We start from the raw sequence: 70,730 nt of genomic DNA on the forward strand, positions 1-70,730 counted from the left end.
AAGCCCTATCAATCCTAATTGGTAGTGATTGCAAACAAGATACACAGTCGAACATTAGAAGTCGGTTCATTTCCCTATACAACTAGATAGATGACATTTTAGAGGATAATGATGATAAAATCCTTTGCTATTGCAGTATATTAATTAGTATGCCAAGAGAAACCATGCAACATCGAACATGTCTTTTGGAACTTCTCAACAACATATATATATATATATATATATATATATATATATATATATATATATATATATATATATATATATATATATATATATATATATATATATATATATATATATATCAAGATCGGCATGGCTCTAGCTTCCTACACCATAAAATCCTTGCTATTATGTCAGGTGGTTGAAAGAAATCAGCTCCAAATATAACAAATGATGTACCACACTGCAAAAGGAGGAATAGGCCTAAATCAGGCCTATCCAAGAGGCTCAAGAAGATCTTTGAACTCCCCTTTTTCTATTAGCAGAATCGAAGATCAGTGTTTTTTCCCCGAAGTTAAGACATCAGAATCTAGGCGAACCAATCAGCCCAGTCAATGAATACTTACCATTTTATTGTCTTTTTGGAGGCAGTTTAAATTGCAGTTTGCTGTGATTGAAATAATTATCCAGCAATAGATTAGGGGTGAAATTTAAAATCTGATACTCTCATTTGTTACACATATCCTGTGAATAGAACTTGGGAATTGGTGTTATACACAGTCGTCGATCTTAAATAGCACTCCCATCCACCATTGGTTTTATGATCGCGTTGCCAATAAATCACAATCCAAAATTATTACTTACGTTGTGTTAACTAGAGATCAATTATTTCTTCAAGAATCATAATTACCCTGTTTGATCCCAGGTGCAACAATGTTTTGTAGAAAAATGACACAAAGGGAAGAGTCAGACAAAGAGAGAAACAGAGTGGCTGTTAAATAAGGAAAATAGAAACAGCAAAAAATTATGAAAGGCATGAAGAGGAATGACTTCTGCTATTTGAGAAAGAAGAAAATTAAGCCAGGAAAAGTAAAGAATTTGAAAGAGATGCGAAAGAAAAGAAAGAATGTGTGAATGAAGAATAAGAGAAAAAAAAACTAGGTGGTCTGCTGATGTTACCAGGAAGGAAGAAAGGACAAAAATGGAGAAGCGAGACAGTAGCAAGAAAAAGAAGAAAAGTGATGAAAATGGATGCAGAGGTCAGAGAAGGGCAAAAAGAAGATACAAGGCTAAAGAGAAGTGATACAAAATCCTCTACACTAAAAAGATTTTATTCTCAATATGCAATATCAAATTAGATGCTTCGGACTTCCCCATGAATCATGGGCAGGGATGTAGGACAAGGATATGACATGATATGGATAGCCAATACAACAAATCTTGAAAAAAATAAGATAGGACATGTCTAGAATACGCCAACGAATAGATATGTACTTCATATATACATACATATACACACACATACACATACATAGATACGTATGCAAAAGAGCATCTATAACACATAGTAGGCCAAAAGAGAAACCACTATACCTAACTTAAATAAAAATAATTTGATTATAGATAGAGCAGTATCTATTAAAGTAAAATCGAGACCAAGATAGATCTATGCATTCAATTGTGCTGAGATAGGCATTTCTGAGGCCAAAAATAACACATAGTTCATATTTAGATGCAGTTTTTAAAGAGGAGAGATAGAAAAATAGTTTTTATATAAATAATATTTTATATTTAATAAAAAAGAAAAATTCATATGGGGCATTAGAAAATCCAACCTATTAGTATAGAATAAATTGATTTGTGCTATCTATAATATATGTAATAAGCTTAATTCCATGATTTAAGCCTTAGATATGGGTTGTTTGCTATTTGTTATCTTCAGCTAATTACATAAAGCATAGAAAAATATTTATGCTTTTTTTATTATATAGATATTTGGTTGAAACAATGAAATGTTTCAGACAGTCCATGGTGTCTTGCAAGTGTTGGAAGTCTCCTTCCTTTAATAGTTTGTAATGTTGAGAGGAGTTTTTGTCCCACATTGCTTGTGTAGAGTTTTTTAGATAGTTTTATAAGCATTCATATCCTACACATGTTAAAGTAACTTTTTGGTAGGAAGTTGTGGAGGGAAAGCCAATATTATGTTATCAAAGATTGGCACTTAGGCACGTGAACGTGTAAAATAAAATTCATATTGGCAGTTTTTATCCGTTTTGCACAAAATAACTGCACTAGCAGTTATGTTTTAAACATGCACTATTCCAAATGTTGTGTTGGTTCAGAGTTTAATTCAAGGTTATAAATTGCCGGTATCCTTCACAGATTAATATAACTTATTCTACAAAAATCTCTCATTCCGTTGTTCTGGGGAATCCTAGTTTTGCTGGCTAGGATTCTATTTTAGTTTTGTTGTATCCTGGAGCGAATTTGCTGGATCACCAACAGCAACATAATGGGGGCAAAATTCGCTTAAGGACAGTGTTAATTCACGCTTCAAGACCGGTTTTAAATACTAGAGTTCCTCGTGCTTCAACAGTTAGTGTCATTATCTACCATGTGAAAGCCCAAGTGTACACCAAAAAAAAAAGAAGCCCAAGTGTACTAGGGTGGTTGTATGCCTGATGACGACGATGATGAAGTATCCGAAAGTATCTCTAAGAGGCCAGAAATTAGATTTTTTTCCCCAGACGTGTTCTTAAGCTTTTAGATAGAATATAATAATTTTTTTATTAAGAGTATGACATATATTTTATATAACTTTTTAGAAAAGTACATTCTCAACCAAGCATAAGCTAGTTAGAAATGTACCAAATTTTCGTAGTCAACCAAATACATAAAAATTATTTTTTCAGGCATTATACACCCAAGCTTCAGCTTTCTAAAAAAAAAAAAATAATTTGAGAACCAAACGGGTCCTAAACTCAATCCCATGATAATGAGGTCATCCTTCCAAGGCTGAACCTAAAGTGAATCTAAAATCTTTAACCCAAATACAACTTGGTTAAATCAAGTTGGGTGCATTTGGAAGTTAGCCATTGGGCCGTGATCCTCGAGTTCAAATTATGTTGGATGTCCAGGTGCTATGACCAAAAAAATTTGGGTCGGATCTCCTGGTCCCACCTAACCTTAAATCTTCTTGACATTTTTTTAACCTAGCCAAGTCAAGTAGGTTGTACATAGCCCACACAAAGTAGGTTCAAATCTTGCTCTCGGCTTGGGCGGCCCACATGGATCTGAGCCTATTTGGTGGAGAAGATGGGCCGGATGAAGGAATGCGAGTGTAATTCTTCGATCGGGTGAGTTTTGACTTCTGGGTCGAACGCACCGATATCGATACGCCCCCGCTGTGTCCCCGGGTTTATGGGGGGCTCAAGGAGGGTTCGCGTCGAAACCGAGCGGAAATCGGGAGAGGGGGGGAAAGGAGAGGGAGATGCAGCGAGCCGCCGCTTCGCTGCTCCTCCGAACTCTGCGATCGCGAGGGTTCTCCTCGTCGAGCTCCGACAAGATCATCGCCACTGTCCTCTTCGAGCGCCTTCCTGTCGTCATCCCCAAGATCGATCCCGTCGTGTACGCCTTCCAAGAATTCTCGTGAGATTTCAATCCCTCCTCATTTCCTCCTTTTACTTCTTCTTCTTGCTTGATACCGCAATAAGAGCCCCAAGATTGGTGATGAAGTTTATATTAATCGGAAAAGATTGAACTCTAATGTAACTGATAGCATCTATTTGCGGAACTCCGTTTTCTTGATAGCATTTTTTTTTACTTCTTTTTAATAAATTCTGATGAGCTTGAACGGGATGGATAGGATGATGGTGAAATAATTTATGTAGGTTTCGGTGGAGGCAGCAATACCGGCGAAGGTACCCTGATGAGGTCTTGGGAAGGGGCGATGCCAGGTAAAGTTTTTTAATCTTTCTGGGACTTTTGGTTCTCTGTCAACTTCAATAATGATATTATATTCCTTCCTTTATAATTTCTATTAGCTAGCTGAAATCAGGTTAAAGGTTTGTTATATGCATGTTAGCTTTGTGAATCTTTTGGAGGTGAAGGAGAAACATCAGAAGCATAGTTTTTAGATTTTGAAGTGGAATGCTTGACACATGCATTCATACGTCAACATTAGATTTTAAGTTATGGTGCTGGCATTTCCTTTTCTTCTTTTTCCTATGAATTGTTTGCAGCTGATATGACGAGTAAGAATCATCACCAACATAAAGTCTATGCTACCTAAATGGAGCGGGTGCCAAGTCTCCTATTTTCTTGTGTGGTTTCTATCATTGGTTGTCTATTGTTCCCTCCTAATCATCAACCTATTATCTCAATTTGTTACCTCTTTTAAATGGGCTATCACTGAATTATGCTCAATATCCATAGAAGACCTGAAGAGGGTGTTTGGATGCCTCACATGTCTATCCATGTTATGTTCTTTATATTGCTGGGCTGCATAGTTTGCAAACTGCAGTTTAATTGAATAAAGGTGGCGGTAGAAGGGATGTGATGTGGATGGACGTACCATGTCTGCTGCATGTATTGAAATTCTAGCTGCAACTAAATGATTACATTTTGTCTCTCCGATGTATTATCGTGTTTCTTGTAGGTAAAATGATATTGCGAGGATAGTTGGATGAAGCATACAAAACATCCTTAAAATTCAACTCCAGTTAATGCATTTTGGTCCTACTAAGCTTCCTATATCCTGATTTCTAGTTTCATCCTTCTTGACATTACTCTACATTTTCAAGCCATCATCCCCTCATCTTGAAAACTTAAATGTCGTGAACTTTTCTATTGCTTCTTGGTTGCTCCTAAGCTTCCTCAGAAGTAGTTAATTCTAATTACATCCTTCCGAACGTGCACATAATTTTTGCTCATGTGTCCTCTCAACAACTCAAGCTTCTTATAATGTTATATTATTATAATATAATGTCTATTTTATAGCAAAACAAAGTCAGTCATATTCTGTGATTATAGAAAACTATGATGGGCAGACCCTGCATATATTTTAAAGCTGGTATACTACTAATCTTTTATATATATTTTTAGACAAATGTAAGTAATAGTTCTGAATTGTGGTATGATTTGCTTTCTGGATTATGTGTCATACATGTATATCAAGTATTGTACATGAATTTTCCATGTATAATCCATAGGTTGTTGCATAGATTTGATTTTTTTGGGTTTGAAATCTATCCATTGATTCCATTGATTGTCATAAACAAACATAAGCAAGCCTTACCATTTGGATGGGTTGTTTTATCGATGTTACTTCACATAAGTTTCCTGTATAAATCTACAGAGTGTGATTCCTGTCTAAAGCTGTAAATGGAAAGCGCCAAATATATTTTGCCAGAAAATTGTAAAACCTTTCAATCTCTTTTGTCATTGTTTCTACATAAGTCTTATTGTTCTTGATTCATGAGTATGTAATATTCTCTCTTTGTTAGACATAACCATGATGGAATAAGTCCCAATTTTTCCTCTATCTTCAGAGTCATATATTGCAGTTCTGCTCTGAAGTTAACATCAACCAGCAGCTAGAATGTGCTATCTTTTGTACGGCATCACACTTGCTCCAAAATCATTTTCATCCTTCCTCATCCACTTTCTGAAGCTTCTGGTTCTCTCTGTATTCAAGTGTTTTTCATTTTTTTATCATATTCTACCAAAATTGCATCTAGTCCTATTATTGTGGTTCCTAATCTCTATATCATGTATGCCTTGATAATGTAGCAACCAAATTACGATTTTTCTACATGATAAGGTTTGTTGTGTTGTTATGCTAAGGTTTCTTAACCTCTTTTGTAATCTAAACTTTTCTGAGAGATCCAATTTCTTGCTTTGACTATGGAGTCGACTCTTGCAACCACTCCTAGCTCAAGCAACCAAGGAAATGACTAGTAGGGTTTTGAAAATTGAAATTCATTACCTACGAGAAAACATTTCATACTCTCTGCAAAGCAGTGAAAACATGGAAGATTATATTTTCTTAGTAACTTCAAGTTATCGATAGATTTCTCCAATTTCTTCGATCACAATAAAGATTGCAGAAAACCTGGCATATAAAAGGATGCTTTATTTTAAACTTCTTGTTTGGTTGTCATGTACAAGAATGGTGCCACAAGGAAGTGGTTAAAAACCATTAAGCCTCTTAAATGGTTGGTGCATCCTTTACTGATGTGCTTGATAATATGAAAATGATGAATATTTTGGAATGAAAAGTCAGTCATCTGCAATTATAGGGATGGACTCTGCCATATTGCTGTGCATATTCATATGTGCAAAGAGAAGCCACTAGTATGATGGATATAGGAGGCTCATGTGCTCAATTTTGGTCTCTTTCTTGTTGTAACCTAAATATGTCTATTGTTCCAAAACTGGAGAAGATGTGACTTTGGATAAAAATGTTCAAACCTTTGAATAGGACTTTGACATCGTCAAGTTCCTAATATACCCAAGAATAATCATCAATGAATTTCCTACAAAACTGGTTTAGTTTAAACATAGCTGTAATTATTTGGTTGCCTTGAATGATCATTATTAGTTTTGTTCCTGATTTCATGATAAAATAATTTAGTAGTAAGGAAGTAACAAAAGTTTTTATATAACATGCATGCAAAATTTGGTTTACCTACTTCCATTATCTTAAATAATGGAAACACATATCTAAGTCAGTTTTAATCATGGTGGGAGATGACTTTTTTGAAGCAAAGCATAAAATTTTGTTGGATTGTGTATCTGCACGCATAAAATACTTAACATGATATCTTGCCTGGCATCTTGTTTATATTCAATAAATTCATCTGTTTTAACATGGGAATTGCTTCTAAATCCTGCAAATCCCTTTTGCTCCAAAATGCAACTTTAGTGATAAGGACTTTGAAAGAATAAGTGTTTTTGATATGAACTGAAAGGTTGTAAATAGATTATGAGATGTGCACTGAAAAGTCAAGGCTAAACTATTCATGGTGCAATGGATATAAAAGTTATTGGAGCAAAGCATGACCAGCATGAGGTGAGATATTCAGTTCCAAGATTATTCCCTCATTAGATTTGCTGAAATAAACATATAATCATATAAACATAGAATGATTGACAGAGTTAAAAACACCACTTAAAGAATTTCCATTTTTTTAGGAAGGTTTTGGATAATACATTTTAGCTTGGTTTTGTCTTCTTATATGAAGATGCTTTTTGTGATTGATCTTAATAATATTTTGGATGATTTGAAGAACCTGTGGAGTCAGATGCATTCATAATAAATGATTTTTAATGAAAGAGGAAGTCTCCCTTGGCTAAAGATTTTAGTCAATTATAAAGTAATGCAGAACTGGATTAAAGTGAATTTCACATCAATAATATGGAAATGCTAGAAAGTATCTTATGCTAGACTTATAGATTCTGAATCATATGATAACCGCCACGACCTACTCCTACCACCTTATGTGTGCATCCTTGTTTGGTAAAATTTTATGTTAGATACTGTATGTGAAAAGAGAAGTATGCAGGAACATCCCTTTCCTCGGCGTGCTTTTTCATGCTTAACATATACAGATGCATATTGGTTTCAACTATCAGAGACATTGATAAAATCTAGTTAGTCTGAAGTTAAGTAAGCATAGATAAACAGATTCGAACATTTTATGGATAGAATATCTTGGAAAGAAAGCTGTTCAAAGACCAGGAAAGAAAACCTTCAGGAATCATGGGTAGTTTTTATAAAGGATATGATGCATTTCTTAATCTTAAGAAATCTGCTAATACTGCATATGCAAAGAGAATATCGTTAACTCCATTACTTAAATGGTTAAAGGTTCAAATAATTCAACATCGTCACTGCACTGGCTTTTACTTAAAGAAAATTTGTTAGGTAAAATTTTAATTAACTACTCTAGTTAAAACCAGAGGCTTAATCTACATGCCTTATTTTCCTAGTGTTTGTAGTTCATTTAGCTAAACAGCCTGCAGTCTGAATTTCAAGATAGACTTCTCCTTAGAAATCTTTTGTTTTAACAAGCCAGCTGGAGTTAGTTTCATTGCCAACTGGAGAGGATTTTTTTTGTATTATCCTTATCATTGGCAACAAGCCTTATGCTTTATATTTGGCATACGCAAGGTCCGCCGTACCGGTACCGGTCGGCGTACCGGTGGCCGGCCGGACCGGTACGGTACCGGTCCGGTCCGGTCCGTACCGGTACCGTACCGGCCGGTATGCGGTGGTTTCAAAAACCACAGCGCGCGGCGCTGTGGTTCTAAAAAAAAAAAATCGTACCGGTGCGAACCGGCCGGTACGGGCTCCGAACCGGCCGGTTCGGATAAAAAATCGGGATATACCGGTTTTTTATCCGTTCCGGTACCGGTCTAGGACCGGACCGGTACGTACCGGCCCGTGCCGGCCGGTACGGGCCGGTACGGCATTCCATGGCATACGAGCTTCTCTGTCATCCTATAAATTATTTATCACAAACTGTCTGACTACTAGGAGGTGTATCTTAACAGCGAATTGGGAAGAAAATGTCCATGATACATCAAAAAAAATGTGAAGTTAGATATTTAAATTTCACAATTACATACTGTACTGTTGTTCTAAATGTCCTTGTTCTTTGTGACGTGATTTGTAACTCAATTTTGTATAACTATTGATCATTTTCTTGGGGAAAAGGTGACTACCAAATTGATTATGTGCCTGCTCCACGAATCACAGAAGCTGACAAAACCAATGACCGGAGGTGTGTCTTTTTTATCTGGTGTTCTGGTGGTGCTTGAATTAATGGTTATCTCCCTTTCTTTTTTGCAAGGCATAATATCATAAGATTGAAGAAAACTGATGGGTGGTAAAAACATGAATTCATGGTTGTGCGATGGCACTCTTTTTCTTTTTTAAAATAATATGGGTTCATAAATCAAAGATATATAGTATTTAGTGGTCATCAGGATAGTCAAATATTTCCGTGCATTGGGCTGTATTTGTGCCATATATTTGGCTCACGATCCATGGATTATGACCCATCACAGTTAGGGCTTGTATGGTCCTTAGACCACTCGCCTTCTCTCTGTTCTCATCTGGTACCTTCCCATCCGTTCTTCCACATGCTTGTTATCTTCTTTTATTATTGTATTGATCCCATTCAAGAGATTTTAATGGTCCTTTGTGTAATCTCTGAACCAACTGTTGATCTGATTGTTTGCCCCTCAAATGGACCTCACCCTCCAACTGTCATTGTCATGCATGAAATCTGGATTTCTACATGGTATATAAGCTTTCTTCCATGTAAACCCCCCTACTAAATTTTCTCACCCATTTACATCTTTTTGGGAGTAAATTTGTATAAACATAATAAAAAATATTGTTCTTTTTTGTTGGGCCTCAATGTTGATGTTGTACTGTTGATAACTTGACTATTATGAAAGAAATGTATACATTATCTCCAAAGATTGGTCTAGCATGCGTGTGTGCACCATTTATTGGTAAAGATGATACGGTCTCTCTATTGCTGCTTCTCCTTCAACCAAAAACTGTGCTAATGGTTTGTTTTTTGTGAAGATCATCACTTTACTAAAAGGTTGGTTTAGTTGCTATAGGGTATCCACGTCGGAGAGTATATTGGAAAGCAAAAAAGGAAGAAGTATGTAACTTCTAAATATTCTGTTGGAGGTAATGCTAAGTGCTAAGTCTTAGGACTTCAGTTATTCAGATGCTTACATTGTGAGCTGGCTGTTGAGCAAGTGCCAAGGTGCATATAGATTCGGTATGATGTTTCTCTATGTATCAAAGGAAACAATTTGAGGGGGTTAAGAAATTGTATTTAATTGATAAAATCTGACAGTATTTACAATTGTATTTAATGAAAAAAGAAAACTCTAGAAGGGTACATTAAATAGAGGTCTTTAGTCAAAAATTGAACTTACATGAACAGAAAATTGGGCAACAAAAGTGCTTGTGATTATGCAGGTTTAACCTTAAAAGAAAAAGAATAAAAAAAGGAATTGAAGGATGCAATCATCGAGAGGATTGGGGGGCTAAGAAGGACATAACTGCCAGTACAAAGAACTTGGGATATGTTGGTCATGATAATAATTGTATATATTATAAAGCATGATGAACATGCCTTCTCCCTTCATGGCTACAGTTTATGGATTACGAGTGTTCTAACTCATGTTGCCAGCATATTTTAGATTTTTTCTATTCATCTGTCGTATACTGCTATGCAAATAGCTGGTTATCAGTTTTTCGTTTTCCATTTGCCAACCCTATTTATTTTCATTGTTTGCTGTCTGTTATCTATAGATCATTGCAGAGAGCACTAGATAGAAGACTTTATCTTCTCCTCAATGGTAGCACATATGGAGCTCCTGACAAGAAACCTGTTTGGCATTTCCCAGAAAAAGTATATGAAAATGAAGAGACTCTGCGACTGGTATTTCCCTAACAAGTTCTTTCATTTACAAATTACATATATCTACCTTATAATTTATCTTCAAAAAGTTTTGCTTGTTGGTGAATGACTGAGGTTGTGATTCAACACCCTTCTTTTGAAGAAGTCTGTGTTTGTGATGTCTATGTGAAATCCTTAATTTCAGTGTGCAGAATCAGCATTGAGATCTGTACTTGGAGGACTTCATCATACGTATTTTGTTGGCAATGCTCCTATGGCCCACATGGCTGTAGAACCAAAAGAAGACTCATCAGATACTCCATCCTTTAAGGTACCAGTCTTCATATCTTCTTTTTAGGACCTTTTTATACATATATTGCATGTTTTGCTTTTAACAGGCCGAAGGTTGTAATTAGTAAGAGTGCTGACATGTTGACCCGACAATCTTCTCCATTAGACATTGGTTTGAACTTTTGAGGGAATTTATGAAGGCAACCTACCTTTATTCAAATACTAACTATGATTTGCTTTGTCACATATTTGAGTTTTTCAGAAGACCAAAACCTTTAATTTGACCCAGGTCAGTTAAGGGCAAAAAGGGGATCTCGGAGGTGCACCAGCCTAATCTGTTAGGGAGAGAGGCAAGGCATCTTCATGGATGAATGGAGTAAAGAGATAAATAAGTGGGAAGGCCTCTTTGAGAGAGAGAGAGAGAGAGAGAGGGCCACTTTGGTGGTTAGAGAAGTAGACGCGTGTATATTTCAATGTACATTAAGCAAACACCACACTCACACAGAGAAAGAGGGGAGGATAGTGTATAAAAAAACAGAAAACTGAAGATTTTTCTGTTTTTTTCTATTTTAATAAATTGCTTAAACAATATGAAGTGGCAGTAAAGCTAATCCTTTTCACAAAAATATTAGTGTATTCTTCTTTTGAGTCCAATTTAGAGGAAGAATGATATTTTGGAAGTCTTTTTATAAGTAAAAAGTAGGTAATTTTTAAGTCTAATGAAGTAACGTGGTCTGTAGTGTTTTTCTTATCTTGTAGAGAGGGTTATGTGGAACTTTTTAGGAAGCGTTGAGACTTTAGCTCGCATGCTGTTCCCGGATTCTTCTTGGATGCATCCGATGCTTATGTTAAATATTCTATTTTTCAAAACTAAGAAGACACTCTAGATAATTGTTGGTTATGTTTGAGATACTTTCTCGATACCTCCAAAAATTAGAGAAAGGCTACTTTCTTTCCTTTTTGATATTTATTTTCTACTGGTGAATGGTCAATTTTACATGGGAGAATCGCAGCTGGCTTGGGAGCGGTCCAGATAAATCTCATACTTTCAGCGCACCAAACATCACACCCTCTCTGACACCTGGGCCCACATCTTGCATTTAATACACCAATAATGGCGTTGGGTGTCGTGAAAAGTAAGTACATTAACGAGGAAACTTCCTCGCTGGTCACCAAGATCGGGGTCCTCTCGGAGTCACGAGGGGATTCGATTGCTAACCGCCATCTTCTTCTCCGCCCGAAACGGTACGCTTCTCCTCCTCCCCGACGTAATTGGTACTCCCTCTCCCCCGTTAATCTCTCCGCATAATGTTTCAGTGGGAATCTAGCGTTATTCCATCTCTTTCTTGCTTGATTTGTTCATTTTTATCATTTTCTACTGTTGCTTTTGGTGGAGATCTTATCAATGTAGGAAGCTTTCAATGATTTTCGTTGGATTATAATATTTAATGGGGTTGGTTTAGTGATTTGGTCGTGTGGGTCTTTGGAAAGTTCGATTTTTTGAGAGTATTTTAATTATTCTGTTGGGAAAAGAAAAATTAGGTTTGGCTTTTGTACAAGTATATGTTCTGACTAATCTTCTGATCCGCTTTTCCACAATCTAAATTTGTTTGAGCTTCAAGAATTCTGAGTTGGATGTTTATACCTTCAGTTATTGTTGGTGAGGATTTTGGGTGTTTTCATGCTTGCTTTTCTTGAAATAAAGGAATTTGAATTTTGGTTTGTTATCGCCTAGAATTTGGGTTTGCATCTTCATATATTTCTGCCGGAAATTGAGGTTGATTCATGTTTGGTTTTGGTCTTCAGCAGAGGGTTTATTTGGTGGTTGAGGGCTGTTTTCTTCGGAGAGCTGTGTGTTAAGAAGTTTGCTATAGATTGGAAGTGTGATTATGGGAGGAAAATGGTCGAAATCTAGGAGCCCCCATCGTTATTCACATAATTATGGGACTCCGCCTTCACGAAGCACTTCGAGGTACTCTCCTTACCCAGGGAATAATCTACAGCCTAGAACAGTAGAGAGGGTGCAGAGAAAGTATACAAAAATAGGTGATGATTACCACTCGCTTGACCAGGTATTCCAACCCCCCTACTCTTCATCATATTTTAAATATCTCTTTTTGATGCGTTTATTGTACTTCTATTCTATGAATTTTCAAATTCCAATGGGAAAGAATGATTTAGCTATTATGTGCTCTTCTGTGTCAGAAAGTATAAAACACCATGCTTAAATATGCGGTGTTGAGAAGTTTTTGAAGCTGAAAATGCTGAAAAAATGACTGCTAGATATCAAGTTAACGTAATCAAGGTCTAGGCTTACTCTAGGTTACTCGCAGGATTGGTTAGAAAAATTAATTCTGTCCCTTGTTAATATGAAAGGAATTTTTAGGTTTTCAAGCAGGGAGGTGGCTTTAGTTTCTTGCTGAAGTTCATAGTTGTAGCAAGACTAGAGAAGGCTTGATATGAAGTAATCTATGGCACAGGAATCAATGATGAAATATGATCCATAAAATTAACCGCAAATAGATGGTATGAGGCGTTCCTTCTTTACATCATTAAAGCTAACTAAACTGTCCTGTACAAGGTTGATAGGTAACACCCATGATGGAGCAGGACACGGGATGCAAATTGTTGATGTTTGACAAAATGGGGTTTTGCATGGGATAGGACATACTACCTCCAATGGGGATGTTTCATTTTTAAACAACCAAAATCATTTTTGATCAAGTAAATGTGCATATATTAAGATCATGATACTGAGGAAGAGTCTGAAAAGGAAAGAAGGAAAAATAAAAGAAGTCTCAGCCACCCAGAAGAACTATATCAAAGATAGCACATACAAGGCTTATTCAGTCTCAACTTTAATATTACAAATAAATTTTCTTATACTGAATGTCAATGGGAAGCATATAATGATGCTTTTTCTCAGGTAGTTTCATTTAATGACTTTCACTTCTGTATTAAAATCATCTGCTTTACTGTATGTTAATGGCGGGGATGTAATGTTACTTATTTAAGGTGGTCTTACTTATCATCTCACTTCTATGTCTCAAATAATCTGTGTTAACTACATTCATTCATCAATCTCCACTAAACATTAGCTATCTATCAATATAAACTGTCATACTTTATTGACCTTATATTGTTTTTAAACCTAGGTAACAGAAGCTCTTTCACAAGCTGGTCTTGAATCTTCAAATCTGATTGTGGGAATTGATTTTACAAAGAGCAACGAATGGACAGGTTTTATTTCATAAACTTGTGATCTACTGCCTTTAAATTTTTTGTTATCAGCTTGTGGTTCTGCACCATGTAATTATTAACAGGCACAGAAAATCAACTTATGAAATGCTTTTACTTCTTTGTGGGCCAAATCTGGGAGATCTCATAAGCGGAAAAGCTCATTATTTTTAATGTAACATCTTGATGCTTAATGCTTAGCTGATATGGAATTTATGCAAAACAGGTGCTGTGATGCTGTGATGGGGGGTGTGTGTGTGTGTGTGTTGTGGGGGGGGGGGGGGGGGGGGGGATGATGTTTTTCCTTCATGTTTTATTATGTTACAGTTACAATTTTTTTATAACAAGTTTTTGAAGCAACCAACAGATTTTTATATTAGGTCTAGGATCCTACTTTATCTGTGGCATTAGCTGATTTTTTCCACTAGTTAAATATCTATATAATGCTTGTTTGAACTAGTACCTGAATGGACTATTCCTGTTGCATGCTCTAGATTTTTGGATAATATATGGGAGAGAATGTAAAACAGAAAGAGAATTATAAGTAATGCTGATTACTTCCACCTCAGTATTTCTGCTAGGTATTCATATCTTAGAAAAGGTTGTGTAAAGTTTAGCCTTAGAAACTTTTAAAATCCTCATTCATGAATCCTACACTGTTACCAGGCAGAGTTTCTTTCAACCGCCGATGTTTGCATGACATTGGGCATACTCCAAACCCATATGAGCAGGCATTATCAATTATTGGAAGAACTCTATCTGCTTTTGATGAGGATAATCTTATTCCTTGCTTTGGATTCGGAGATGGTTAGTGTCGCTCTAGCTTGTAGAAAAAGGTCTACTTAATTTTGCTACAAATTTCAAGGCTACCTTTATAAAACTGTCTGGGGATTCTTGTTATTGTTTCTATATTGCAGCATCCACACATGATCAGGAGGTATTCAGTTTTTATCCAGAGAACCGACCATGTAATGGCTTTGAGGAAGCACTACAAAGATATAAAGAATTAGTTCCACATCTTCGATTAGCTGGTCTGTACGATGCTCTTACTTACATGCTATATTTTTGTCAACCTCATATAGATCATTGTGAAGTTCCTATTTGGTCATGACTCTGGACCTTCTTGACAGGACCAACATCCTTTGCACCAATAATTGAAACAGCCATCGGCATTGTAGATAATAGTGGTGGCCAATATCATGTTCTTCTTATAATAGCAGATGGACAGGTCAGCTATTCAAGATGCTTCTCTTTTCAATTTTTCGTTGTTATTTTCCCTATTCGTAGATTTTTATATTATGCAATAAAAGAGCACTAATTTGTCTGTTTTCTTTTTCCACATCTCAGTTTATAGTATTTTGTCCTGCTTCCAACATGTCTATTTTCTTGGGGATCTAATACTCCTCATACTAATTTGACCTTAGGTAACACGCAGTGTTGACACAATTCACGGCCAGCTGAGTTCACAAGAGCGAGATACTATGAATGCCATAGTCAAAGCTAGGTGATTGACAACATTTGAGATAGTAAAGCCTTTTTATTTGCTTTTTAATCATATATTTACTGTTAGTTATTCTGACTTGCACCTCTTATGTTGGTACTTGGTAGTGATTACCCGCCGTCAATAGTTCTAGTTGGAGTTGGTGATGGACCATGGGACATGATGAGAGAATTTGATGATAATATACCTTCACGAGCATTTGATAATTTCCAGGTTACAAACTGAACATACATAAGTATGATACTACATATGCATATGAAGAGTGGTCATTTTGTGATTTGGTTTTATGCAGTTTGTGAACTTTACAGAGATCATGTCTAGAAATATTTCCAACAGCAGAAAGGAGACAGAGTTCGCGCTTGCAGCATTGATGGAAATCCCATCACAATATAAAGCAACAATAGACCTTCAACTTTTGGGGTATTAGGATGATGTTTCTGATTCATGATTTTGATTAAACAATGTTTCTGCTGTTCAAGTTATTTCCTTTTTGTTCCCCAGTAAACGAAGAGGAACACCGGAAATGACTTCTCTCCCTCCACCAATTAAAAGTCATGGTTCAGCATATTCAAATCCAAAATACTCGCACTCAAGCAGCTCGGAGCAAGGTGCTGGAGTTCATAAAAGGGCGCCAGCCATTCCATCGGAGAGTTCTCTAGAAGAGAAACAAGTAAATAAATTGATTTACATTTTGGTCCATATGCTGAGTGCTGACCTGTTATTTTATAAGGCTTGTGATGAGCAGATCACTTCAAAACTTCTGAGTTTGCTGTATTGGGTATGGATTTTCATGTGGTTGTAGTTATTGCTATATCTGAGGGAACCGTGTCTTCGGTGTAAAGCATATTGATAATGTCAATGTTAATATAAAGTTTTAATTCACGGATGCCAAAAATATTTCTTTTTCTGTTAACAGATTTGTCCCATTTGCTTGTGGCAAGCTAAGAATCTCGCATTTGGGTGTGGGCATCAGGTATGCAGTAGATTTCCTTCTTTTTTCTTCCAACGATACTTAATCTGCACTGATAATATTTTTTTTTATTGCAGACTTGCCATAAGTGTGGAGAAAGCTTGCAGGTCTGCCCAATTTGCCAGAGCCAGATAGCAACTAGAATCAGACTTTACTGATGCTTTGAGACTATCATTCACATTAATGTCCAGAATGATGACTCCATAACAGGTTGTGTTTCATGAAAGTCGGCACACATCTGGGACACAAGTAAAGGTTGAGTACATCATCATCGTCGAACAGTATTCAGTAGTTGCTTTGGTGCAATACTCGTTTGCATACAGCAGTTGGTTCTCAATAGCGGGCAGTTGCAATATAAGCAATGCACCATTGGTGCAAGTTAAAACATGTTTCATTTTGCTGGATTATGCATGTTCCTTTCTCCTGGATTATGTAAATAAATATGTTTTTCCCAAATAAAAGCAATATCAATTTTCCTTTTTTTTTTTGAGGTAAAAGGAGGGTAAAAACCATGTTTTTCCTAGTTTAATTCCTCTTATCAGTTTTTGTTTCCTTCTTCGTATTATATCTATGTTGGACACAAGCACTATTCACTTTTGTCTGGCTTTGTGGATTGGTAATATGGACTTTATTATTTGAGATGTTCATCAAGCATGATATTACTATAAAATAGTTAAAAATAGGGCATCTTTGGAATCTCTCAGATAAATACATATGTATGTACATACTTACTATATATCCATAAATAACTATTTTATCTATTGTGTCCTTTTAACATTGTTAATATGTGCATATGGACCCCTTGATCGGTTGTCACTGTACAAACCCAAGCAGGGAAACAAATTTCTCGAGGCATTCTTTTCACACAAGCTCTTCCCCTTCATGCAGTTACTTCAAGCGTATTGATTCCATTTCATTGCTTCTTTCATGGATAGAATGGTCTCATTTGGATACAATTGCTTGATAGAGAATATCAATCAATGGCGCACAGGTTCTTGGAAAATCTTATAAACTCCGGGTCGTGGGTTGGATTGGCACCAACAGGCTATATATGTCGATATTGATCTTTTTAGGATTCTCTATAAAAATACAGTGGAGACAGGCATAGATGCAAAAATATTTAAGTAATAATATGAAATGTTCCTTTCTACCGGGCTTGTGTCATAGATTCTTGTTTCTTTGTTTTCTTCTTGCCATGGAATCGTGATCTCTCTCTCTCTCTCTCTCTCGGGCGAGGCTATATCGGAGGCTTAACTCCACCTACCCGCTACACCTCGAGATGGATCTGGACAATCGTAAAGAAGATAAGCTTCTGTCGTGATACTTCTTGCCATAGAATCGTGATCTCTCTCTGGATTTGGACAATCGTAAAGAAGATAAAGCTTTTGTCGAGGCACGTGGATTCGTTGCGAGGGTCGACGTTTTTTTTTTGTTGAATGTATTATTCTCCTGTATAGCACCGAAACCCGCAGCTTTCCACCTTGATAAGGCGGTGCTCTTACCGATTGAACTACAGTGAGTTGATTGACCAAGGCCTTCCCTTACGACGATGAAATTTTATCTCCTACTTTAATGAAAAGCCTAGTCTCTCGACACTAACTAATTTTTTAGTGTAAGTACTGTACGATGAATGCCCCATCCCATTCCTTTTTTCTTATTCTATAACCTTACCAATTAATGGCTTAAGCTGCCGGTTAGCTATGTGATTTTCGAAGAAATCAATATATAGATAATTAATTTTGGGGCATGGCCAAATATATAGTAGGAATTATATGTTAGCATGGTCTCAATGGAGAGCATGTTTTTTATAATAAAACATTCTTATGGTCTACTTTGATGGGTCTTATAAGCTAGCACTGCCACCATCCGTGCGCTAATGAAAGAGTTCGGGCTGAAGTTGAGAAGTAAGGGAGCCTCCAACGCTTCCCGGCGTCCCCCGCAGAGTCCTGAAAACTCTGTCCAGAATTTGCCTTCCCCGGCTGATCCGGTTCCTCAGATTCAGCCGGAACAGTTCAACGCCCTGGTGCAGCAAGTCCAGGCCTTGGCCGCCGCCGTCCAAGGTCTTTGGCGTGAGGAAGCCTTACCTACGCTCCCCCCGCAGACCCAGATCCCACCGGAGCTTCCTCCGAACGGCCCGATTCTCCAAGGCCAGAACCTTCATGGCTCTTCTAGGGCTAACAACGAAGAGCGAGTGTCCCCCCAGAGAGAGCTGCCAGGGGGAAGTCTAAACAGAAGACCCCAGCTCTCCGAAGCCGAGTCGGCCCCGGACCGCCGTGAGCCGGAGCAAACTACGGTGACAATTCCCCGGGTTGGGGAGCTCGATAGAAAAGTCGAGAACCTGGAGCGCCAGATTGAAGCGCTCTACAGCAGGAGTGCAAGACACGAGGGGGATTTTGAATTTACCACCAAGTCCCCCTTCTCCCGCCAAATCGAGGACGAGCCGGTCCCTCCGAGGTTCAAGATGCCTCAAGTGGAGCCCTACAGCGGAACTACCGACCCCCTCGACCATTTGGAAAGCTACCGAGCTCTTATGACACTGCAAGGGTCCTCGGAGGCCGTGCTCTGCAAGGCCTTCCCAGCGACCCTCCGAGGGACAGCTCGGCTTTGGTTTTCCGGACTAAAGTCGAGCACGGTATCCTCTTTCGAGCAGCTCGGCAGGCAGTTCACCACCAATTTTGCTGCCAGCCGGCGCCAGCCCCCGCGAAAGGAAGCGCCTGACCGAATTCCTCCGGGCCAACATTGATGTCTTCACCTGGTCGCCCGCCGACATACCAGGAATCGACCCTGAGGTCATGGTCCACCGACTCCAGGTGAAACGGACCTGCAGGCCTGTAAAACAGAAGAAACGGGCTTGAGGACAAGTTCCGACAGAATTCCCTGCATGCACAGAGCTGGATATCAACCTGGAAGCCCCTTCAGCCCATTGGCTCTTTCATGGTAGTTCAATCCCATTAGATGAAAGACGACTGAAGAAAAGTCATAATATTTTGTATCAAAAAAAAAAGTCAGAATATCTGAATACCACGTCAAAGTCTATATGCCAAGTGTCATCAATTGCTTAAATCGTTACAGATAGAAGAGAACTGGCAATGTTGATGGAATTTTCCAATCTGAATGCCTTATGTTATATGAATCTATGGGTGGCTGAGACTGCATGAACCATGCTTGAGGACTAATTTCTTGTGGTTTTTGAAAGAGTCAGCAGCAGTAGGTTTCATTGTTCATTTTGGTGGCTCGAGACCGAGCAAAAGGAATTTCGTGTTATACTTCCTTTTGACCGCTTAAGAAATGTGTGATTGTTAGAAAGTCACAATTGAGCTTGAATTCTCTGCAATTTAGCTTCTCAATACGTAGATAGTTGACTAATTAACTCGAGGACACCAAATTCTTGCTGTATTTTAGAATTATAGCTGCCTTTAGGTGTGGGAGAGGTTTGCTAAATAAACAATCAAGCACTGAAAGTTCATAGGTCCCCATGGACTGGTAGCTCGTTCCGACGAATCTATGGACTAAATCATGCCATAGAAAAAATCAGTTTGTGGTCCACATATTGGCATGGGCATGCCTTATATCACAATTATCACATGCATGCCCCCTGCTGCATCTTTTATGCATAACTTTCTCCAATTTGCTATTATTACTGTTGCAGGCCTTCCGACCCGACAACAGCATAGTCCCCACCAACTGACGGCAGATAACGGCACGCGTCCCCCATGAGGTATTGTCCGCTCTGGGACTCCGGCCCGCGCGTCCAGCGCTACTGGGGGAATTTTTTCCGGCCCGCGCGTCCAGCGCTGACGGGGGGATACCCGCACGGTTTTGCCCCACAAAAAGCGCCTGGTGAGAAAAGAGGTTTTCCCTCCTTATAAGGCACAGACTTTTCCGCTGCCTAATCGGTATGGGACTAAATTCGGCACCACACCCACAACAATTGCCTTGTTGAGTTGATGTGCAACACTTACCTTTAGTATGGATATATCCAAAAAAAAGTTAAAAAATAGCAAGTCTCAGAGTGCCCTAGGCAACTTCCTTTTCACAAGGCCTTCTAAGTGATCGGCTATATACGAGGCCGTCCAATCCGCGGCCTCATTAACTTCTCTGTAAGCATGCTCGGCCTAGAAAGCAACATCGCCACTAACGATGGCCCAAATGTCCAGGAGCAGGGGTGGCACCCAATGACCCAAAATAGATCTGGATTGGGTGATGCATCAAACAATGGGGGATGATAGCATCTAACTCATTTGCACTACCAATGTCCCAATAGATGAGCAAGCGTTTATGGAGATTTATTTTTGCTTCACTTTGCAGCATACGTGGCTCTTCACTGATCTTAGTTTTCGAAGGATATTAGGAAAGTGGGAAGGTTCTGTCATCGATGCTCAATCTAATAAAGCAAGTTAAAGGAGTCGTTTGGTTTATTTTGTTATTTAGACTTTTGTCAACTCAAGGAATAAGATAAGACCCAAGAATATTTGGCGGGTGGCAATTGCAGCTAGTATCAAGAATGGAGAATTAACCCCAAGGACAATTTGATAAGTGAAAGATCATGGAAAAAGTCGTAATTTGATTAAGAATATCGATATATAAAGAGTTTTCAATTTTCACTTGTGGAAGTCATTTTTGATTCACCCCGAAGTCAAAATTGTTGGTGGCAATAGGAAGCCACCATGGTATCTGATCCAGTTGGGTAGGCCTCCTGAATGAACGCTATCACTAAATTGTCTCCACAATTTTTTTCTTTTTTTAATTTGAAAGGAGTTAAAACAGACCAGGTTTATTGGAAGGGCCCTGGAAAAGCAGATTAGGATGCCAAAAAATAATAAGAAGAAGAACAAACAAAAAACCCTGTTCGACCGGCACACTATGTATTTCAAGGTGATCGGGGCAATATATAAAATCAATGTAATACACGATGGAGTCTTGCACATCACAAATCCAATCAGAAATATCATGATCAACTTATAGTCATTCTAAATGGGCATGTGCAATAGTGTCATTTAATCCACATAAACTATAGGCTGGATCAGCTCTAATACTGTGAAGGCCCGATCTAGGCCCAATCCACACGATCGGCCCGACCTGTGGTTTGACCTCTGGAGTAGCCAAGCACATGTTACACGTGTGACAAGAATGGAAAACTCACAGAGGAAGTCTTCTTCTCCTTTGGTGATTTCGGCTAGGAGTCAGAGTTCTAGAGCCGTCGGGACCCTAGGGCTTCTCTATAAAGGGAGAGCTCTCTCCCTCCATACCTATCCATTCCAAATAATCCTCCTCTTTCCCTCTCCTTCTTTCTCCTTTTTTTCTATTAAGTTCGTGGCTGCTCGTCATTGTGCTTGCCAGAAATCGGGACTACCAAACACCACCTGAGCTGAGGTAACGCTCTGATCTTCTTCTCCTTTCACTCTTCTTCTTCCCGCGACCCGAAATCACGGCCGCCGATCAAAAAATCAGCCAGAAATCAACTGAATAAGGATCCCTATTTTGCCTCTTTTTTTTCTTTTTTCGGCCATGCCTATCGTCGGCGTTCATCGCCAAAGCCCCCGGTCACTTCCCAATATTGGTCCATGGTTGGAACAAGACCCCAGCCACAAGCGAGCGGCTAGGATTTGAATACATTGAGGCAAGAAATCATCTATGTCCAGCCCTGCTTTTGGTTTGATTTTGGACGGCCAACCGCCACCGCACCTCATCGGACCACCATGGTTAGCCACTAGTCAAAGTTCCTCTGTTTGCTAAAAAAGAAGAAAAGTTCTCTTTCTCTCTCGTTTCCTTCCTTCTCTCTTCTCCCTCTTTCTCTCTCTAGGAGACCTATGGATCCTAGTATAGGATCCTGTCGACCTGGCCCACAAATCCAAGTTGACACCTATAAAGAGCCTTAATCTACCCTGGTGCCCAGGCAGCCTGCCAGACTAATCACCCCAGTCCTATTAAGTGCCTATAAAACTCAGTATTAATGAACCCTATAAATTGGCCTTAGCCCTAATCTAGTCTGTGCCTCATGATTCATTAATCGAGTTGCTTAGACCTGACCTAACTGGGTCGTCATTATCCAGCCGATGTGGGACTAAACATGCCCACACTTGTTCTCACACACAGTAACACCAAAAGATATGAAGCAGTGGAGCATATTTTTTTTAAAGTTCTGAGATTAGACCCCCAAAGCATTTTCCATGGTGATAACTAAGTCTAGAAACAATCAGCCGAGATTTCATGCGGCAACATGAAAAATACTAAAGATTTTCAATGTAGATTCAGTGCTGCACATACCCAAAACTACAATAGGACAATAGCTAAAACTCTTCAATTTGTTTTCCCCATTTTTAGGCAGCATAGAAATCAGAAGTTTGCAAAGCAAATGCCAAAGCACCACATAGTACAATGAAAGTTGACATATGTTAAACTAGCATTATTCCCATTTAACAGAAAAAGCAAACCAACATGGAAATTCTAGCGATCCATAAATTTAAAAAAAAATTATTGTCTAACTGCAAAAGGATGGTAAACATACACAATTGTGTACAGCAACTAAAAGATTACAGCAAATGGAAGACTAACATCAAAAAATTGTTTGCAGATGTCATCTGCAGTCCTGGTTATGTGACAGAAAAAAAGTACAATCATCTTAACCAACAGATAGGAAGGTTGAATTTTTGCATTGAAAAGACGTCACAGCAGCTTACAGCTATTTTAAGGAAACCTCCTCGTTTTTTCGTAGCACAAAGCACAAACCAACAATTAGACATTAGATATACTCCAACAAGATGGGACCATGGAAAGTGATGACTGCCACTTAAAGAAAAACTTTGTATCAGCTCCAAGATAACATTTAACTAATAATCATCTTGTTGAAAAAGTCAGCTTGCTCTGGAAAGTAGTCCATTAATTCATCCTTGGTCACCCATACATAGTCCTGACACTTTCCAATATGGAGTTTGCTGGTACCAATTACTTGTGATTTGAAAAAGAATCTCTGTTAAGAAGAGAGATAGAAAAAGGTTACGGAAAGTAACCAACCAAATATACCATTTTGGAATGTTTCTATATCAAAATAATACACAAAGTGGGGGTACATGGAGGGCAGGTTGATACATAGACTAGTTCAACATAAAAGCAGCAAGCTCCATCACATCTTTAATTAGGATTTATTTGCAAATCCTGTTCCACTATTTATTCCAATCAAATATCATGTGCTTCATCATTATGCTCATAAATAAATGCTCAACTTCTCAAAACTTAATTGACTGATGCCAATATTTCTGATACCCTCACTGTGAATTTGCTAGCTTAATGTTACGCAATTCCAATGGAAGGTCGAAGGTGCTAGCATCCTTCTTGGATGCATAGATATCATATCATTGTGGTCATATCCACACAATTGACAATGGCTGTACGAGGCAATATAATGGAGGAGAAAGATCAGGGCAGGCCGTTGATCCTGCAATCTTAAAATTTCACTGAAAATCACCTTCTAAGACATATTCTAGTATCTTGAAAATCCCAGGATTGCAGGACAGATGGACCTCCCCCAATCCCTCCAACTTCTCCATCACTCTTAGCCAACTCTAAATAATGGAAGAAATATCATGGATACAGTATTAAAACATCCAAATAAGCCCTATCAATCCTAATTGGTAGTGATTGCAAACAAGATACACAGTCGAACATTAGAAGTCGGTTCATTTCCCTATACAACTAGATAGATGACATTTTAGAGGATAATGATGATAAAACCCTTTGCTATTGCAGTATATTAATTAGTATGCCAAGAGAAACCATGCAACATCGAACATGTCTTTTGGAACTTCTCAACAACATATATATATATATATATATATATATATATATATATATATATATATATATCAAGATCGGCATGGCTCTAGCTTCCTACACCATAAAATCCTTGCTATTATGTTAGGTGGTTGAAAGAAATCAGCTCCAAATATAACAAATGATGTACCACACTGCAAAAGGAGGAATAGGCCTAAATCAGGCCTATCGAAGATCAGTGTTTTTTCCCCGAAGTTAAGACATCAGAATCTAGGCGAACCAATCAGCCCAGTCAATGAATACTTACCATTTTATTGTCTTTTTGGAGGCAGTTTAAATTGCAGTTTGCTGTGATTGAAATAATTATCCAGCAATAGATTAGGGGTGAAATTTAAAATCTGATACTCTCATTTGTTACACATATCCTGTGAATAGAACTTGGGAATTGGTGTTATACACAGTCGTCGATCTTAAATAGCACTCCCATCCACCATTGGTTTTATGATCGCGATGCCAATAAATCACAATCCAAAATTATTACTTACGTTGTGTTAACTAGAGATCAATTATTTCTTCAAGAATCATAATTACCCTGTTTGATCCCAGGTGCAACAATGTTTTGTAGAAAAATGACACAAAGGGAAGAGTCAGACAAAGAGAGAAACAGAAGGAAAAGTAAAGAATTTGAAAGAGATGCGAAAGAAAAGAAAGAATGTGTGAATGAAGAATAAGAGAAAAAAAAACTAGGTGGTCTGCTGATGTTACCAGGAAGGAAGAAAGGACAAAAATGGAGAAGCGAGACAGTAGCAAGAAAAAGAAGAAAAGTGATGAAAATGGATGCAGAGGTCAGAGAAGGGCAAAAAGAAGATACAAGGCTAAAGAGAAGTGATACAAAATCCTCTACACTAAAAAGATTTTATTCTCAATATGCAATATCAAATTAGATGCTTCGGACTTCCCCATGAATCATGGGCAGGGATGTAGGACAAGGATATGACATGATATGGATAGCCAATACAACAAATCTTGAAAAAAATAAGATAGGACATGTCTAGAATACGCCAACGAATAGATATGTACTTCATATATACATACATATACACACACATACACATACATAGATACGTATGCAAAAGAGCATCTATAACACATAGTAGGCCAAAAATAACATAGTTCATGCTCTATATGATAACATCAACTCTTATAAGCTTATCGTATAGTCATCAATCAAATCCACAAACCCCAGTTCATACTTCATATTTTAATATTAGTATCATAGACCAAAAAATTGACCATTCACCAGTAGAAAATAAATATCAAAAAGGAAAGAAAGTAGCCTTTCTCTAATTTTTGGAGGTATCGAGAAAGTATCTCAAACATAACCAACAATTATCTAGAGTGTGTTCTTAGTTTTGAAAAATGGAATATTTAACATAAGCATCGGATGCATCCAAGAAGAATCCGGGAACAGCATGCGAGCTGAAGTCTCAACGCTTCCTAAAAATTTCCACATAACCCTCTCTACAAGATAAGAAAAACACTACAGACCACGTTACTTCATTAGACTTAAAAATTACCTACTTTTTACTTATAAAAAGACTTCCAAAATATCATTCTTCCTCTAAATTGGACTCAAAAGAAGAATACACTAATATTTTTGTGAAAAGGATTAGCTTTACTGCCACTTCATATTGTTTAAGCAATTTATTAAAATAGAAAAAACAGAAAAATCTTCAGTTTTCTGTTTTTTTATACACTATCCTCCCCTCTTTCTCTGTGTGAGTGTGGTGTTTGCTTAATGTACATTGAAATATACACGCGTCTACTTCTCTAACCACCAAAGTGGCCCTCTCTCTCTCTCTCTCTCTCAAAGAGGCCTTCCCACTTATTTATCTCTTTACTCCATTCATCCATGAAGATGCCTTGCCTCTCTCCCTAACAGATTAGGCTGGTGCACCTCCGAGATCCCCTTTTTGCCCTTAACTGACCTGGGTCAAATTAAAGGTTTTGGTCTTCTGAAAAACTCAAATATGTGACAAAGCAAATCATAGTTAGTATTTGAATAAAGGTAGGTTGCCTTCATAAATTCCCTCAAAAGTTCAAACCAATGTCTAATGGAGAAGATTGTCGGGTCAACATGTCAGCACTCTTACTAATTACAACCTTCGGCCTGTTAAAAGCAAAACATGCAATATATGTATAAAAAGGTCCTAAAAAGAAGATATGAAGACTGGTACCTTAAAGGATGGAGTATCTGATGAGTCTTCTTTTGGTTCTACAGCCATGTGGGCCATAGGAGCATTGCCAACAAAATACGTATGATGAAGTCCTCGAAGTACAGATCTCAATGCTGATTCTGCACACTGAAATTAAGGATTTCACATAGACATCACAAACACAGACTTCTTCAAAAGAAGGGTGTTGAATCACAACCTCAGTCATTCACCAACAAGCAAAACTTTTTGAAGATAAATTATAAGGTAGATATATGTAATTTGTAAATGAAAGAACTTGTTAGGGAAATACCAGTCGCAGAGTCTCTTCATTTTCATATACTTTTTCTGGGAAATGCCAAACAGGTTTCTTGTCAGGAGCTCCATATGTGCTACCATTGAGGAGAAGATAAAGTCTTCTATCTAGTGCTCTCTGCAATGATCTATAGATAACAGACAGCAAACAATGAAAATAAATAGGGTTGGCAAATGGAAAACGAAAAACTGATAACCAGCTATTTGCATAGCAGTATACGACAGATGAATAGAAAAAATCTAAAATATGCTGGCAACATGAGTTAGAACACTCGTAATCCATAAACTGTAGCCATGAAGGGAGAAGGCATGTTCATCATGCTTTATAATATATACAATTATTATCATGACCAACATATCCCAAGTTCTTTGTACTGGCAGTTATGTCCTTCTTAGCCCCCCAATCCTCTCGATGATTGCATCCTTCAATTCCTTTTTTTATTCTTTTTCTTTTAAGGTTAAACCTGCATAATCACAAGCACTTTTGTTGCCCAATTTTCTGTTCATGTAAGTTCAATTTTTGACTAAAGACCTCTATTTAATGTACCCTTCTAGAGTTTTCTTTTTTCATTAAATACAATTGTAAATACTGTCAGATTTTATCAATTAAATACAATTTCTTAACCCCCTCAAATTGTTTCCTTTGATACATAGAGAAACATCATACCGAATCTATATGCACCTTGGCACTTGCTCAACAGCCAGCTCACAATGTAAGCATCTGAATAACTGAAGTCCTAAGACTTAGCACTTAGCATTACCTCCAACAGAATATTTAGAAGTTACATACTTCTTCCTTTTTTGCTTTCCAATATACTCTCCGACGTGGATACCCTATAGCAACTAAACCAACCTTTTAGTAAAGTGATGATCTTCACAAAAAACAAACCATTAGCACAGTTTTTGGTTGAAGGAGAAGCAGCAATAGAGAGACCGTATCATCTTTACCAATAAATGGTGCACACACGCATGCTAGACCAATCTTTGGAGATAATGTATACATTTCTTTCATAATAGTCAAGTTATCAACAGTACAACATCAACATTGAGGCCCAACAAAAAAGAACAATATTTTTTATTATGTTTATACAAATTTACTCCCAAAAAGATGTAAATGGGTGAGAAAATTTAGTAGGGGGGTTTACATGGAAGAAAGCTTATATACCATGTAGAAATCCAGATTTCATGCATGACAATGACAGTTGGAGGGTGAGGTCCATTTGAGGGGCAAACAATCAGACCAACAGTTGGTTCAGAGATTACACAAAGGACCATTAAAATCTCTTGAATGGGATCAATACAATAATAAAAGAAGATAACAAGCATGTGGAAGAACGGATGGGAAGGTACCAGATGAGAACAGAGAGAAGGCGAGTGGTCTAAGGACCATACAAGCCCTAACTGTGATGGGTCATAATCCATGGATCGTGAGCCAAATATATGGCACAAATACAGCCCAATGCACGGAAATATTTGACTATCCTGATGACCACTAAATACTATATATCTTTGATTTATGAACCCATATTATTTTAAAAAAGAGAAAGAGTGCCATCGCACAACCATGAATTCATGTTTTTACCACCCATCAGTTTTCTTCAATCTTATGATATTATGCCTTGCAAAAAAGAAAGGGAGATAACCATTAATTCAAGCAACACCAGAACACCAGATAAAAAAGACACACCTCCGGTCATTGGTTTTGTCAGCTTCTGTGATTCGTGGAGCAGGCACATAATCAATTTGGTAGTCACCTTTTCCCCTAGAAAATGATCAATAGTTATACAAAATTGAGTTACAAATCACGTCACAAAGAACAAGGACATTTAGAACAACAGTACAGTATGTAATTGTGAAATTTAAATATCTAACTTCACATTTTTTTTGATGTATCATGGACATTTTCTTCCCAATTCGCTGTTAAGATACACCTCCTAGTAGTCAGACAGTTTGTGATAAATAATTTATAGGATGACAGAGAAGCTCGTATGCCCATGGAATGCCGTACCGGCCCGTACCGGCCGGTACGGGCCGGTACGTACCGGTCCGGTCCTAGACCGGTACCGGAACGGATAAAAAACCGGTATATCCCGATTTTTTATCCGAACCGGCCGGTTCGGAGCCCGTACCGGCCGGTTCGCACCGGTACGATTTTTTTTTTTTAGAACCACAGCGCCGCGCGCTGTGGTTTTTGAAACCACCGCATACCGGCCGGTACGGTACCGGTACCGGCCGGTACGGACCGGACCGGTACCGTACCGGTCCGGCCGGCCACCGGTACGCCGACCGGTACCGGTACGGCGGACCTTGCGTATGCCAAATATAAAGCATAAGGCTTGTTGCCAATGATAAGGATAATACAAAAAAAATCCTCTCCAGTTGGCAATGAAACTAACTCCAGCTGGCTTGTTAAAACAAAAGATTTCTAAGGAGAAGTATATCTTGAAATTCAGACTGCAGGCTGTTTAGCTAAATGAACTACAAACACTAGGAAAATAAGGCATGTAGATTAAGCCTCTGGTTTTAACTAGAGTAGTTAATTAAAATTTTACCTAACAAATTTTCTTTAAGTAAAAGCCAGTGCAGTGACAATGTTGAATTATTTGAACCTTTAACCATTTAAGTAATGGAGTTAACGATATTCTCTTTGCATATGCAGTATTAGCAGATTTCTTAAGATTAAGAAATGCATCATATCCTTTATAAAAACTACCCATGATTCCTGAAGGTTTTCTTTCCTGGTCTTTGAACAGCTTTCTTTCCAAGATATTCTATCCATAAAATGTTCGAATCTGTTTATCTATGCTTACTTAACTTCAGACTAACTAGATTTTATCAATGTCTCTGATAGTTGAAACCAATATGCATCTGTATATGTTAAGCATGAAAAAGCACGCCGAGGAAAGGGATGTTCCTGCATACTTCTCTTTTCACATACAGTATCTAACATAAAATTTTACCAAACAAGGATGCACACATAAGGTGGTAGGAGTAGGTCGTGGCGGTTATCATATGATTCAGAATCTATAAGTCTAGCATAAGATACTTTCTAGCATTTCCATATTATTGATGTGAAATTCACTTTAATCCAGTTCTGCATTACTTTATAATTGACTAAAATCTTTAGCCAAGGGAGACTTCCTCTTTCATTAAAAATCATTTATTATGAATGCATCTGACTCCACAGGTTCTTCAAATCATCCAAAATATTATTAAGATCAATCACAAAAAGCATCTTCATATAAGAAGACAAAACCAAGCTAAAATGTATTATCCAAAACCTTCCTAAAAAAATGGAAATTCTTTAAGTGGTGTTTTTAACTCTGTCAATCATTCTATGTTTATATGATTATATGTTTATTTCAGCAAATCTAATGAGGGAATAATCTTGGAACTGAATATCTCACCTCATGCTGGTCATGCTTTGCTCCAATAACTTTTATATCCATTGCACCATGAATAGTTTAGCCTTGACTTTTCAGTGCACATCTCATAATCTATTTACAACCTTTCAGTTCATATCAAAAACACTTATTCTTTCGAAGTCCTTATCACTAAAGTTGCATTTTGGAGCAAAAGGGATTTGCAGGATTTAGAAGCAATTCCCATGTTAAAACAGATGAATTTATTGAATATAAACAAGATGCCAGGCAAGATATCATGTTAAGTATTTTATGCGTGCAGATACACAATCCAACAAAATTTTATGCTTTGCTTCAAAAAAGTCATCTCCCACCATGATTAAAACTGACTTAGATATGTATTTCCATTATTTAAGATAATGGAAGTAGGTAAACCAAATTTTGCATGCATGTTATATAAAAACTTTTGTTACTTCCTTACTACTAAATTATTTTATCATGAAATCAGGAACAAAACTAATAATGATCATTCAAGGCAACCAAATAATTACAGCTATGTTTAAACTAAACCAGTTTTGTAGGAAATTCATTGATGATTATTCTTGGGTATATTAGGAACTTGACGATGTCAAAGTCCTATTCAAAGGTTTGAACATTTTTATCCAAAGTCACATCTTCTCCAGTTTTGGAACAATAGACATATTTAGGTTACAACAAGAAAGAGACCAAAATTGAGCACATGAGCCTCCTATATCCATCATACTAGTGGCTTCTCTTTGCACATATGAATATGCACAGCAATATGGCAGAGTCCATCCCTATAATTGCAGATGACTGACTTTTCATTCCAAAATATTCATCATTTTCATATTATCAAGCACATCAGTAAAGGATGCACCAACCATTTAAGAGGCTTAATGGTTTTTAACCACTTCCTTGTGGCACCATTCTTGTACATGACAACCAAACAAGAAGTTTAAAATAAAGCATCCTTTTATATGCCAGGTTTTCTGCAATCTTTATTGTGATCGAAGAAATTGGAGAAATCTATCGATAACTTGAAGTTACTAAGAAAATATAATCTTCCATGTTTTCACTGCTTTGCAGAGAGTATGAAATGTTTTCTCGTAGGTAATGAATTTCAATTTTCAAAACCCTACTAGTCATTTCCTTGGTTGCTTGAGCTAGGAGTGGTTGCAAGAGTCGACTCCATAGTCAAAGCAAGAAATTGGATCTCTCAGAAAAGTTTAGATTACAAAAGAGGTTAAGAAACCTTAGCATAACAACACAACAAACCTTATCATGTAGAAAAATCGTAATTTGGTTGCTACATTATCAAGGCATACATGATATAGAGATTAGGAACCACAATAATAGGACTAGATGCAATTTTGGTAGAATATGATAAAAAAATGAAAAACACTTGAATACAGAGAGAACCAGAAGCTTCAGAAAGTGGATGAGGAAGGATGAAAATGATTTTGGAGCAAGTGTGATGCCGTACAAAAGATAGCACATTCTAGCTGCTGGTTGATGTTAACTTCAGAGCAGAACTGCAATATATGACTCTGAAGATAGAGGAAAAATTGGGACTTATTCCATCATGGTTATGTCTAACAAAGAGAGAATATTACATACTCATGAATCAAGAACAATAAGACTTATGTAGAAACAATGACAAAAGAGATTGAAAGGTTTTACAATTTTCTGGCAAAATATATTTGGCGCTTTCCATTTACAGCTTTAGACAGGAATCACACTCTGTAGATTTATACAGGAAGCTTATGTGAAGTAACATCGATAAAACAACCCATCCAAATGGTAAGGCTTGCTTATGTTTGTTTATGACAATCAATGGAATCAATGGATAGATTTCAAACCCAAAAAAATCAAATCTATGCAACAACCTATGGATTATACATGGAAAATTCATGTACAATACTTGATATACATGTATGACACATAATCCAGAAAGCAAATCATACCACAATTCAGAACTATTACTTACATTTGTCTAAAAATATATATAAAAGATTAGTAGTATACCAGCTTTAAAATATATGCAGGGTCTGCCCATCATAGTTTTCTATAATCACAGAATATGACTGACTTTGTTTTGCTATAAAATAGACATTATATTATAATAATATAACATTATAAGAAGCTTGAGTTGTTGAGAGGACACATGAGCAAAAATTATGTGCACGTTCGGAAGGATGTAATTAGAATTAACTACTTCTGAGGAAGCTTAGGAGCAACCAAGAAGCAATAGAAAAGTTCACGACATTTAAGTTTTCAAGATGAGGGGATGATGGCTTGAAAATGTAGAGTAATGTCAAGAAGGATGAAACTAGAAATCAGGATATAGGAAGCTTAGTAGGACCAAAATGCATTAACTGGAGTTGAATTTTAAGGGATGTTTTGTATGCTTCATCCAACTATCCTCGCAATATCATTTTACCTACAAGAAACACGATAATACATGAGAGACAAAATGTAATCATTTAGTTGCAGCTAGAATTTCAATACATGCAGCAGACATGGTACGTCCATCCACATCACATCCCTTCTACCGCCACCTTTATTCAATTAAACTGCAGTTTGCAAACTATGCAGCCCAGCAATATAAAGAACATAACATGGATAGACATGTGAGGCATCCAAACACCCTCTTCAGGTCTTCTATGGATATTGAGCATAATTCAGTGATAGCCCATTTAAAAGAGGTAACAAATTGAGATAATAGGTTGATGATTAGGAGGGAACAATAGACAACCAATGATAGAAACCACACAAGAAAATAGGAGACTTGGCACCCGCTCCATTTAGGTAGCATAGACTTTATGTTGGTGATGATTCTTACTCGTCATATCAGCTGCAAACAATTCATAGGAAAAAGAAGAAAAGGAAATGCCAGCACCATAACTTAAAATCTAATGTTGACGTATGAATGCATGTGTCAAGCATTCCACTTCAAAATCTAAAAACTATGCTTCTGATGTTTCTCCTTCACCTCCAAAAGATTCACAAAGCTAACATGCATATAACAAACCTTTAACCTGATTTCAGCTAGCTAATAGAAATTATAAAGGAAGGAATATAATATCATTATTGAAGTTGACAGAGAACCAAAAGTCCCAGAAAGATTAAAAAACTTTACCTGGCATCGCCCCTTCCCAAGACCTCATCAGGGTACCTTCGCCGGTATTGCTGCCTCCACCGAAACCTACATAAATTATTTCACCATCATCCTATCCATCCCGTTCAAGCTCATCAGAATTTATTAAAAAGAAGTAAAAAAAAATGCTATCAAGAAAACGGCGTTCCGCAAATAGATGCTATCAGTTACATTAGAGTTCAATCTTTTCCGATTAATATAAACTTCATCACCAATCTTGGGGCTCTTATTGCGGTATCAAGCAAGAAGAAGAAGTAAAAGGAGGAAATGAGGAGGGATTGAAATCTCACGAGAATTCTTGGAAGGCGTACACGACGGGATCGATCTTGGGGATGACGACAGGAAGGCGCTCGAAGAGGACAGTGGCGATGATCTTGTCGGAGCTCGACGAGGAGAACCCTCGCGATCGCAGAGTTCGGAGGAGCAGCGAAGCGGCGGCTCGCTGCATCTCCCTCTCCTTTCCCCCCCTCTCCCGATTTCCGCTCGGTTTCGACGCGAACCCTCCTTGAGCCCCCCATAAACCCGGGGACACAGCGGGGGCGTATCGATATCGGTGCGTTCGACCCAGAAGTCAAAACTCACCCGATCGAAGAATTACACTCGCATTCCTTCATCCGGCCCATCTTCTCCACCTAATAGGCTCAGATCCATGTGGGCCGCCCAAGCCAAGAGCAAGATTTGAACCTACTTTGTGTGGGCTATGTACAACCTACTTGACTTGGCTAGGTTAAAAAAATGTCAAGAAGATTTAAGGTTAGGTGGGACCAGGAGATCCGACCCAATTTTTTTTGGTCATAGCACCTGGACATCCAACATAATTTGAACTCGAGGATCACGGCCCAATGGCTAACTTCCAAATGCACCCAACTTGATTTAACCAAGTTGTATTTGGGTTAAAGATTTTAGATTCACTTTACGTTCAGCCTTGGAAGGATGACCTCATTATCATGGGATTGAGTTTAGGACCCGTTTGGTTCGCAAATTATTTTTTTTTTTTTAGAAAGCTGAAGCTTGGGTGTATAATGCCTGAAAAAATAATTTTTATGTATTTGGTTGACTACGAAAATTTGGTACATTTCTAACTAGCTTATGCTTGGTTGAGAATGTACTTTTCTAAAAAGTTATATAAAATATATGTCATACTCTTAATAAAAAAAATTATTATATTCTATCTAAAAGCTTAAGAACACGTCTGAGGAAAAAAATCTAATTTCTGGCCTCTTAGAGATACTTTCGGATACTTCATCATCGTCGTCATCAGGCATACAACCACCCTAGTACACTCGGGCTTCTTTTTTTTTGGTGTACACTTGGGCTTTCACATGGTAGATAATGACACTAACTGTTGAAGCACGAGGAACTCTAGTATTTAAAACCGTTCTTGAAGCGTGAATTAACACTGTCCTTAAGCGAATTTTGCCCCCACTATGTTGCTGTTGGTGATCCAGCAAATTCGCTCCAGGATACAACAAAACTAAAATAAAATCCTAGCCAGCAAAACTAGGATTCCCCAGAACAACGGAATGAGAGATTTTGTAGAATAAGTTATATTAATCTGTGAAGGATACCGGCAATTTATAACCTTGAATTAAACTCTGAACCAACACAACATTTGGAATAGTGCATGTTTAAAACATAACTGCTAGTGCAGTTATTTTGTGCAAAACGGATAAAAACTGCCAATATGAATTTTATTTTACACGTTCACGTGCCTAAGTGCCAATCTTTGATAACATAATATTGGCTTTCCCTCCACAATTTCCTACCAAAAAATTACTTTAACATGTGTAGGATATGAATGCTTATAAAACTATCTAAAAAACTCTACACAAGCAATGTGGGACAAAAACTCCTCTCAACATTACAAACTATTAAAGGAAGGAGACTTCCAACACTTGCAAGACACCATGAACTGTCTGAAACATTTCATTGTTTCAACTAAATATCTATATAATAAAAAAAGCATAAATATTTTTCTATGCTTTATGTAATTAGCTGAAGATAACAAATAGCAAACAACCCATATCTAAAGCTTAAATCATGGAATTAAGCTTATTACATATATTATAGATAGCACAAATCAATTTATTCTGTACTAATAGGTTGGATTTTCTAATGCCCCATATGAATTTTTCTTTTTTATTAAATATAAAATATTATTTATATAAAAACTATTTTTCTATCTCCCCTCTTTAAAAACTGCATCTAAATTTGAAGTACCAAACCATAAGCCAACCCAAGACACTCAAGTTGCACCTAAGTTATACGGAATCCTATTTGTCAGCTGCCATGAGCGTCATCCTGCTAAGGTTATCGCATTCACTCTTGCTTGCCGTCAAATCCAAGAAACATGGTCCCCCCATAACTGACCGATAGAATCGGTTCGAGAAGTATATTTTATGACGAAACTCATTTTTGCATGAGATTATGCGAGCATTTGGAAGATAGCATTTCTAGTTTCATATATACATAGTCATTGAGCAAGGTGGATGCAGTGCCAAGACCATTAATGGCTTTGCTAATGGAAGTCACCCTAGATTGAGAGCAACAATAATTCCTCAAAAGCATTGCAAGTAACAATACACCAGTAAGTCTAGTGAATGACACAGTAAGACACAAAACCATGCAAACTTAACATAGTTTAACTATTATGAGTCAGCATTATAATCCTAATTCACCAATTGAACCTGACAAACACAAATTAAAACTAGGCACATACCTTGTACCAATGTTTAGATAAGCAATAACGTAATCAACACTCATCACGGATAGAGATAGAGAGATAGAGAGATAGAGCGAGAGCCAATGGAGGAAAACAGCTTGCCAAGGTGGCCTAACTGCATCACCCTTTCATTTTCCTCAACTTATTTTTTGTGTGGTGTAACGACGGTTAAGTGTAATAAGATAAGCATCCATCAGCATTTCATCAGGAGGAGCGAAGCCATGGGAAGCATCCAAAAGGGCCGTTGCCCCTACCTCTTATTATTCGCAACTTGACGTGATGGAGGGGATGAAACGTACGACTCTCTTTATGTACGCCTCAACGACAACTTGCGTGTGCTTTTTAGGCCAGGTGCCCCACAAATGGCTTGCTCCAAATGATTCAGTATCTATGAGATATTTGCAGGCCTAGTTTGGAGTCAGGCAAATAGCTCATGGGCTCAGCCTATCAGGACCATTCGCTAGAGTCGCCTAAAAAAAAAAAAATTTGGTATGGTACTTGGATGCTCAAAAAATTTTAGGATGTTAGGCTTTAAACCAACAAGATTTCCTGAAATAACGGAGAAACTATCTTAAAGAATCATGTTTAAGTTTGATCGTCTCAATAAATCAATGATGTGGTCGATTAGATGAAAACCAACTCAGAAATGCCTATCTCAGCACAATTGAATGCATAGATCTATCTTGGTCTCGATTTTACTTTAATAGATACTGCTCTATCTATAATCAAATTATTTTTATTTAAGTTAGGTATAGTGGTCAAATTGTCGGGCAAATGTCATTGCAATTCTTTCAACTTTTAGCCATGCTTGCATGAAGGGGGGCAAAAGAGTAAAAATCCCCCATCAAATGGTGTTTTAGATGTATTTCTCTAGCCAAGATAGGCCTAAATCCCTCAGGACCGAAGCCAACTATTCTAACTCGACCCTACAAACCAAATGCAATACTTTAGTGTAGTAGTGGTAGACCTCAGCAATAAAGATCAAATCCGACCCAATAATCGAGTAAAAATGGGTCAAGTTAACCCCAAATCGATTCTTATTTGAGTCAATTAGACCTAAACGAATTGGTCTAGCCAACTCGCCCTAGCCACCATGGTGTGGGCCTGATCTTCTGGATGGCCCACATCAACTAGCCCACATGAAGATCGATGCGTGGATGCAAATGAGCATTGGGCAAGAAATATAAAGCAAGCGGGTCCCACATTTATAATATAGATATTAATGGTGAAAGGGTTTCGGATATGTCAGATTGCTTGTGCTGGTAGGATGCTTGAGGATTCCGGCCATGGGAGGAGGGCCCGGCAAAGAATCGGAGATACTTTTCTTGTCCACTTGGGATCTCCAAAGAGGGATTACTTTATTCCATTCTTAATTAAAAATTATCCTTTAAATAAAATAGATTATTGGATTCCATTCTTCCGGCCGTCGTGAGTGGCCTAGGAGACAAAAGACCGCCCAACCTCCTCTGTATTAATTAGAAGATAAAGTGCAGTAGTCTAGCTATAAAATTACAAGAATGCCCCCATTCTAGATATTTGTAGAACTAAACTATTAAAGAGGCCGCGTGGGATCGACAGTTGTTCTGGGTACACCTTACTGAGAGGATCCGGTCTCTTTCGGTACCAAAATGTGAGATGCCAGATGTCAGGATTTGGAGTACTTCGTGCAGGGCCAGTGTTAAACTGGTAGACCTCTCCCATATTATCCAGCGGAAGCACGAGCGGAGGCCGGACTGTACTTGAATTTAGAGATCCGGGTTTCATCCGAGGGCAGCACTCTTCTTATAGAAGATGACGTAGGACCGCCTTGCGACAAGAGCAGTGCTGAGCAGGCATGGCTTGGGGATCCTCACAAAGTGTGGGACATGCGGTGCAGAGGAGTCGGTGATTATTCCAGTGTACATGGGCGAGGTCGATATGGCAGTGGACAGGGATCCCGCAGGAGGCCTGGCGTGAGAGGCCACAGTTCCTACAGGTGATACAACAGTGATTGGCCAGTTGGCGGACATGTCAGGAGGCCATCAGAGCGACTTGCACAGCGTATCAGATCTGATTGGCAAGGAACGCCCGTATTTTCGACAAGCGCAGGGTGTCGCCGAGGTTTGTTGCGGAGTCTGCTCATGTGCAGGCGATGGAGTTCAGACTCACCCTCTCTTTAGATAGACCTTTGACAGCTCGGGACACCTGGGGTTCCCTCTCTGCTCAGGCAACTCCTCAAATGGTGTTTTTCACATGGGAGCTCCCACCCCCGAACTCCTCAAATGGTATTTTTCAAGGTTAACTTCGATGGGTCGATGCTGGATGGAGGTACACGGGTAGTGCGAGCTTTGTTATACGGAGCCCGCACTCCAGGGTGGTGGCAGCGGGCAGCTGCCAGTTGTTTGACACATCGGTTTCGCAGGCGAAGTTGCGAGCTGCCTGAGCAAATCTTCGACATGCGTAGCAGGTGCTGCAGGCCAGTTCGATCATCCTGAAGGGCGATTCGGCCACGGTCATCGGGTGGATTCGAAGGGGAGCGAGTGGAAAGAGCACGGACTACCCTCTGATCCAAGACATAGGAAGGATGATGAGGGATGGGGTGACCTTTGAGGCCAAGCATGTATTCAAAGAAGCCAACGGAGCGGCTGACTGGGTGGCTGCCTACGCAACCCACCACTCAGGATACATCCTATGGTCAGGAGAGGGGGAGCTACCGCAGGCACTCCGTGAGCTTTTTGATTTTATTAGGTGTATTCGTACATGCATTGTATGAAGAATCCGTCCAAGCAAAAAAAAAAAGAGGCTAATATACGGAGGGCGACGCACAGTGACGGACGGACAGTTTCTGCTTCATGATATTCGAAGGATGGCGGAGGACTGTAACTTCTTCAGAGCCACTCATGTTTATCAGGAGGCGTACATGTAGCTGACTGGATGGCCTTATTTGCGGTATATCTTCATCTGAGTAAGTTAGGTGGATGTTTTCCACTCTCTTTATCAGCTTTTTTTTTTTTTTTTTTTTTTTTCTATTTTTATTGGTTGTGCTCGTATGTGTATGGTGTGAGAAACTGGTTAAAAAAAATGTTTTGGATTTAGTGTGGATGGGAGCCTCCTGTACCATGATCACGGGTACCTCTTTGAAGCCCATTGCCCTCCGAAAGGACACGACCCCACTTAACCGCACCAAACGCTTGGTCGGGGTTTCACTTGTTGAACAAAAGCATACATACTTTATGTGACCCGCGGACTATAGACAGGATTAGCTATGGAGAGAAGAATCAATACGCTTGTTTTTAGGCCACGTTTAACTTGATCAAAATTCTGCTTGATTAAAATAATTCTAAGATAAGACATATAAATAAGTTACTCGTAAACAGCTAAACTTTAGTTTACAATAACAAGAGTTGAGCATAAACTCGACGTGAAATTAGACTAGACTGAGTTTTAACCAGGTAATGATATCAGCTAAAATTAAGTACGGTGTTGCTCATGCTTGACCATCTTTACTCTGAAAAATGATACATTGGTGTCCCACCAAGGACTGCTACGCCGGTATCGAGTTCCAAACCGGTTGCTCGGCGGTATGGATCGGTATGATTCCGTGCCATACCTGTACTGATACAGTAGAAGAGGAGGGGGACAGGATGTAGGGGAGAGAGAGAGAGAAAAAAAGAGGAGGAGGAGTCCGAGGGAGGCCAGCGAAGGGTTAGGGAGCCGCTGCGCAAAAAAGGCACCTCCGCCTCCTCCGTGTGGCGGGTCCTCAGTCTTTGTCGGCTGGCTGTCACCTTTCCTCTCTTCCTTCTTCTCTCTCTCTCCCTCACTCCTCCACTCTCTCTCTCTCTCTCTCTTTCTTTCTACTTCTCCTCCGTCGTCACTTTTTATTTTCGTTGCCGGAACCATTCCAGTCCGCTGCCGATATGGCTCCGGATACTCTGAATTGAGTGGCTTAGAATGGTTCTGCCGACCATGATTCTAAATAGCTTTCTATTTCTTGCATCATTTTTTAAATGTAGATAATGCTATATTTAGAGTTTAGACCACAAATAGATTTATGAGGACTTTGTTTCACCTTGAGTGTTATTAATCTTCAATTCGAAGGAACGTCTACTTGCTAAATCATGTAGTTGCATAGGAACTAGTTGGTAGTTATTAGATTTAAGTTTAATAATCAACTTTCACGTACTATAAATTAAGTTTCTTCAGTTGAAATTTCGGTGGTAACGCACTCAATGGAGATATAAAATTAATTTTTTTATTTCTTTTTTATTTATTTATGCGATTTCAAAGATTGATTTTTTTTTCAATGAAAAAAAGCTATCTGGAAACAGGATCATCTCTTCCTTAGGTATTACTATTATTTATTCTTTCTGGTGGTTACTGTTATGAGGATATTATTAGTTATTTGGCTTAAACCTAAAACGTGAGGATCAGAGAACCTACTCGTTAGGTATTGGACAGATTTTAGATATTTATATATAATAAAAAAAATTTAAAAATATTTTTTAGCTAATTTTTATGCACATGGGACCCATCAATCGCAGGAAGGACACGCACCCTCGTTGGAAGGTCACCGGTCACCCTCTTTTAATTTATTCGGACCGTGACATTAGTCCTTGTTTTCAATTAAACTAGCGAGTCCCAATACCCTCAGTTTTAGGTAGTACGCTGCCACCATGAGCGTCTGATCCAGATCAAACGGCCACCACATTCCCCTTCCCCTAGAAAGTCCTCGCAAGTTTGAAAGCCCCGTGGAAGGGCCGGTGAGGGACATTTCAGTAATCATAAGTCATCATTTTAACTAATCAAGATTAATACTGGGGATTATTCCGTAACTTAAAAAAGTCGGGGGTAGATCTACCATCCGACAGGTGGACCCCACCGTTACGGGTGGACCCACAATGATCAGACGGTCAAGAATTTAAAGTTTACTAAATGGACGGTAATCGATGCAACAACAACTTTCATTATCTCTTTATTCAATGGCCTCTCCGTCGCCGCTCTCCAGCAGCACTCCACCGGGTAGAATAAAACTTTGGAAGTGGAGTGAAAGCCAATAAAAGAAGCGCCTCTCTCTCGTTTAATAAAAAAAGAAGCAATTCCTTCAGCTTGGCGTGCCGGATTCCTCGATAACAGCCCCCCGAGGGTCCTCGTAGAGCTCCATTGTTGTTGTCCGAGGAGGAGCAGTGGTTGTAGCCTTTCTTTTCTTCTTTCTCTTCCTCTGTTTTGGTGAGTACATGAGGAGAGGGCGAGGAGGAGGAGAGAGTGGAAGAGGAAGGAGCAAACCTGGGAAAGGCAGGGGAGTTACTGGGGATCTTCGACTGCATCAATGAGGTCACGGCAGCGATCGCGGCAGCAGCGTCATCGTCGTCGGCGGGGATGAACGAGTCGGCGTACCGGGTGGAGACCGCGCCCCGCCTGGCTCAATGGAGGATCGATACCCTCTCCTCCTGCACCTACCGCAAATCCGATCCCTTCAAGATGGGCATCTGGAATTGGTTCCTACTCTCTCTCATCGCATCCCCTGATAATTGCTTTCATATTTCGACGGATTTCGTCTCGAAAACAAGGAAAAGTTCCGATTTTTTTTGGTAGTTTTTGTTTGGACTTCCAGCAAATTCTCGTCTTTCGGAGAAGTGGTGAAGAAAGTTCCGATTTTGGAAGTACCAAATTGATTTTTTTTCCATTATTAGATCAATAATTGGAAAAGCTGCTCCTTTCTGTCACTGTTTTTTTTTATATGGGAATCCTATCTTATTGAGTTTCGGAATCTTGCTGTTTCTCGGGAATTGAGCTTTGGTTGTTTTCTTCCCGTTAAGAAGTATCCTGGAAAGTATCCAAAAGATTTGATCTTGGAAGCACCAGACATGTTCGCATATTTTTCTTTACAGAACACAGAAAAAGCTTGCTTTTTTGGATGTTTCCTTTGTTTTATCTTCATCTATTTCTTTTTCCTTTTCTGGAGTTAGAACCTAATTATTATGATAAAATTAAAGGAATTAATCATTCGCTTGTTGTTTGTTTGATGCTGGGAATTGTGGAAAGGTATTTGACGGTAGAGAGACATAAGCAGCTATACGTGAAGCTATACCCAGAAGTGTCGAGTCTAACAAGGGAGCAGCCGCCAATCGCTTCCTTCATCATCAAACTCATCTCCTCCTCCTCTCCTAATCGCAGGACCCTCGTCCACCCAGGTCCCCCTCGTCCTTTCTCCGTTTCTCTTTCCTTTTTTCTTTTCTCTCATCGAAAAGTATCCATCTATGTGTCGCATAGCTATTTCAGCAAGGCGTTTATGTAGCCTTGAAGAAAACGAGGCATAAATAATAGCCACTGCTCATCTTTTGCTACCTTGCATCAGAATAGCAGGAAGCTCTCAACTGTTTGATTGCTAGTGCTCTCTCTTGAATGTTTACAAGAATCGCCATAGGTCAAAGTTTGAGATTATTTAGAATCTTTGGTTGTGACATGCTGAATATCTAATTCCTGTCATTTTTTTAGTGCAGGAATATGCGACAAGCAGCTAAAGAACAACGATGACTTTGTATGGGCAATTGATACACTCCTTACTGGCAGATTCATTATTGATGTCGAGTTCCTCGATCTAAAGATTATACCCACATCAGTAAGCAATTCTATCTCCATATCTTTCATGTAATCTTTATCTTGTTCATTTGGAGACAGGTTTTTGGATCATAAGTCATGTTATCTTGTTTTGCTTTATGCCTCTGTATTTAAGCCCTCGTTTTAAACATCATGACAAGAATTCTCAAATCTCCTCTTCCTGTTTCCATCTATAAGGTCTTCCATATATATGAATCAAATATCAAGGTCCTAACTGCTCCATGTTTCCACGTGCCATCGTCTAAAATATGATAGATTTCGAGAACACTAATATTTATGTGAATAATACGTAAATAGTATCTTGATACTTTGAAATCAAAGGTAACTAGCAAGTTAGGAGATTTTATCCAATCAACACCCGCCTGTCAACAATTCACCTAATAAAGAAGAACTGTCTCAAGCTTGCTCTTGACCATAGAGTTGGTTGTACCTTCCTTCTAATTAATTGATTTGTTTTTTTTTTTGGGCCAAAAAGGATGTCAATATCAGGATTTAGGGGAAATTTACCTACCCCAGCAGCTGATCCTCGGATGTGACTATTCAAATTGCCTAAGTTCAAAAGATAGCAGTACCATAATATCAGTTTTGTTATGGTTGCTGATGCGAGGAAGTGCAGTAACTCAATATCCTTTATAAATTTTCTACCATCTTTATCTAATTATTTTAGATTTTTGGAGAAAGTGGAGTAACTTAACATCCTCCATAAATTTTCTACCATCTTTATCTAATTATTTTAGTAGCATTAATTTCTATTCTGCTCATGCTTGTCTTCTGTGCTTCTTCTTTTTTTTTTTTCTTTTTTTTTTCTGCTAAGATTCTGTGCCTCTTTCAAAACTATCATTAAATATTTCTTCCCTTCGAAGAGCCTTCTTGTTGCAAACATGATTAAGGACCACACATTCTCAATGGTTGTTAATCTTGACAGATATTCCTATGCTTTGGTGGTAAAACTGGGGTATGAGTCCAAGTCTTTTAAGACAGTTGAAATGGACACAGGGACTGGTCAATCCTTATGACTTCAAGAATCTCACTTGACCATTTAGTAAATCCTCCTGTCACCCATTGATCCAGGCTAGGATACTCTTTAGCAGGCATAACACAATAGTTGGGCTCTATAAGTCCAGTAATTCCACATTCCACTCTTTTGTTGGAGTTATTTAGTCATCATTCAAAACCGCACCTCATGCTCTGAGGTCCCATGGCATATTCCACCCTTACCATCTGTATTCCTCCTCACTGCCTCACTAAGAAGCCACGACTTCTATGCTTCTCTCCCTCTCTCTCTCTCTCTCTCCACGGAAGCAAAATTTCAGTTATAATCATCAAATCTGATCCTTGTTCTGAAACACAGGGTGGAGAACCTTCATCTATCTGGACCGGCTACCACGTCGAGAAACACTCAATTGCTACGGCCCTCACATCCCTTGGCCGAATGTTATCAGAGGGCATCCACACAGACATCACGATCAATGCTACTGATGGCAGCATCGGTGCGCATCGTGCCATTCTAGCTGCAAGATCCCCCGTCTTCCGCAGCATGTTCTCCCACAACCTCAAGGAGAAAGAGCTTTCTACTGTGAACATCTCTGACATGTCCTTTGAGGCATGCCAGGCCTTCCTCAACTACATCTATGGCAATTTTCAGGCTGATGAGTTCCTCAATCACCGTCTTGCTCTCCTTCGTGCTGCAGATAAGTATGACATTTCTGACCTCAAGGAGGCCTGTCATGAGAGCCTCACAGAAGACATCGATGCTAAGAATGTGCTCGAAAGGCTCCAGACTGCCTACCTCTACCGTTTGCCAAAGCTGAAGAGTAGTTGCATGAGGTACTTGGTGAACTTTGGAAAGATTTATGACATCCGTGATGATTTCAATGTGTTTCTCCAGAGTGCAGACAGGGAACTCATAGCTGAAATCTTTCAAGAGATTCTTGCTGCATGGAAAGGTTTCTGAAAAGATTTCTTAAGAAAAATAGCAACGCATAATTGTGTGTCCGTCTGAGTGATAGTTGCGTGAGTTATAGTTGTTTGCGTGGTCATCAATGTATAGATGGGTTGCTAGACAAACACTGTACAGGATTTGTTTCCATCAAGGGTGTCCATTATTGAGTTCAAGAAGAATGCATATAATTGAATTGAAAGACGCTGATGTCACTGTCCCCATGATAAATAGAAATCATTGCTTTTGATTGATTCTCTTCTGTTGCTTCCTCTCTCCTTCCTGAAACATAATCACAAACTATCTATTCTATTACAAATCTTGAAGGTGGTGCTTCATAATCTAAATCATCTGAATAGTTGGGCAACTTAAATCTCACAGCCTGAAAGAGATTCTTGCTACCTAGCAAGGCTTTTAAAAAAACTTTAAGAAGAGCAGTCAATTGTGGGCTAGTCTGATGCCCCATCGTGTATCAGGTTGTTGCTCTAAAGATGGATTACTAATTACCAGAGGTCCAGAACAGCATAGTATAAGAATTCTCAAAACTTACAACTAAAGGTCATTGTTCTTTCTTGATTCATCTTGCAATAATTTTTATGTGCTCTTTTTTATTCCATTTTGTTGTCGTCGTCATTGTTGTATGTAATTAGACAATTATTTTCAATTTGATAATGTTCCAGTCAATTTCATGTCTTGCTTGATCTGTTATCCATAGTATAGGACAATTTATGATAGAAAAATTAGGAAGTGCATGGTGCACATATATTTTTCATAGCCAACTTCTTGTAGGAGGAAGAATCAACATGAAAAACTCAAATGCATAATGAGAGCAGACCTGAGATGACAAAAAAGGTTCCTGCACGGAAGCAATCTGTGATACCTCCTATGAAAAAAACTTTCAGTAGGAAGACAAACTACGAAAAGCTGATGATGCTTAGCTATCTTGGAAAACACTCATCAATCATATGATGGCATGAAACGGAAAGAAACGTTGTTCACATAAAATAACATATCATCTGCACTGGTTTGCTTCCCTTGGACCATTTGCAAACTGTCCATTTTGCTTATTCAGCAATTATTTACCAAAAAAAAAAGGACTGAGTTTTAGCCTTTTTGGTCTTACAACCAAGGTCAACAGTCATCGTTGCAGTAGCAGGATCAGGGCCTGCCGCACCTCATTGTGAGGCTCTTGCAATTTCAAGCAGTAGATTGCCAACATATACTTTGAAAGCATGCCAAGGCGCGCGCAAGGCATAAGCAATTAGAACTTCCAAGTTCCTTATCCACAGATATTGGCACCATCTACTAATCATGCACAAACCTCACTGGGGTATGCAAAGAGATCTATGTATTAATGCCAGCTAGGTGTATAAGAAAACCTGAAAAGTGTCACAATGATCTCAAAACACTAAGTTGATATTTATCAATAGTTACTTCATACCTAAAATATGTCTCAAAGCTCTCTTAGTAAAGAGACTGACATAATAATCCCATAAGAAAGCTATAGATTTTTTTTCATTGCTCAAGGATGAACAGACAGTCTCAGCTGAAATTATTTGATCCAAGTTTTTAAACTGCTTTTCAAGGAATCTATAGAATGTAACTTTATCCTATCTGATGTTTCACATATATGAGTTCATCAGACATTCCAATTAAAAAAACGATTATGATGATGATCAGTGATGAGATGATCTTGATATTTTACATCAGTAATATGATATCATACCATATTCAGAGCTTTTCTATTTCATTATGCTCTTCACTTCATGGAGGAGTCATAAGATGGATCTTAAATAAAAGAAAAATAAGAAACTAGACAAACTATAATGATATTTATATGAATTATGGTAATAACCAAGCGTTTTGGTAGTTAAGCTGGACTGCATTACAGGATATAAAAAAAAGCTTGTCAGATTGTATAAATTAGCAAACCTTCATCTCTAATCAACTCTAATTCACTAGCAATTCTTTGTTAGCGAAAAAAAAAGAAGGCGGCAATGGGCTAATGCTGCAATTGCAGTATGACCTGTCTCAAATATTTATGGGTTGTGAAATTGCAGGTTTCAAGCTCAAAGTGAGGATTGTTGGACTACCCCATAACGAAAAGCAAATCCGAGAAGCTTTGTGATCAAAAGGGGCTGCAAGTGGCCTCCATTTGGATATATTGACTCTGATGGTCCTTCTGTACAACCACCGAAAATTGTAAGGTAACTAAATCACTGCTTAAAGATTTAGAAGTCACGAAACAAAGTCTAAAATGCAATAAGATGAAATGAAAGTCTACAGAACTTTATACAGTAAAATGTCAAGATCTTTCCTATTCAGAGGTGGAGGTTTGATGTCGCGCACACAGTTAATTGTAAGCAAGATTCAACTGAACTTTGAAATATAGATACTATTTGTCACAAACAAACATAAAGAAAATGCGAGACAGCCTTTTCAGTTTTGTCACCACACAATTCTTCCTTGATTCGTACGAATAAAATGAACAGGATCCTTTGTAGCTATTTTAGATTGATGTTCTATCATACGTGTAAGAATTGACTCACCGAGGTGATTAGCTACAGATGGACACTTGAAGGATAGAATTCAAAGCCACAAGGGACACAGCATGATTCTCAGAAGTTGAAAATTTTAACTTCAATTAAAGATCAGTTGTTGGCTCAACATAATAATGTCATATTATAGACCTCATGCAAGTTGCCATTAACGGCCTATTAGCTCAGTTGGTTAGAGCGTCGTGCTAATAACGCGAAGGTCGCAGGTTCGAGACCTGCATGGGCCATTTCATAATTTTATCCATTTTTACTCCTTCTAAATCTTTTACATATTGCCATTTCAAAACCTTATAGCTATTGCCATCAATTACATAACAGGTATTGAGTTTATTTATCATATTATAGACTTTGTGTATCTATCAAAATTTCAATATTTAAAAGATAATGCCAAGAACAATATATTAATACATAATGTAATATATTAGTATATAATATAGTTCATTATAATATTGTAATATGATAATATTATACATTACTATATCAATATTAACATAATATTACTTATTAATATTATTATATTGATGTATTATCCTGATATTACTATACTAATACTATTGCCGCTAGCCTTGGGATGCCAAAGCGGACCGTCTTTTTGGACCTATGAGACAGCATACAAAAGTGAGAACTTGTCGGATTGGTCCTAGTCTAAGCCTTCGATGCTTAAATCGGAGAGGATTTGAAATGGGAAGGAAGGATGAAAAAGAAAGTAAAGGGATAGACTGTTCTTGGCTATAGTGATTTTCATGTTATCTTTTTGTATAAGGCCCTCAGTTTATTTATAACTCGTATTCCGAATATCTAGCAAATCATATCCCAGCAAATATAGAGTTGTGTTGTAATAGCCTGGCATGTGGTGGAATTGCTGTTATCGTGCATACATTTGATGCGGAGAGACTAAGCCACTTCATCTGCAAGGGGAATGTGCCTGCTCAGATCAATGGCCGAGGTTGCCGAGCTGAGCTGAAAGATGTTGGTCTTAGAGGTCGGTTGCTTTTGGTCTTCTCATCTCGGCTTCCAAGTTAGCTTAAAGGGGGCATGATAAGAATATCTTAGAGAATTTTTAGATGCACTTGGCTGCTAGTTAAATCATGAGCTAGACGAATCTTACTGCACCATGTCATCGTGGTTGTGAAATGCAACATCAAATATGCTATTGATTACCTTACATATATATTTACATTAATATTATGTTTAAAAAAATATGTTAAACTAATATTGAAAAGGCACACCTGTCTAATTTGAAAAATATGATTAAGATATAATTTTTATTTTAATGATTAATATCTTTTATTATCTTAAAATATTTTGACTATTCTCCAAACCAATCTATACTGCAAATAAATGAAAAATAGTGCGTATTGCATTGACAACTTGATCATGACAGAAAAAATTCACCTTTTTGATACTCATCCTCAAATTTCATCCGAATACCGTTTTCTTATCCTTGCATTGCGTCCAAACAAAGAAACAACAAACCATAATCATCGCATGGGATAACAGTATTAGTTCCAAATAAAAAAAAAGACTCGATCCTTACAACACCTATCTAAATTTAGCTTCACACCGTGTAAAACCATGTACCCAAAATCTATATTTCCTTTCCAAACTGGGCCAAGGTTCTGTTGATGGAAATTTGCGAATCTATGCCCGATCACCATTCTGCTGAGGTTGGGAAGGAATTGTGAGGAAAATTTGGTTGACCACCATAAGAAAATAAGACTCAATCCTTGCTAAACCTGTACAAATTTAGCCCTACCTGGTTTAATCTGCACCCAAAATCTCAATTTTCTTTCCAAACTTGGCCAAGGTTCTACTGATGGAATTTTGTGCATCATGGTCGACCACCGTTCTGCTAAGGTTTGGTGGAATTTGTGTGGAAAACATGGTGAGTCGCCCACAAAGTAGTGTTTAAGTATAGGCCTACCAAAATTTGGCATGCACCCAATTTCTGCATATATCGTTCGAGAGCCTATCAAAATTTGGTGCAAAGTCTCCATATGGTTGATGCATGTGATCACTATTATTGGTAACAAAATCTAGATGATTCATGCTATAGGCACGTATTCAAATCCAACAATTAAATCTCTACAATACATGCTATTCGATCGTGTACCTAGCATCGGGTCATGATTTGGGACAAATCATAGCGGGACCAGACGAGCAGCACCATGTAGGCTTGCACGCTAAGCTTCGAGGGTAGGACTCATTGTTGGTCCTTCATTTGAGGCTACAACATATTCATCTTGTTGGAGTCTTAGGAGAAACCATTCGCTCATAAGATCACATGGCATGAATCTACATGAATAGTTGTGGCTCCAATAACCATGGTTGTTTGTGACACTTTAGTCAGGACCGTACGAGCGAAGTCTGAGATATAAAATATATCTCTTATCATCCTTCCCATAGTGTATGCGATAGGCATATGCATCTCGATTAGAGTTATTGTGAGGACCCGTGCAGGCGTGTGTTTAGTCCCACATCGGTTATTCGCTGGGTAGATCTTGGGTATTTATACAGGATCAAGGAACCCAAATAGTACCTTCCGGCTAGCCATTTTGGGTGAGGTCCTGGGTTGTTACAAATGGTATCAGAGCGGATCCGGCCCATAATCTATGTGGACTAGGGAACACTGCAGCACGGATCCATTGGGGCTAACCATGAGCCGATCGTGGTGTTTGTGATTAGATTTGAATGGATTTGAACCCTTAGCCTGACGAGGACATCAGGGCTTGAACATGGGGAGTATGTGAGGACCCGTGCAGGCGTGTGTTTAGTCCCACATCGGTTATTCGCTGGGTAGATCTTGGGTATTTATACAGGATCAAGGAACCCAAATAGTAACTTCCGGCTAGCCATTTTGGGTGAGGTCCTGGGTTGTTACAGTTATATTCTTTGGTCACGATTCTACGAGACATATGTTTATATCTTTTAATGATTCCTCTAGCATTGCAAGAAGCTATACTTGCAACAAGAATAAAGCTTCAAACATCCCAAAGAGGAAAGCTTAATTGCTTTACAATACAGTATTCAAGCACCGTTATCGCTAAAAAAACCCTTTGTTATTGCAGCCTTGGTCGTTATCCTTGGTATTATTAATATTGCTCAGCTGTTGACCAACCGTCAGAAACAGTCCTCTTAGTCGCACGTGCAACCAGGTGGTCCTCGTGCCATGAGGGAATCGTCTTTTGGGTGGTCTTTGAGGTCCAAAGAGAAGGGACCATCACAAGTCTCCATTAAAATAACGTCGGTTCGTATGTGGGAAACATATACTTTTATTCCTGTGGTAGTGTTAGTAGTTACGGCAATCCGGCATGTCTTGATCGAGTAGAATAGAAGGTTACTTTGGTTTGTTTCCACCAATTTGGTTTTTTGAACATCATGCCTAATGTCATTGGCGAGCCGATTTTTCAGACATTCTCCGCAAATAAGCACTTCAATTGTGCAATTATAATAGATACCTGAGGAGCACGACCAACTCGGGCCTTCTTTTTCTTATTGGTTTCAATGAGAAACATGAAATACATATTTTTTGAAAAATATGCATACACACACATACATACATACATACATACACACACACACACACACAAACATATATATATATATATATATATATATATATATATATATATATATATATATATGTATGTATATGTATATGTATATCTAAAATATTTATAAATTTTGAGGAGATTAGTTAGATTCATTATGGATCAGATTCAAGAGGAATAAAGGCTGCTACAAGGGTATGTCTGTATCTTTCATGCAAAGGAAGAATTCACCTTCGTTTGCATAAATCCACCATTGGATCATGCAATAATCACTTTGAAATCTGTACAGGCAGATGTAAGATAGTGTTTCAAGTACTTTGAGATCTGCACAAGGTATAATCCAACAGTCAATGTCGCAAAAGAAGAACGATCATTCTTTCGCATGAAGATACACCTCGACCCTGTATTGGACACTTGTCTCTATAGAAATAGGATTAGAGTTCAATTCTTTTTCCTTTCTTTTTCTTAACTATCTAGATTTCTCTCTCTCTCTCTCTCTCTCTCTAAATTATTGAAATATAAACTGCAAAAATTCTTTGCATTGAGATTGAAATTTTAAATAAAATTTAGTTATGTACTATAGCAAAAGTGGGAGGATATTTTCAATAAGAAAAAAAAAGGAGTTACAGTGTTTAAATTTAAAATTGTCATATTTTTTACTAAAGAATAGTTTAATTTTTCTTGTAATTTTATCATTCATGTTCACCACTCTACGGTAGAGTCTACCATGAAGTTATAGAGACTGAGAGCTCACGACACAATCATTTGTAACTCACTCATCTATTAACCAATTATGATCCAATTATATTTTTTTCCATTTTCACAACTTATTTCTCTTGTGAGCTGTGCAAATGTTGCATGCTAGTTGAAGGTTAGTCTAAACAATGATAAAATCTTTTGTGATGTGGTTATCAAAAGCTGAATTCTAGGCCTCAACAAACTACTTTGAATATTTATTGACAAATAGAGTGGGCAATACAAAGGCTAATAAGATGTGGTATGAAAAGAGTAATAAGTCATGGGCTAGAGTTTGTAAACTAAATATATTGCCATCAGTTTATTGCACCATTTTTATCTTAAACGATTAATGAGAGTAACAGACGGAGTAGATCGGGTAATAAAAAAAATAAAAAAAATAAAAAACAGCTGATAAAATCATGAGGTCTAGAGTTCTAAATAAAGGTAATGAGTCCACTCGGCGAGTCAAAAGCCGAGGTGGCTTTGCCGATTTCGTGTACGGTCGGCGAAAGGGACGGCGAAGCCCTCGCCCTTTCTAAAACAAGGCAAACGCGTCGAGGACTGTCTCCCAAGTCCCAACCCGAGTCCATTTCCTCCTCCTCGTCCTTTTTCTTTTTGTTCCTATCCGTCCTTCCCCAAGCCCCCTAATTCCTCTGTATTTGATTTCGCTGTAGCCTTTGGGGAGGAGAATCTTGGATTGGGGTTTGGGAGGAGAGATGTCTTACGCCTACCTCTTCAAGTACATCATCATCGGAGATACAGGTAGTTCATCCCTTTTATTTTTTTTTAGGTTTCTTTGGAGTTGATGTATCTGTGAATTGGGAGGATTGATGCCCTAGGGGTTTCTGTTTAATCGATTTTTTTACCGAATTAGATGGAATTTTGGTGTCCCGGAATGACTTTGTTTCCTTTCTTTTTTTTGTTTCTGTGGATTAGTAATCTGGGAAGAATATGGATTTGGATTTGTTGATATGTTTTAGACTATGAATTATAGGAAAAAGAATTTGATTTACATGGATTGGTTGAGTTTTATATGGACACCCATGTCCGTGATACAGAGGATATGATTCAGACTTTGGTGGTCCTGCCTCATTAATCTGTCAGGTTTTCTTGTGTTGCATTATATATTCCAAAGAACTGGATTGCGATTGATGGTTCTATTGAATATTTTTAGTACTACATTTCTTTGAAGATTTGAATATATCCATGATGTGTGACCACGTATCTTTTCTTTTCTTTGTTCTTTCATCCACAGGAGTTGGGAAATCATGCCTTCTGTTGCAGTTCACGGACAAACGATTCCAACCTGTTCATGACTTGACCATTGGTGTTGAATTTGGGGCAAGGATGGTTACAATCGACAACAAGCCCATAAAGTTGCAGATATGGGATACGGTTGGTTGCCATGTCCCTGATTGTACTTTCTTGGATTAGGTGTTTGTAGAGTAAAACTGTATCTACTGGTAATCAGAATTGCTTGGATATTGACTTTATTGAACCCAAAATCCTACTCAACAACGTCAAATATCTTGCGTAGTTTATATTGCTTTGTTTTGAGTTTGAATTGTGATCAATTCCTTGTTTGCTTGAGTATTTCTGATATTTTTTTTTTAGTTGGAGTTAGTGAAACCATTCCCATAGCTTTTTCCTGGAGGAAGTAGCAAAATTAATATGATAATGGTCAAGGTCAATACTATACATTGTTGTTCTCCAACAAAGCATTCTTGAACATTGAAAGGTTGATAAGAGATTTTTGGTGGTGGAAGAATTCTGTGCAGTGAAATAAAACTTTCAAGCAATCGGTATACTAAATTTATTTATATATTAGGTTTGGAGTCATTAGTGAGCATGATAGTATGTCTTCGGAGATTGTCATGCAAGGGCCAAGCATGCTGGGATTTATTTTAAATTATACAGCAATTCACGATAGAATTGGGTTGGAGTGGAATGAGCACTGGCGCAGTGGAGCAACTTGGATTGGGTCTATCGGAGTCTCGCAGGGCGGGGACCAATGAGTTTCAATGGGGTACGTAGGGACAACTAGGTGCCTTTGTTCTGTCTTGATCCGATCAAAATCTGCCAGCATTGTACCTCCAATATATATATATATATAATTTTATTATTTAATTTTTTACTATTTTTGGTCGAGGTGAAAATTTTAGGTATGGAATCAGTCAGTCCTATCTGACCTTTCTCGCTGATTTTATATATATATATATATATATATATATATATATATATATATATATATATAATTTTAGGTATGTGAGCTTGCATTTTCTAGTTTAAATTTAGAATTTGTGAGTTATGAGAATCATTGTAGATTGTCTTGCAAGGAACAAGCATGTTGGGATTTTCCACTTCCTTTCAAAACTGTTCGAAAGTATGTCAGTTTCAAATTTTCGGCTAAAACTACTTTTGTGGCCAAATTCACTGTATAAATGAGCTACTTGTGTTGATCGCCGCCCCCCCCCCCCCCTCCCCCGCTTTCTCTCTCTTCCTTCCAATTTTTGAATGTGAACTAGCATTTTCTAGTTTAAATTTAGAATTTGTGAGTTATGAGAATGCTAGAAGCATTGCAACATCACATTATGATTTTAATTTCAGAAGTAAACTGGTATAGGTTTGGCTATCCTAAAACTCAAACATTTAACAATAAAAAGATATGGTGTTATGGTGCACTATTAACCTGATCCTTTACAGTATATTTTGCAAAAAATAATGATTTGATTGTTATAGTGCAAAGCCACCAAAGCAATACATCCAAACGACTCAAACAGTATAAGATACTCAGAAATGATGTATATCGTTTACTTTATTCTTTTAATTAGTTCAATGTCTTATGAGATGCTATAATTATCAACTGAAACTACTGAAATTGGAGCCAAAACAACCAAAGTTGAGAATATCACCTGATTCAAAGCTCATACTATCAAGCCGGAACTAAAAGCAAAACTAAGTTTCTAAACCTTATGGCCAGGCAGCTGCTGATTTGCAGTGGGATTAATGTATATGTTAAGTTAATTTTTGGGCTGCTATTAGTTAGTCTAGAGTAGCAGCCTAGTGGCTACAATAATTTTCGTTGGAGTCAAGAATGGTGAGTGTTTTCATGGCACATGTAGGATGTAATGCACATATAAATTAATGGTACTGGAGCTGAATGAGCTGAAATAAGCTTGCTGACCTCATGAGGTTAGGAGTTGCCGAGAAAATTTTGGATGGGCTTTATGAGAATATACGTGCAGCAAAATTTTATGGAATAAGCATTCAGAAACAGTTATTGATGCTATCTCATCTTATTTTCATATGATCTGGATGGCAAATAATATGCAGAAGAAGTGCAATTTGAGTCTTTCTGGTTAAAGTTGTTGGTACTTGTAAGATTGGCAGAACAAATGCAATCATAGCGTTGTTAAGATGGATGTGATATTAAAGAAGCACTACATATGGTATCATTCATTGTGTTGATAGTTTTTGACATATATATACGAGCTGCTTGGATCAGTTACTGTATTTTAACCATATGGGATAAAGAAAGCAAATTAGTGCAGCCAAAACTCAAGAGGGCTGTTATTGTCCACTGTAACCTACTGTTGTGGTTTTAGTCGATGATAGACTACTGCCTTAGGATTACCTGCAGAGTTGCTGTTTACTTGCTTGTTTCGGCTATAAACAACAGTAGTAGTTTGTGGCAGCAAAGGTAATGGATCTGAGGGTGAAGGCTGTTGGGGATCTTTTAGCCTTAAACAATTCGAATTTGCCAGATCTGAAAGAAGATCTGTTATACCATTAAAGATTTAACAAAACAAAGGGTCATTATGGCGGGGTGGGGAGTCTATTGATGGGGAGAGAAAATTGAAGTTAAGAGGAACAATGAGAAAAGAGAGGACACTCTTATTTACTTTCACTATCGTCATCAATATTGAACTTCTATTCAACCTAGGGATCCCTTGAGCACATTAAGTTGACTCCAGATCTGAAGGAAGAATTTCTTGAAGGGCCAGTCAGGTCACATAAAATCTTTATCAAGTTAGGGCTTTAAACAAATTGGAGGCCCACGGAGTGGGCCAGTCAAAGCCTTCCATGAGCTGTTTTCTGCGCCTATCTAGCACCATATACGAGGGATTTTTTGAGATGAAATGAGTTGGTGGTTGTTTGAAATACGTAATGGAAGAGGGATCTAATAAGCTTGAGTTATTTTTCAAGCGTGACCTAACTGGGAGAACAAGAGTTTAGAGATGAAGTAACTAAACTATTTCAATTAAGCTCTACCACTCAACATAAGATGGAAGGAATCATATGAGAGTTGTAATGGAGAGTTGGCATCCTAAGAATTTTACAGTCCAAGTTATTTAGCAGCTAACAACAATGGGTTAAATCATTTTTCGTAAACTCTTTTAAAAGATGGGAAGGTTTCTTGCTAGTTACTTTGCAAAATGTAAACAATGGTGTATGTTGTTAGTTTACTTGAAAGATGTGATCTGGAATTTTAGAGTTGATTCCTGGACACTCCATTTTTAAGTTGTATGGGAGTATCAATACTTTTGGACACTTGGATATGACAAGACATGGCATGGCTGGAAAGTCCACTTTTAATTGTTCTGGTGATGTCAACTAGGGGACTTCTTGTTTTAAGCGCTGGACACTTTAAGTGGGGTGTCCTATTTTCAATGTGGAGTTACCCGGGTTTTGTAGACACTTCAAGCGAAGTGTCTTTATGTTTCTAACATAAAGTTGTCAAGATTGTATAAACACTTTAAATGAAATGTTATTGTTAAAAATATAGATGTACACAGTTAATTACCATTTAAGTACCTCAACGCATCTTAATCATGAGCCTAGCGAATAAATTAAACAACTTGCAAACTTATAATTATTTTATCAATCTGTTTGTTTGATAGCATTTATAACTCTCCTTTCCCTTTTAATTTATTCTTTTTTTGAAATCAGACACATAGACACAGATCTATGTGTATGTATATGTGTTTATAAGATATTAACATATATATGTGTGTGTGTGTGTGTGTATTATCACATATTTATGTCTTGTCCCCCTGCCTAGATTTTTGGTGGATGCCATGTCCGACACTTGGGGACACTTGGACTTCTTGTCACCAATGCCAAGTGTGTCTAAGTAACATTGCTCCATGGATTTCAATATACCATAACCTTCAGATTCAGCCAATGGGGAGTGGTTGGACAGATCTTGCTCGCATGTTATAATTTGGGAGCAATGGAAAGAGACAATAGAAATACCTCAATGACCTCAATGACAGCGATACATGAATAGGATTAGTAGACATAACGATCATTGATACATGATTCTGAAAATTGTTTAAGCTGTTGGTTGTTGACTTTGCACCTCAAGGAATGGCTAAATTGTTGGCCAGCTTATAATTTTTCCCCTCTTTTAATGGTATTTTGGATATCTAAGGAAGAAAATGAGTTGTGATCAGTTATGGATGTAATGGTTAGGACATTAGATGAGAAGGGTTTGAATTTTGTTGTATGACTTGTTATGCAAACATGTTTTACACTTGCATATGACAGTGCTGCTCTTCTTGAATGGAAACCAGGTAAAGTCCAAGTGGATAGGAAAAGGAATAAGGATGCATGTGGCAAATGCAACTGGTGATCTAATATAGTGCATGGATGTTTAAGATGAGGAGGAGATAGAAGGAGCAGGTTGCAATTTATACTTGCATTTTATGATCTCATTACTTGCATGTTTGATGAGGGTTGAATGATGAAATGTAGTTGTGTTAGTGGGTGGTTTAGGTGCAAATGAATGTTCAAGTAACAAGATTTGTATCAGCCTAGGACAATAAGTGGGCATAGAAAATGATTTGGGTGCTAAAATTGATCTATGGCGGTACGGGATCAAAGTTACAGGTAATACTAGTGTTGCAGATGTTGGTGGCATTTAGTTCATGGTAGCATAAAATAAACAGATATATTGGAACGAGTTGCTTCCATAGCATAGCAGTCAGCTCACAAAAAGGAACAACATTTGGAAAAATAAATTTGAGAGTTTCACACGCTAGTACTAGATCTTCAGGCTTAGAGATTCTCTTTTAACACAGTATGTTATTGCCTAAAATATTTTAAAACTAATTATATGCCATTTTATCTTTAAGGAGTGTACACTAAGGAGATCCATGGTGAGGATCCTCATAGTATTTTTAAGAAAAGGGTTTTTAGGTGTAACCAACAAGTATTTACTTAAAACCTAATCAGTTGGTATTGCTAATTTTCTTGTTGAACTGTGTCTCTTCTCTTTCTCTCTCGTTTGCATCTCCCAAGCCACTTGCAAATTATGATCAACATTATTGGTCCCTTCATTGAGCCTGAGGCTGGCCATACTCTTGTTTGTAGTCCACTTTTCAAAGCCCATTAACTGTAGTAGAGATCAAAGAGATATTCTTGTTTTTGAACTTCATGATGTAGCTAGCTTTCCTTTACTTTAATTTGTCTCTTCCTGGCAATTTGTGATGCTTGAGACACCAGCCCTTCTAAATATTTTAAGCTTTTTGGACCATTACTTCATGTCTGCTGATAGCGACAATGTTTCATGAATTATTGGAATGAGTCTACAATTATTTATGAGCTTTTGGATTTTTCAAGTGAGTTTGAAATTCATGGTTGAGTAATTTAATTCTTCAGTAGATATTTAGTATTAACTCATAACATTTGAAAAAATCATGTTTATTCTCAGGATAAGGGATGATTATTGAATAGTCAATGCTATTTTTGTTTTTATTATTTTTCTATTTCTTGCTGCTATTGGCATTCACTGCCTGTTTCTCTTCATTGAGAATTCATGGATATATATTATATTAAGTATCTAGGTCTTCAAATTTGCTTTTGGGACTTCTAACGATTTCATTTTCTTTTTCTTGATTTCACATTTTAACCTGCCAAATTCCAAACCTGTGACCATACATTGCAATTGTGCAACCTTATTCATCTTATGTTTACATCATAAATAAATGATGAGTCTTGTTTCTTTTCTTATTATAAATTTGCTCAAGTATGCCAAAAGCAAAGTACAGCTGTAACATAACAATGCCCTGCCTTTTCTGGTTCGGGAGATTTGACCTGATAGAAAGGGTATAGTGTTGAAAATTCCATGCTTCATGATAAGGTGATACTTGTGAGTGAGAAAATTCCTGATTGACTAGTCATTTTAGACAAGTTAGCTTCTACTATAATGTTATTGGAAAATCACTTTTGATATCTTGGCCACTGAACAGGATTCCGTTTTACGAAGCAGTTTAACAGGAAGAATTAGAGGTGAAGCAACAATTTCTATGACCCTTTATTTATCACCTCGCTTACCAAAATGAATGTTGTTTCTCGTGGAGGTGCCACACATGTCCTGTTTGGAACACAAAGTTGGCAGTTTCCTAACTTACCAGTAGACTGTTAAGGTGATAGTGACTGGAATTAGCAAAATCCCAAGATAGCAGTATAGTTTTTATTTATTTACAATACATCACTTATCATTGTAATTTTGTTATGAATATCAATTCAAGTGACTAATTTTCTCCTACCTATGTCACCTCCTTTGCCTCCATTTTAGCCAGAGCCCATATTTCCACTCAACAACCACTGCTTGACTCTCCTCTTAATGCTTGTACAAAAGAAATCATTGTTGTGATTGCTGAATATTTTTTACTGATTATGTTCTGAACCATGGGTTGTGTATCATTATTGGAGCATCATTGGTGGTAAAGGAAGAATATGTATGATGTTAATGATATGTGACTTTATTGGTTAAGTTGTCATGACAGTGATGTCGTCATAATTTTTTTCCAAACTTAATAAATTTGAATTTTGTTTAGATGCTGTTTAGTTTGGTATGTTATCGGCCAAAGTTTCATTGATAATAAACATAGTACATTGTCTTGCAAATGAATTGGTGCTATTTGGCTTAACCCTCTGCTTTTTAAGTTGGTGTACTTTGAAGCAACTGGGTGGGATATTCCCTGTCAAACCACCACTACATGCATCTGATGCAGAGGTTTTTTTAACACTACAGGCAGGCCAAGAATCTTTCAGATCTATAACGAGATCTTACTATAGAGGGGCTGCTGGTGCACTACTAGTCTATGATATCACCAGGTTGGTATATTATTAGAGACTTCTTGGCATTCAACAATGCAAAATTGAATATATTATTCTCTCTGAACTTGAGGTGTTACATAGATGCTTATACTCTTGTCCTTTAATATGAATCTCAGGAGGGAGACATTTAACCATCTTGCGAGCTGGTTGGAAGATGCAAGGCAGCATGCAAATGCTAATATGACAATTATGCTGATTGGAAATAAATGTGATCTGTCTCACAGAAGAGCTGTCAGCACTGAGGAAGGTGAGCAGTTTGCTAAAGAGCATGGTTTGATCTTTATGGAGGCTTCTGCAAAAACAGCTCAGAATGTCGAAGAGGTAACTAAGCCTTGCTACTTTTATGCTTAATAGTGGGTGAAATCTCTTCTTTTTTATTATAATATGGCTTTTCTAATGGCTACTGCTTTTCCAGGCATTCATCAGCACAGCAGCAACAATATACAAGAAAATTCAGGATGGGGTTTTTGATGTATCAAATGAGGTAATTCTTTACTCATAGTTGGACCCTACAACTTGTTTATCCGGTATTAACTCTACACACATGGGGGGAAGACTGGGGAGAAAGATCATGTATTTGTGGTTAGCTCTGTAACTTGTGCTTTTCCATTTCTTCCCATCCTGGTCAGTTTTTCGAGCTTCCCTCCATCCTTCCTCATAGCATGGAGGTTTTCTGATGCTTTCGCTTACTCTGTGCCCAGTAGTTTGTCGCAAAAGCTGGGTCCCTTATCCCCGATGCATAGACCATACCATACCAAGCAATTAATTTTGGAATACTTGAAATATTTGCTCCCTTTTTGTTTGGAATAAAGGACACGGTCAACCCTCATTTAGAACCAATACCTCAGGGCATAGTTGAGTGGAAGATTGAACAGCATTGGTAGGAGGGGAAAAGTAAATGCGTATAGTGGATGCCACTTCCTTGCTGGGACCCTCTAGGCTTCACTAGGCGTGATCATTTGATGATAGTGATGTGGTATCGGGCAACTTTACTCTTTTGAACTTCACTTTCTCTATCATCATCATCATCATTTGGTATAATATTTTGCCACAACTATTTGCAATCCTGTGCCTTTATATAATAATCACGAGCTCTACTTTTGCTTCCGCCCAAGGACAAATTTTTGTTGCGGATATTGGAACCTTATCTTCTCTTCTATGACTGGTAATACCATCTTGTGGCTTCTACCTTTTTTTTCTGTCCCTATAATCTTGTTGTGCAACTTTTGCAGTCTTACGGAATCAAAGTTGGATATGGAGGAATTCCAGGTCCAGCAGGAGGAAGGGATGGCTCCTCTTCTCAAGCTGGTGGCTGTTGCAGTTGAGCTCGTTTCACTTCCTCCAGGTCGGACAGGAGGAAGGGGGGGCTACTTTTCTCAAGTGGTGGCTCCTGCAGTTGAACTCATGTTGAAGAATGTTAGTCCGACTTAAGATATTCCTTATTTGTTGTCCGACTTATGATATACCTTATTTGTTGTCTTTCTCCATCAGAACGATAGTCCTATGTGTCTTGTTGTATTTTCAGCGTTTGGATCCTAAATTTGTGAAAAGTGGAGTATGCAAGTTGGTAAATATTGTACAACCCCTCTGCATCCCGTTTGTGTTCCATTCAGTTAATTGTATGTGCGTGGAAAGCTATATTAATTTTGATTCGTTTGATCACTTCGTTGCTGATCCTTACGGAAACTTGAATTTATTGCAACTGGTAGAAATTCTTTTCCAGAAATGGCTTGAGATATCTATATAGTATCAAGATGGGTGGATATAATTGTTAATGTTTAACTTATGTGAGGGCCTCGTGGGGTGGGCCGCCAAGTGGCTTGCTTATCCTGTACCTAATTCAACGGCAACTTAGCTTGTCATCTAAGCCATGGCGGACGCATTAGGAAATTTCAGCATGGACTAGATTTTGTTCCAAGTCTAATTGGTCAAAGCAAATGCGTGCGGGCATGAACTAATTCGGTTGGTTATGTCGCATCACAAAGAGCTCGGTTGGCTATGATTTTGATGATGCTCGACTTTATCTGTTCCAGTCCCAATCTGATGGATTGATGTTTCAATGATGATATCAAAATCTTTTGGTTCAATTGAATCACTTTAGCTGGGACTTCCTCAGTCTCTTTGGAAGTAAGATGTTATCTATTAATTTTAGATGTGGGTTGCTTTCTGTGACTGTCTGTTTTATGTAGCTTATGAGTGCAAGCAAAGACTGGTGAGTTGGCTATCTATGCGTTTGTCTTTTAGACAGAACTACACTTGACTGACTTGTAAGACGGTTTGTAACAGTCGCTCTACACTGCAAGGAGGATGGAGAAGGGATGGTAGTCGATTCTATTCTCTTGGAGGATGATTCGACCATGATGATCAGTTGGGTTTGGACGGGTCCGAGCAGTGATGGAGGAGTTCATTCCTTGCTCCATAGATATTTGGTTGATAGTGAGGGAGAGTGTTACATTTCAGGCTATGCATGTATATCGTGAGGCTAATGGGGCGGCGGACTGAGTGGTGACATATGTAGCGAGCCACTCAAGAGGCACCCTATAAGTTGGGAAGGATGAGATGCTTGGTGCATTTCGAGACTTTTTGTTTGCCGATTCTACTGGATGTATTCGTACCCGTGTTGTATGATATGTCTGTTTCAGCAAAAAAAAAAAGAAAAAGAAAAAAAGATGGTAGCCGGAACCTTGGGAGGAGCTACAATTGAGCTTGAGAGATAAAACAATTGGGAGAGAGACCAATAGCCGGAACCTTTCCTCTCACCTATAGATGGAGCACCTATAACTTAGGCTATATTGCAATTTGAGCTGCAGTGCGACTCTACCAACGAAGCTCCGGGAAACTTGGGGTGGCAATCGGGTCGGGTCGGGCATAAACGGGTCTGGTCAGATTCAGGTCGGGTCAAAAAATCATAAACCTGGATCTGACCTGTTTATTAAACATGTCAAAAATTACAACCCGAACCCGACCTGTTTATTAAACAGGTTACCCGACCCGACCCATTTAACCTGATTAATAAACATGTCAGTTTAAATAGTTCCTTCTTGAGTCTTGACCCGTTTAAACAATGAACATCCGACCCGGACCGCTCCCCGTTCTCCCCTCACCCGTCCGACCGTCTCCTCCAAGACCCCCTCCCTGTTCTCCTCTCACCCATCTGTCCGTCTCCTCCAAGACCCCCTCCCTGTTCTCCCACTTTTCCGCCTCCCCCTTCGTCTGCCGCTGGCGGCCGCCACCCACCTCCCGGAAGTCGGAAGGTCCCACGACCCCAACCACGGCAAACCCTAAACCGTCAACCCCCACGTCTCCCTCCGTAGCCACCACTCTCTCCTCCGCTCCTCCGACGACCCGCCCCTGGATCTCGATGAAATCCTCCGACCCTTGGCCCCCTCCTCCGACCCCGATGCCGACGGCGCCATCGTCATCATCAAGTCCCTCCCCACCAACCTCCTCGGCATCATCGAAGGCCCAACGTCCTCGGATCTTCTGCTTCTCCTCGGCATCATCGAGTCCCTCCTTACCGACCTCCTTGACTCGTTTGTTCGCCGAATCTGAGGGGACCGAGGTCAAATCCCACGACGGTCGGAGGGGCGACGGCCAGAGGGAGATCTTCGGCGGCTCGGCAGCTGGGGGAAGATAGGGAGAGATGAGGAGGGAAAGGGGGAAAGAGCCCGGCGGGCGGCGGCTCCAGGGGGTTTCTCTTTCTCACTTTCTCTTCTTTTAGTTTTAGTTAGGTTTTCATCTGTGAATCTCATCTCCACTCTCAACTGTTGGATCTTCAAATTATTAGCCTCCATCAATTCTATTTGGGATAAAATCAGGTCCAATAAGGCCCATATATTAAACAGGTTATACGGGTTATACGCGTCAAGACATATAAAACCTGTATCTGACCCAATTAATAAATAGGTTAAACAGGTCAACCTGTTTACGACCTGAACCTATTTAGGCCAAACCCAAACCTATTTATGGCGGGTCGAACACAGGTCGGGTTGGCGAGTCGGGTCATATTTTGCCACCCCTACGGAAAACCCCTTCTCAGCTTCTCCATGTCGTGGGTGTTAAACTTGACAAAAAGGGACAAACGATTGATATGGTTGACAAAAGATTTAGGCCCTGTTTGGGGGAGCTTTTGGAGGGCCAAAAAGCACTTTCTGGCCCTCCAAAAGTACTTTTAAATAAAAAATGGTGTTTGGTAAAATTTCCGAAAAGCTGTTTCAGCTTTTGCGGGAAGCTGAAAACAGCTTTTGGGGGGAAGCTCCAATTTGGAGCTTTCCGAGAATGCTGTTTTTAGCTTTGTCGGAAAGCTGTATTTTTGACAAAAATGCACATATTAAAATATAATAATTACATAGTTTGTCCCTTTATAAACCTAAAAATCTGCTGGAGCCAAGAACTCTAGCCGTCAGACTCCCTTCCGCAAGAAAGATTGTTAGAGAGATAAATGGTCATTCGGAGGATGAAACATTAATTTACACTAATAATTAAAATATTTTATACTTTTATTATTATATTATACTATAAATATAATATTATATTACATTGCATCATAATACATTAATATGTTATTACTATTATGCTATATTATAATAATATTATTTTACATTACAATATTATTATACTATATCGTATATTTATGTATTAATATATGTTATGTTTTATTATGTTCTGTTATATAATACTATGCAATATCCTTTATGGTAATTTTGTCATACAAAGTACTTTCTCAGTTTGTTTACCAAACATATGTTAAAGTACCACAGCACTTTACAAATGTAGTTACCAAACAGCAAACAACTTTTTATAACAGCTCTACTTCAGATAGCTTTACTTCCAACAGCTCTACTGCCGACAGCTCCCCAAACAGGGCCTTAGTATGTTAGGGCTTCTTTTTCCCTTTTAATTCTACTCAAATCCTTTGTACTTCATGCTCCAATTTCTTGCCCTTCTAGCACAAGTAGAGCCAAGTTGATATTGTCTTATTTTTATTTTATATTTTTTAAGAGAAAATTTAGATTTTTAGAGAAACACCATTCAAGAATTAAACCCAAAATTTGTGCTTGCTGAGTAGAGAGATCTGGCAAGTCCTAATTCACTTTCTTTTTTTCTTTTCACACAAGGCTTCCAAGTAAAGCAATATTTAACAGCTCTTCATCATCATGTTCTGCATATGACATGGAAGATTATAAAATCTTTCTCCACTGAGTGCAAAAATTTGATTTACACATTAGAGTGACACGTCATGGAAAATATCTAGATGCTATAAGATTAGGTAGTTCTCCTTGACATATGATTAACATTAGTTAGCAAGACCTTTTCAGCATCACCTCTCTTCCCGATGGCATCTGTAACAAACAACAGCAAAACACAAGCACTGGCAATGGAATCCAGCATAAATTTGCAGGATCCTCCTACTTTGGGCTCTGTCGGAATTAGCCCAACTGGATAAAAGAGGAGAGACTTCAGAGAAGTGCAAGGACTTTGGACAGGTCTGATATCAAATTAAAAAAAAAAAATGTCATGAAAAGGTCCGGTTTCAATAAGAGGTTCATTTTGAACAAAAGCGTCACTCCCCTTTGGCCATCCCCAAATCAAATAACACATCACATCAAGCAACGGTTAGTTATAAAGTCTCGTCAGTGGATGAGCTAAAACTCTCACCTATCACCAACCGCAACAACCCCCATCCGTGCACGTGACGGTCCGGTTCGAAGTGGTTCGCGGTTCAATGACTCGGACCGGCGTTTTCTAGAGTCTAAACCAAGCAGGACTTCAGCAAAGTGACGAATCAAAACCAAACCGGATTGGGTCCGGAAACTCGGAAAACGGCCGGATGTTCGGCATGGCTTCCAACTTCCTTCGCATTTGCGCTAAGATAAAGAGAGAAAAATTAGAGAATCAAACCCACCTTGGACAGATAGAAAAGATAGGAGAGCTGGTGAATCCAATCCATCTTTTTTTTTTTTTTTTTCAGAGAACGTCGCAGGATCCATTAGCGAATATGGATTTAAAAAATTCATTAAAAAAATAATATTGTTTTATAAGATCCACGAAGTTTTCGCCGGCATATCAGTAGATCTTGATCCAAAAACGAGACTCAAGGACCCACCTTGATCCAAAAAAAAAGTTCCCAAGAAAAGAATGCAGATCTCTTAGAAAAACTCGACCCAAAGAGCAATGAAAGGAAAGATTTAAAAAAAAAAAAGGATTATAGATTGAGATCTTGGATGGAAGAACCGTATGTTTTAGAAGGGGGCGGGGGCTCCTTGGCCCAAGAAAGGCCTCGAACCATGGACACCGGCGTCTTCCAAGTGGAAGGCGTCCTTGAGCTTGTGGAAGCCATGGGCGAACACCCCGAAGCCGAAGACGAATCCTATCACCACGATCACCAGCACCAACAGCAAGCACAGGCAGCACGATTTGCTTGGGCAGCAGCACATCTTTTCCGTCCAACGATCGCTATCCAAAGAGAAGGAATCTGAAGATATTTTTAGGAGAAAAGGATGGTATGAGTTTAGGCTTCGCCGCTCTGGGCTTTTGAGAAGAGAGAGAGAGAGAGGGGGGCATATATAAGAGATCGGGGAACAGAGGGGGTTTCCGAGTAAAAGACGGGGAGCGTTTTATGGGGCGGGGCCCACTTGCCCCGGTGTGATTACGGTGGTGAAAATTAGGAGGTTGCACGTGTGTTCATTAGAGATCACAAGTCCAAACTGGTTAACGCGGAAGGGCGACGCATCTTCAAGTCATCAGTTTTGGAGGTAGAACTCAGTGTCGTCTGAGAGAGAGAGTCTTCTATGTGAGATGAGTTCTGTAGATCCAAAATATCATTTTAGAAGGAGATTCAGCGAAAGTGATTCAACGAATTCTGTAGAAGGGGTTCGGAGGGCTTTGTATCTGTTCTTCCATCTCTGTGGAGTATTTTGCCTCTTGATTTATATGGCAATGCTCATGCAAGATTGGTGTGATCTGCCGATGCATCAAAAAAAAAAAATTAGAAGATTTTTTTAGCAAAAAAATTAGGGATTTGGTTCCCTCGTAAAAAAAAAAAAAAAAATGGCGACTTGCTTTAGTATTGTTTGGTAGGTTTAATTTTGTTACTATTTTAAGGGAGCCGTGGTTTCCACGCATTGGTCGGATTTGGTAGAGATTTTAGATTTGGATGCCGTCAAAGCGAAGGGAGGAGTGATAGCGGCAGTTTTTGTTTGGCTCGCTGCTTTCTTCCACGGTGCACGATTTTGGGTTCCAAAGATTCACAATAGTTTCGTTGGATTTGATTTTTTTTGTTTGTTTTTGTATGTCATGGCCTTGTAGGTTTGTTCGAGTCGGCAAGAAAAAGCTGAATTCGGTGCAACTCACTATGGCAACAAGTCAATATCTGATAGACGATCTTATTAAAATTTTATAATATATAAGAAATATTTGTATTAGAAAAAAAAGAAGAAGAAGTTATAGTTATGTATTTTATTGTGCTTATTAGTCTAACTTGTAACCTATGAGTGATTGATGGGACTAACTCATATATGGATGTTTAACTTAAAAAAAGAAAGGAAAACAAATATAGCTAGCTTCAACTAGCTAGTGTTTGTAACTACTTAGGTGTGGCTCCAATCCTCGAGCCAAATCTAGCTAATTAAACATGAAATCTCTTGAGAAAGATTGCAAATCCATAGTATTTAAATTTAATTATTTTAAATGGATAAAGAGCATTAATTATATCTTCTACCTGATAAGTGCAATTTGTAACATGCAAATGCCCTATCAGAGTTTAGCTAGCTACAGTAATTGGAATTTACAATGCATCCTACTGCCACTTCTATGGCCATGAGCAACAATTAGGGTAGAACTATCGAGAAGGACCATCGGATAGCCAACCGTATGGTATCTAGTAAAAAATTTGATCGATTGCTGAGTGTAAGAAGCTATGAACTACATTTTATTCCCTGGTGGCATGAGGTTTTGTAGCTTCGACCAATTGGAAAGTAAAGAGATTGCCTAATTGAAAACATTGTGGCAAACAAAATTTATGGATGAGCATTCTTTTTTCCTTCCAACTGTTTCAGTCATGCATATGAATAGTTTGACAATGCAAGGCTGCTGGGGGGGGGGGGGGGGGGGGGGGTTCTTTGCAAGTTTTTGTATGCTGATACTCTTGGGTATCTTTACACTCATGCATGATTCCAGCTCAGTTGGCTTTGAAGTGAAAAATACAAGGGTTGCATGCAAATTAGGAATCACAATTCTAGAGAACACATTGAAAATGTCCATTCCTCCAGAGAAAAGTGGCATCAACTAAGAATTTTTATGCAATATTTTCATTAAAAAGATATAGTAATGATGATGGCGATGGTGGTCGATATTTTATATGATATATTTTTTCATCTTTCCTCCACTCCCTATCCCTCCACTTGGTCTTGGATATCAATGTATGATTTTAACTCCGGCTCATGTCTTGCACATGTGATTCAAGTTTGGGCATGGATGTGATATTGCCACTGAATGAGATTACAAGAGGGGGAGACCGAAGTACAAAATTGCAGGCCACAAACATATGATCTAGATATGATGTATTTAATTTTAAGTTATTTTTTCAACTCCGAAAGAACCAAACTTGTGAATGTCCTACGGCCCATCGAAAGACCGAAAGGGATTAGGTCAGGTTAGGTTACCAAATCTTTCAAGTCTAGATTGGTTTGTCATGACTATGAGCCCTTTCCAGGTTAATACAACATTTCATTTCAAATTTTGATAAGGAAAAAGGCGAAAAAAAGGAAGGAAAAAATTGGATCTTAATTCACACTAAAACTCTGTTGGTGATCAAAGTCTTGGCTTCTGGGAAAGTTAGAACTAGCATGGGTATACACCAGGACTTGCAAAAAAAAAATAAATAATATAAAAATATCAATCACTGTAAGAGATTCCAAATAATGCAGCAGTAGTTTGATAATTATCATAAAAACGAAGTTAAAAAAACGGGTAGAATACTGTTGTTGAGAGTTTTCTTTATAATAGTAGCAATGTTACCTGAAGTGCATTAAACTTATCAAATTCATGGCCTCATACTATACCACATCGACACGGTTCTAATAATAAGGGTGCTAATTACCAAATGAACTCGAGCGGTGGAGCTCATTTGGTTGGCACCCCTTTCCCTGGCCCTTTTGTGGGAGAGATGTTCTAAGCTCTGAGTCCAGTAAGAAGCATCCCTCTTCCATTTTGTTCCTCAAAGATGCAAAGGGGAACCATCAACATGCTCATAGCATCTTTCCCTTCTAATGCTAAGAGTGCTATAACTTAAACTCCAATCAGACATGGCATGACAGTGATCGCTCATGCTCAATCTCCGTACGATTCAAAATTATAAGTATCTCAGCCATCCGTAATTTTTCAAAAAAATGTCGACTTGCTCATGTGTTGCATTGGGTTCATGGTGTAGCTAAGTTGTGCTATGTCAAGAATGGTAGACAATGAATTGGAGACACCAACTTACAAGAGTCCAATCCAATATAATTCAGGTCATCTGCTCTCCATGTGTCATTAGTATGCAATGCTTCATCAACATAATTATTCCACACCTAGCTATCACTTCAAAAGATGTTTTTTTTTTTTTTTTTTTTTTTGGAGGAAATCACTTCAAAAGATGTTAATAGTCAAAATTAAATCCTTCTCCATGAAGACTAATTCTAGGGATGGGCTGTTAGAGAAGCCCTCTTAGTGGCCTGAGATCTGATAGGCTCACATTGTCCTTGAAAGTTAGCTCCTCTCGAATTAATTTAGGTGCTCTCCAACTGATAGGACTTGAGTATACTAAAGCAATTGCCAAGGATATGAGTTGATTCTTGTGCGCCATAGCTACAGATGTTCTTTGAATTTTTATGCAATGCTTGTAGGAACAGTGGAAGAACGAATTAGCTGCTTGTTTCAGTGCACTTTGTGCAGCCTTTAGATTATAAGAAAAACAATATATCCTCATCGCTTGGCACAAAATTATAATCGAAAAAAATGCATCGAAACATTGTAAGTCTCTGTGACTACGCAGCCGAATACAATCACATACAAAGGTTCCATGGCAAATTTTAGTAATGAAGGAGAGAAGCAACCCCCTTGGAACTAAGCAAGTGATTCAAGTATATACCTACTCCATTCAACTGCATTGCCATGCTTCGAAACACCTTGATAGCTTTCATGTAATTTTTTTGGCTTCTGCAGCCTTTGTCAATTGCATCAGTCAAGAACATAATTATGCAACTCAGGAAAGCAGGAGGAATCTGATGTCTTTATAATTGATCAGTTGCTGATGACCCAAACAACCAAGGATGAGGATGAGGCAATGCCTTTGAGAAGTAGGCACTCCTGGACAAATGCAAGCATGTATTTTATGAGGCAGTGATCCCTGTGCTTCTATGATGACTCCGTTGATGTTAGTATCCAATGAGAATGAAAGACACACAGCCGTCCATTTCAAGCTAAAAGCATTCCATTCATCAAGTGAGTTGTCGACTTACAAATGGGTGCAAGTGAGGACCATTTCATAGTAGCGTATTATAAAAGAACCAAACTTAAACAAATGACTAACCAAGCCCACCTTAGGACTAGGGAGAAGGATTATGAGATGAGTTAAAGAAGTTTGTAACACCAAAAGGCTAATAATGGTTTCTTTTTAAACAGAAAAAAAAAACTTATTTTTTCTTCTCGACTAGGGTCCAAAACCTTCTGTCATCCAAGCCCATGCATACTTTAGTTCAAACTGGCGTCCAGTGTTGGATTTTCAGACTCACCAGTGTGATGGTCTATTGCTCATAACCTATTTCTTCTCTTCAACATACTCTAAGCTTAACCATTTGGCTTGCACGACTGAAGTTTTATTTGGATTATTCCTGCTCTCTTCTTTAGTATATATACCAAATTATCATGAAACTATCACATACCACTATATATGCTAGGTGGTATAAAGTTATGAGACATCCTGTCACAAGTTGCTTTCTGGGATGAGAAATTACATGCATTTGCAGGAGAATGCAAGAACTCTTACTAAGTTCTTTCCAGAAAAGTGGACTGAAGAAAATAATTTAGATGCATAATAAGCAATGAAAACTTTAACATGCCGAAAGACTCAAAGTCATGTGAATGTATTTTCTCTCTTTTTTCCATTTGGCCGGAATGATCAAAAGACAGGCATTACCAGAAAGCAGGCTGGCTAATGGAGAAGGATGTTATGGCTTGAGTTGGGATACATGCGCGGATGTGCCACCAGTATTAGATTAGCCGAAAAGAAGATAATGAAAAGATGA

At 38.3% G+C, this 70,730-nt stretch overlaps 6 protein-coding genes and 1 non-coding gene across 13 annotated transcripts; 5 read left to right on the forward strand and 2 right to left on the reverse strand.

Annotated features, from left to right (window-relative positions):
- The first annotated feature begins 3,355 nt into the window (after window positions 1-3,355).
- On the forward strand, window positions 3,356-12,599 carry LOC148700696 (large ribosomal subunit protein mL46-like). Of its 2 annotated transcripts, none has more exons than XM_088707091.1 (5): window positions 3,356-3,591; window positions 3,834-3,899; window positions 10,289-10,418; window positions 10,582-10,707; window positions 12,477-12,599. In XM_088707091.1, the coding sequence occupies exons 1-5, from the start codon at window positions 3,434-3,436 to the stop codon at window positions 12,525-12,527; spliced, it is 531 nt and encodes a 176-aa protein (XP_088563217.1). In that variant the 5' UTR covers window positions 3,356-3,433; the 3' UTR covers window positions 12,528-12,599. The 2 variants fall into 2 exon arrangements, with proteins under 2 accessions (XP_088563217.1, XP_088563218.1); XM_088707092.2 differs by lacking the exon at window positions 12,477-12,599 and adding an exon at window positions 11,681-11,719.
- On the forward strand, window positions 12,557-16,872 carry LOC148700697 (E3 ubiquitin-protein ligase RGLG2-like). 3 transcript variants are annotated; one of them, XM_088707088.1, is made up of 11 exons: window positions 12,557-12,739; window positions 13,823-13,907; window positions 14,571-14,711; window positions 14,822-14,935; window positions 15,035-15,132; window positions 15,329-15,408; window positions 15,513-15,618; window positions 15,698-15,825; window positions 15,907-16,183; window positions 16,322-16,378; window positions 16,453-16,872. In XM_088707088.1, the coding sequence occupies exons 1-11, from the start codon at window positions 12,557-12,559 to the stop codon at window positions 16,531-16,533; spliced, it is 1,350 nt and encodes a 449-aa protein (XP_088563214.1). In that variant the 3' UTR covers window positions 16,534-16,872. The 3 variants fall into 3 exon arrangements, with proteins under 3 accessions (XP_088563214.1, XP_088563215.1, XP_088563216.1); XM_088707089.2 differs by having other exon boundaries at window positions 15,907-16,075; XM_088707090.1 differs by lacking the exon at window positions 14,571-14,711.
- Window positions 16,873-22,827: 5,955 nt separating this feature from the next.
- On the reverse strand, window positions 22,828-33,729 carry DECOY (decoy). Of its 3 annotated transcripts, none has more exons than XM_088707110.2 (6): window positions 33,504-33,725; window positions 33,196-33,261; window positions 28,361-28,435; window positions 26,672-26,801; window positions 26,383-26,508; window positions 22,828-23,345 (listed from the first exon to the last, which is right to left on the reverse strand). In XM_088707110.2, the coding sequence occupies exons 1-6, from the start codon at window positions 33,659-33,661 to the stop codon at window positions 23,202-23,204; spliced, it is 699 nt and encodes a 232-aa protein (XP_088563236.1). In that variant the 5' UTR covers window positions 33,662-33,725; the 3' UTR covers window positions 22,828-23,201. The 3 variants fall into 3 exon arrangements, with proteins under 3 accessions (XP_088563236.1, XP_038985663.2, XP_038985662.2); XM_039129734.3 differs by lacking the exon at window positions 22,828-23,345 and adding an exon at window positions 23,402-23,530 and having other exon boundaries at window positions 33,504-33,728; XM_039129735.2 differs by lacking the exon at window positions 28,361-28,435 and having other exon boundaries at window positions 33,504-33,729.
- Window positions 33,730-40,859: 7,130 nt separating this feature from the next.
- LOC103721052 (BTB/POZ domain-containing protein) lies at window positions 40,860-44,725 on the forward strand. 2 transcript variants are annotated; one of them, XM_008811086.5, is made up of 4 exons: window positions 40,860-41,409; window positions 41,957-42,105; window positions 42,415-42,533; window positions 43,884-44,725. In XM_008811086.5, exons 1-4 carry the CDS (start codon window positions 41,291-41,293, stop codon window positions 44,484-44,486), a joined length of 990 nt encoding a protein of 329 aa, XP_008809308.1. In that variant the 5' UTR covers window positions 40,860-41,290; the 3' UTR covers window positions 44,487-44,725. The 2 variants fall into 2 exon arrangements, with proteins under 2 accessions (XP_008809308.1, XP_088563237.1); XM_088707111.2 differs by lacking the exon at window positions 40,860-41,409 and having other exon boundaries at window positions 41,694-42,105.
- Window positions 44,726-47,182: 2,457 nt separating this feature from the next.
- TRNAI-AAU (transfer RNA isoleucine (anticodon AAU)) lies at window positions 47,183-47,256 on the forward strand. Its single transcript has one exon. It is a non-coding gene; the product is annotated as a tRNA-Ile (tRNA).
- Window positions 47,257-51,882: 4,626 nt separating this feature from the next.
- On the forward strand, window positions 51,883-61,107 carry LOC103695989 (ras-related protein RABB1c-like). The gene is made up of 6 exons (XM_088707112.2): window positions 51,883-52,080; window positions 52,574-52,713; window positions 59,360-59,442; window positions 59,562-59,766; window positions 59,861-59,929; window positions 60,678-61,107. Exons 1-6 carry the CDS (start codon window positions 52,035-52,037, stop codon window positions 60,768-60,770), a joined length of 636 nt encoding a protein of 211 aa, XP_088563238.1. The 5' UTR covers window positions 51,883-52,034; the 3' UTR covers window positions 60,771-61,107.
- Window positions 61,108-64,126: 3,019 nt separating this feature from the next.
- Window positions 64,127-66,009, reverse strand: LOC120104937 (uncharacterized). Its single transcript, XM_088707113.2, has one exon. It carries the CDS (start codon window positions 65,880-65,882, stop codon window positions 65,688-65,690), a length of 195 nt encoding a protein of 64 aa, XP_088563239.1. The 5' UTR covers window positions 65,883-66,009; the 3' UTR covers window positions 64,127-65,687.
- Window positions 66,010-70,730: the final 4,721 nt, after the last annotated feature.

The sequence above is a fragment of the Phoenix dactylifera genome, chromosome 11, assembly GCF_051530095.1.
Source record: "Phoenix dactylifera cultivar Ajwa chromosome 11, Ajwa_hap1_PhDact_Kaust_v1.1, whole genome shotgun sequence".
Lineage (NCBI taxonomy): Eukaryota > Viridiplantae > Streptophyta > Magnoliopsida > Arecales > Arecaceae > Phoenix > Phoenix dactylifera.

Bases quoted from the DNA above. Each gene is read 5' to 3' on its own strand.
- LOC148700696 (XM_088707091.1), top strand. From the start codon at position 3,434: ATGCAGCGAGCCGCCGCTTCGCTGCTCCTCCGAACTCTGCGATCGCGA. The intron at 3,592-3,833 runs GTGAGATTTCAA...TAATTTATGTAG, and splicing joins TACGCCTTCCAAGAATTCTC to GTTTCGGTGGAGGCAGCAAT. The intron at 10,708-12,476 runs GTACCAGTCTTC...GGTCTTCAGCAG, and splicing joins CAGATACTCCATCCTTTAAG to AGGGTTTATTTGGTGGTTGA.
- LOC148700697 (XM_088707088.1), top strand. From the start codon at position 12,557: ATGGGAGGAAAATGGTCGAAATCTAGGAGCCCCCATCGTTATTCACAT. The intron at 15,409-15,512 runs GTGATTGACAAC...GGTACTTGGTAG, and splicing joins AATGCCATAGTCAAAGCTAG to TGATTACCCGCCGTCAATAG. The intron at 15,826-15,906 runs GTATTAGGATGA...TTTGTTCCCCAG, and splicing joins ATAGACCTTCAACTTTTGGG to TAAACGAAGAGGAACACCGG.
- DECOY (XM_088707110.2), bottom strand. From the start codon at position 33,661: ATGCAGCGAGCCGCCGCTTCGCTGCTCCTCCGAACTCTGCGATCGCGA. The intron at 33,262-33,503 runs GTGAGATTTCAA...TAATTTATGTAG, and splicing joins TACGCCTTCCAAGAATTCTC to GTTTCGGTGGAGGCAGCAAT. The intron at 26,509-26,671 runs GTATTTCCCTAA...CCTTAATTTCAG, and splicing joins ATGAAGAGACTCTGCGACTG to TGTGCAGAATCAGCATTGAG.
- LOC103721052 (XM_088707111.2), top strand. From the start codon at position 41,829: ATGTTTCCTTTGTTTTATCTTCATCTATTTCTTTTTCCTTTTCTGGAG. The intron at 42,106-42,414 runs GTCCCCCTCGTC...TTTTTAGTGCAG, and splicing joins CAGGACCCTCGTCCACCCAG to GAATATGCGACAAGCAGCTA. The intron at 42,534-43,883 runs GTAAGCAATTCT...TCTGAAACACAG, and splicing joins TAAAGATTATACCCACATCA to GGTGGAGAACCTTCATCTAT.
- LOC103695989 (XM_088707112.2), top strand. From the start codon at position 52,035: ATGTCTTACGCCTACCTCTTCAAGTACATCATCATCGGAGATACAG. The intron at 52,714-59,359 runs GTTGGTTGCCAT...TTAACACTACAG, and splicing joins AGTTGCAGATATGGGATACG to GCAGGCCAAGAATCTTTCAG. The intron at 59,767-59,860 runs GTAACTAAGCCT...CTGCTTTTCCAG, and splicing joins CAGCTCAGAATGTCGAAGAG to GCATTCATCAGCACAGCAGC.
- LOC120104937 (XM_088707113.2), bottom strand. From the start codon at position 65,882: ATGTGCTGCTGCCCAAGCAAATCGTGCTGCCTGTGCTTGCTGTTGGTG.